The sequence below is a fragment of the Vulpes vulpes genome, chromosome 7 (genome assembly GCF_048418805.1).
Source record: "Vulpes vulpes isolate BD-2025 chromosome 7, VulVul3, whole genome shotgun sequence".
Taxonomy (NCBI): domain Eukaryota; kingdom Metazoa; phylum Chordata; class Mammalia; order Carnivora; family Canidae; genus Vulpes; species Vulpes vulpes.
Genome location: NC_132786.1, coordinates 27,878,971 through 27,949,923, shown reverse-complemented (window position 1 = coordinate 27,949,923; position 70,953 = coordinate 27,878,971). Strand labels below are relative to the sequence as shown.

Genomic DNA, 70,953 nt, shown 5'->3' with positions numbered 1-70,953 from the left:
TGATGCGGGGCTCGATCCCGGATCTCCAGGGCCAAAGGCGGTGCTAAACTGCTGAGCCACCCAGGGCTGCCCCCACCACCACAATCTAATATTAAATCTTTTGCATCACCTCAAAGAGAAACTCCATACATATTAGCTGTCACTCCTCATTCCCACTCTCCCTTACCCCAATCCCAGATTGATCTACTTTGTCTCTATGATTTACCTTATCTATTCTGGATAAATTGAATCATATATGTGATTTTGGTTGCTGGCTTCTTTGACTTAGCAGATGCTTTCAAGATTCATCCTGTTATAGCATGTGTCATTGCTTGTCTTTTTATGCCATTGTGTGGATAAACCACATTTTGTTTATCTAACAGTTGATGGGACATTTGAGTGCTATCACTTTTTAGCAACTATGAGTAAGTGTTCATAGTGCTGCGACAAACACTCATTTATAAGTTTTTATGTGAATATGTGCTTTCAATTCTCTTGGGTATACACCGAGGAGTGAAATGACTGGGTCACAGGATAATTCAATGTTTAACTTGTTAAGGAATAATCCAATTGTTTCCCACAAGCAGTTGTACCATTTTTACACTGTCACCAGCAATATGTGAAGTTTCTGAATTCTCCAAATTCACCTCAACATTGGTTATTGTTTCTTTATTTGTCTATTATAGCCTTCCTGGTGAGTATGCAGTGATATCTCATTGTGGTTTTGATTGGCATTTTCCTGTTGACTAAAGACCTTAAGCATCTTCTTGTCTGTTTCTTGGCCATTTGTATATTTTCTTTGGAGAAATGTCTATTCAAATCCTTTGCATATTTTAAAGTTGGTTATTTGTCTTTTTCTTGTTGAATTGTGTTCTTTATATATTCTAGACATTAGACCCTCATCTGATATAAGATTTGCAAATATTTTCTTCCATTTTTCTCAGTTGTCCTTTCACTTTCCTGATAGTGTCTTTTTAATTTGGATGAACTCCAATTTATTTATTTTTTTCTTGATTGTATTTTTGGCATCATACCTAAGAAACCATTGTATGATCCAAGGTCATGTAGATTTACACCTGCTTCCCTCTATGAGTTTGATAGTTTTAGTTCTTAAATTAAAGTCTTTGATCTATCTTGGATTAATTTAAACATTTTTAGGGATGCCTGGGTGGCTCAGCAGTTGAGCATCTGCCTCCAGGGTGTGATCCTGGAGTCCCGGATCAAGTCCCACATCAGGCTCCCCGCATGGAGCCTGCTTCTCCCTCTGCCTATGTCTCTGCCTCTCTCTGTGTGTCTCTCACGAATAAATAAAATCTTTAAAACAAAATTTAAACATTTTTAAATTGTGGTAAAATACACATAACATGAAATTTACCATCTTAATCATTCTTAAGTGTACAGTTTGTGTTAAGTATATTTACATTGTTGTGTAATGTCTCGAGAACTTTGTCCTTTTGCAAAACTGAAGCTCTATACCCAGTAAACAATAGGTCTTAATTTCCCCATTCCTTCCACCCCTAGCAATTTCCATTCTACTTTCTGTCCCTATGAATTTGACTACTCTAGATACCTACTTAATTGGTATTTGTCTTTTTGTGACTGATTTATTTCACTTAGCATAATGTCCTCCAGGCTCACTCATGTTGTCCGATATGTCAGAAAAATCCTTCCTTTTTAAGGCTGAGTAATATTCCATTATATGTATATACCACATTTTGTTCATCCATTGATTTGTTCATGGACACTGAGTTTGCTTCCATCCTTCTGCTATTGTGTGAGTAGCATTGCTATGAGCATGGGAGTGCAAATATCTCTTTAAGTCCCTGACTCCAATTCTTTTCAATATAACCAAGAAGTGATCTTACTGGATCACAAAATATTTTTTTTATTTTTTCTGAGGATCTACTATACTGTTTTCCACAGTGGCCACACCAATTTACATTCCCACCAATTGTGCAAAAGTATTCCAATTTCTCCACATTCTTACTACCACTTGTTATTTTATACTTTGTTGTTTATAGTAGCTATCTTTTTTTAAAAAAAGATTTTTTTTAAGAAATATCAGCGTTTTATTTTTTTTAAGGTTTTATTTATTTATATGAGAGATACAGAGAGGGAAAGAGAGGCAGAGACACAGGCAGAGGGAGAAGCAGACTCCATGCAGGGAGCCTGATGTGGGATTTGATCCTGGGACTCAAGGATCATGCCCTGGGCCAAAGGCCCGACCTCTGAGCCACCCAGGGATCCCTTAAAAAGATTTTATTTATTTATTCATGAGAGACAGAGAGAGAGGCAGAGACACAGGCAGAGGGAGAAGCAGGTTCCATGCAGGGAGCCTGATGTGGGACTCGATTCCAGGACCCCAGGATCATGACCCGAGCCGAAGGCAGCACCAAACTGCTGAGCCACCCAGGCTGCCCTATAGTAGCCATCTTAAGGGTGTGAGGGGGCACCTCACTGTGGTTTCAATTTGCATTTCCCAGATGATCAGTGATATTATGCATCTTTCATATGTTTGTTGGCCAGTTGTATGTCATTTTTGGAAAAATGTCTATTCAAGTCTTTGTCCATTAAAAATTTTTTTTTAAAATAGGGTCCACATCTAGCATGTAGACCAACTTGGGACTTGAACCCACAACCCTGAGATCAAGACCTGAGCTGAGATCAAGAGCTGGTTGCTTAACCAACTGAGCCACTCAGGTGCCACTCCATTTTTTAATTAGATTATTTTTTGTTGTTGTTGAGTTGTAGAAGTCCTTTATATATCTGAACATTAATCCTTTATCACTGATAAGCTGAGTAATATACTGTGATGACATTTCTCACACAGCATTCTGTTTTTCCTGAAATTACTTTTGTTTGGCTTTTGCTCCAATAGAACTATACAGTCCCTCTCCATTATTTCCCCCTTGGTCAAATGTACCAGGTAACCTATCACTTCTTCTTCCACTTCCTTTTTTCTTTCTTTTCTTCTCTCTCCTCCTCCTCCTCCCTCTCCCCTCCTCCTCCCCCTCTTCTTCCTCCTCCTTGTCCTTTTCCTCTTCCTCTCTTCCTTCCCCCTCTTCCTCCTTTTTCTTTAAATCCATATAAGTTTTAGATATTTCTTTTTCCTACTGTGAGTGCTTTTCAGTATTCAGTAAGTACTAATTTAGGTACTCAGGCCCTTCAACCCTGGGAAGTTCATTAGATTAAAAAAAATCTTTTTCTTCTCTCCATTTCCTCTATTCTCTATAGCATTCCTGTTAGTAAGGTATTAGACTTTCTGTATTGGTCTACTGTTTTTCTTATATTTTTTCTTCTGTTTTCCCTACTTCTGTCTTTTTTCAATACTTTCTGGGAGATTTCTAGACTTCCTCTTCCAAATGTTTTATTGGAGTCAGAAACAAGTAATGGTAATTTAAAGTTGAATACAAAAGAGGAAAAAAGAACACTCCAGATACACATGACTAATGTTGTTACTAGTATTAGCTAATAATTTAAGAATAATAATCATTTTATTAGAAAATGTGCAAATATTTTCCCCAATGTGTTTTCAAGCTGAAGAAAAGACCATTGGATTTATTTAGACTCTGAATATTACTGTTTTTATTATTCACAGTATCCTTTTGATCTTCAGGTGTTTTTTGTTTTTGTTTTATGGGAGTATGGGGAGTATGTTTTTTAAATGAAAATTTCTAATATTTTTTCAAATATTGGTTTGTTTTGTTCCTCAGAAACTTAGAGAAAATGGAACTTTTAGATTAGAATCTAATTTTCCCCCAACATCTGACTACAAAAACTTCCAAACATACAGAAAATTTAAAAGAAATGTACGGTGAATAGCCATATACCCTTAGCCTAAATTCTACAGTCCAGATTTAATTTTTTTTAGTTTAAATTAGTATTTGCCTGCCTCTGAGTGATAGCTCTACCATAATTAAATAGGAAGTGTTTTGTTCCTACTGGTAAGTCCAGTGCTTCATAAGAGTTCTGTACTATGGCCAACTTCATGAGTATTTTAAACAAGCCAATACAGGCCAGTTGTTAACTGGGTGGAGGAGCTTCTAGAGCTCCTTAGAGAAACAAGATTTCAAATTTAAAAAGTTCTCCAGCTTGCTGCCTAAATACACCTACAGCTTTTGGCTCTTATAAGCAGGTGTTGTCCAGAGGCATAAACCTAGGACTTTCTGGTTGTGTAACAAGGGAGAAACTGCCAAGCTAGAAGGTGATAGGAACAGTGATGGAGAGGAAGGGTAACTGGGATTCACAGGCTCCCAAATAAATATTCCAAAAAAGTTCTATTTTACAATTAGTGGCAACTGTCCCCATGGATGATATAATGCTCCATTCCCACATGCTCTCTGCTACAAATTCATACAAACTTCTCCCTGTTTTTCAGAATTACTAAAGCTAAGAGAAAGGGGACCTCAAGTCTAAGGAAGACAGTGGCAATCATTTCTCTAAGCTGGTTCCAACTACTGTACATGATATCATAAGCTATGTATTTCAACTCACAATAATTGCATCATTTTAGCAAAGTATCATATTCTTGGTCTTTTTCTTTTCCTGGAAGGTCTTCAGTTAAGAACAGCCTCCAAAGCAAAGCAATATGTGCTCATTGGTTAGCTTCCTATTACCCTGGGGGGGGGGGGGGGAGGTCTCGTGGCTGACTGAAACCTATGGCAATACATATATCATCTATATCTTGTAAGACCTGAAATTTCTCAATGCTAAAGCCCTTTGAGACAGCCCTGAATGTAAAGTTTTGAACAGGAGAGGAATACTTGAACAAACACAAAAATAGGACTTTTAGAATAGGGATGGCATTTTTAATTATAAAAGTTCTTCTGCCTTTCTAAGTGCATGATCTTAACTCTCAATCAAGAATCAGTAAACATTTTCTGTAGAGAGCCAAACTGTAGATAGTTTAGTCTTTGTGGACCATATTGTCTATCTTACAAGTATTCAACTGTGCCATAGTGAAGAGCAAAAGCACCCATAAGCAATACATGAACAAATGAGGATGGCTTTATTCCATTTAAACTTTATTTCTGGGCACCTACACAAAGACTACGTTATTTGTAAAACAAAGACTTCATATTAATGCTGCAGGACCAACTACAGCATGAGTTAAAAATTTACAGGCCCACAACACTTTACAATTGAAGTTCCCTCCAACATAGTTTAACTCTCAATATTTAGATACCTTTTTTTGAAGATTTTATTTATTTATTCATGAGAGACACACACACACAGAGACAAAGACAGAGAGAGAGAGAGACAGAGAGAGAGGCAGAGACACAGGCAGAGGGAGAAGCAGGCTCCATGCAGGGAGCCCAATGTGGGAGTTGATCCCAGGTCTCCAGGATCATACCCTGGGCTGAAGGCAGCGCTAAATTGCTAATGGGCTGCCCTATTTAGATACCTTTTATCCAATTTGCAAAACCATAGGATTAGAAAGTCATATTGGACCACTACATTATTTTAAAAATAATTTTTAGGGATGCCTGGGTGGCTCAGCAGTTTGGTGCCTGCCTTTGGCCCAGGCTGTGATCCTGGAGACCCGGGATTGAGTCCCACATTGGGATCTTTGCATGGAGCTTGCTTCTCCCTGTGCCTGTGTCTCTGCCTCTCTGTCTCTCTCATGAATAAATAAATAATCTTTAAATAAAAATAAAAATAACTTTTAAAAAAACATGAAGGCAACAACATAGGCTTTAGAGTCAGATGTAAATTCAAATTTAGGTTCTGCAGCCTTCTTAGTTGCATCATATTGAGTAAACAGAAGAACATTTCTACACGTTTCTTCATTTGTAAAATTGGACAATTAAAAGATCTGTATCAACTCCTAACACAGTGTTCAGTAAGGCACACAGTCCATTCTCAGCAGATGTTACCTCGTTTTCATTGTTAAGTCACTAAGTAACAATTTTTACTTTTATCTGTATAGAAAGACCGTCAATGTCATTGGATTTTAGTAGCCCATTTCATTGATTATAAATCATTTTGTAGTTGGGAAAATCACCCTAACGTGATGTCATTAACTTGGAAGCCCTGTGATGAATTTGATAGACGAATTATACAGTGGGATCCTCCAATAACAGTCGGCCCTCGGTGTGTGTGTTTATATTTGGCTTGCCACTCTAACTACATTTCTGTGAGTTAGTGGTAGTTGTTTGTATAAGGACACTTTAAACATGAGTATTTACCAAAGCATTAAAAAAAAGGCTTTCAGGGATCCCTGGGTGGCACAGCGGTTTGGCGCCTGCCTTTGGCTCAGGGCTCGATCCTGGATCGAATCCCACATCGGGCTCCCAGTGCATGGAGCCTGCTTCTCCCTCTACCTGTGTCTCTGCCTCTCTCTCTCTCTCTGTGACTCTCATAAATAAATAAATAAATAAATAAATAAATAAATAAATAAATAAATAAATAAATAAATAAAAGGCTTTCAGATGACTTATGGAGAGCTCCAGATCCCATCAGGTAGTGTTTAAGCAAATACAACTTTGAAGTTCGCCTTAAAAGTTTTTTATTTTTTAAGAGATAATACGTGGTACATAGGACAAAAATCAAAAAGTACAAAAGACAATATAGTTTTCCAAGAACGAAATTTTCTTCATCTCTCCACTACATACTCTCATCCCAGCTGCTGTACTAAGCAGCAAGGGCTCGGCTGCAAACACGCACACACAGCGGTGTCTGCGTCTACACGCGCTGCTCACGCTGTGCTGCACCTTGCTTCATTACTTAAGACTATACCAGAAAATTCCCTCCTCTCTGCATACAGAGCTGCCTTGTTGTTTGTTTGTTTTTTAGTGGCACCTTCGTATCTTCCCAGAGGGATGACGTCCCGCATGATTGAACCCGCCCCCGGGGAAGGACTTGCAGGTTCCTTCTAGTTGTTTCCTCCAAGAGGGAACACTGCAACCGTGCTTCTAACTTCACCTTTACCCTGTAGTTCTGTTTTCCTCCAGCACGCGCGGCCAGCGATTCTGCGGGGTCCTCCCCGCGCCCCCCCATCCGCCCCCGGACCTCGGCCAGCGATTCTGCGGGGGCGTCGCCCCGCCCCCCGCCCGTCCCAGCCGAGCCGCCCCGCCCCGTCTCTCCTCCCGCAGAGTGAGGAGGGAGCCCCGCATCCGTCGGGCTCCGCCGCCCCACGCCGGCTCCTGGGGGCGGGGGGGGGACGCGTGGGAGGCAGCGCGGCGCGGGCAGGTGGCGGCTCACTCCTCGCACGGCGCGTGTGCGGCCGCGGCGGCGTCGCCATCTGTGGCCCGCGGCCCGGCGCTCGGCTCCCGGGGAGACGGCCGGCCGCCCGCCGCCGGAGCGCGGGGAGGCGCTCGGAGGTGTCTCTGAGAGACAGGCGCGGGCCGGGCAGCCCCGCTCCGGAACAATGGGTCCTTTCAGCCGCCCCTGCGGACGGGGGCTCGTCGCCATGACAACCACCCGGCTACGGGGAGTCGGGGAGGGTCCTCGCCTCAGACGCGCGCGGCGCCGGCTCCCCTCCCCCCGGCCGCCGTATGGCGCGTGTGGCACTGGCAGCTGTTGTCACTAGAAGGCACCTCTTTGTCTCCGGGGGGATGAAAGACCTTCGGTTCTCGCCGCCACCCTTTTTCTCCGCCCGACCACCTTCCTCGGCGCGCGGCTCCGCGGCCCCGGCACCCGGGCCCCCTCCCGCCCGGACGCCGGAGCTCAGCCCGAGGCGCCGCCGCCCCTGGGCCTCGGGGCCCGCTCCGGCCCCGCGCTCCCTCCTGCCGCCGCGCTGCTGCCGGTCTCCCTGCCCCGGGCGGGCTTCGGAGCCGGGGATTCCCTTCAGAAACCTGGGCGCTCCTCCCCTCACACCCGACAGCACCCCCTTCCGTGGCGACGAGCGCACGACCGGGCGGCCCCGGTGGTCGGCGCGGGGCTCGGCCGGCTCCGCTGAGCGCAGCCCTGTCCGCGCAGGGGGCGCGGGTCTGGGGGACGCCGGACTGGGCGGCTGCACACCTGGCTGGACGCGAGGCGACGCCACGGGGAGACCGTAAATGACCTCTCAAGCTTCTAGATGAAAAATGTATCATCAAAATGTTTTCTCAAGTTTCTTACTACCTTACATGAATACCGTAATACGGTTGACTTTATTTTTTTTTTTTTTCTGTGGAGGAGCTTTATAAGGATTGAAAAGTGAGAGGGATTGGGGACGCCCGTGTCGCTCAGTGGTTGAGCGTCTCCCTTCCGCCCAGGGCGTGACCCCGGGGTCCCAGGATTGAGTCCCACATAGGGCTCCCACAGGGAGCCTGCTTCTCTCTCTGCCTGTGTCTCTCATGAATAGATAAATTTAAAAATCGAGAAAGAAACAAAAAAAAGAAAAGAAAAGTGAGAGGGAAGTCTGGCTGAACACGCGCCTGGGATCCCGGCTCCGGAAGAGCGCCCAGACCCTGTGACCTGCCGGGGGGTTCTAGGAGCACGCGGTGCTTTCCAGGCCTGCCTGCAGGTGGAGCGGGTTACCTGGGTAAGGGGAAAGGGCAGGATCGAGACGCCGGAAGGAGCAGCGGAGAGAAAGATGCAGAAGCTAATAGTCACCAGTGTGGGAAGAAAGTAAAACCAGGGATGTTGGGCGATTCTGCAGATGAAGATAAGCTTAGGCTTTTGTGCGGATCAGAAAAATAATCTTTTCTCCAAAGGGTGCATACTAGGGAAGAAACTGGAGGACACCTGCTGCAGAATTCTTGGTCTTTCTACCCTCACTTTTTCGAATAATTTAAAAGTTTTCAAAGGGCATTTAAAAAAAAACAACTTTGGGCATATTAAAAGTGTAACAAGCAAAAGGGAAAGAAGTTCAACAGGTGACTGACAAGAGGTGTATTTTTCTGTTCTTTGCTTTGAATTACCATCGATTACTTTTGGTAAACAGGAAGCAGCCCCGTCGTCAGGCACACAGGAAACAAGTATTTGCAAAATGAAGGTTTGTTTTTTCCCCTGAGAGTAATTTTTATCTAAATAACTACCTACAAAATAAGAAGTATGTTACTCTGAAAACTCTTTTTTACAATCCAAACTTCTTTCTTTCCCAACATTACTGAGTAAATTTTGGAGAGAATTCTGTCAGTTGTCCTGTGAGATTTGATTAATATTTCCCCAGTGATTTCAAATGAGACTCCAATAGAGTGCCATGATTTGGCAATAACTAAATAACCCTACTTAACTTAATGGGTTTTTTTTTAAGGGTTGAAGATTGCTATTAAGAAATAAAAGCAATTTTCCTTTTCTGAAAAGAATACTCATGGCTGTATCTATAGGCTGACTTATACCAATAAATACATCATTTAAAATATTTTTTTATTTATTTGAGAAAGTGAGAGAGAGCAGGCATGTACAGGGGGAGGGGCAGAGGGAAGAGAAGGAGAAGCAGACTCCCTGATTAGGAGGGAGCCAGACCATGGCTCGATCCCAGAATCCTGAGATCATGACCTGAGCCAAAGTCAGATGCTTAACTTGTTTATCCACTGAGCCACCCAGGTGCCCCACATCATTTTATTACAGTCACATGTGGAACTACGTAGAAATATACTCTGGAGAGTTCAGAGGCCACCATGGGGATTAAGACAAGGCCAAGTAGAACTCCATGGTTCTGATTCCTATGTCATTCTATTTTATCTGTTTTCTATGTAGGCTTTCATTTGTTTAAGATATTTCACTGCTGAAAAAGAAGAAAAGATCATTGTTAGTAGAAATTTAGAATTGGAAAGATCTTGGAGATAGTGTAGTCCAATTGTCTCATTTTACAGGTAACATTTTGATTCAAGCAATTTATCTAGATAACCTACCCAAGATCACATGGTCAGTTTATGGCTATTTACAACCCTGTGACCAGTTGCCATCCTACTGCCCTTCCAGATCAGAGCTGACCACATTGCCCTTCTCCTGGCCAGACCCTTCTTGTTACTATCTATTTTGTGGAGATTACATGAAAGTTCTCTGGTGGACCTTTCCTGTTTTCTAGTCAGCTTTCCATAAATCTTTCAATTCCAGACTTTATTTAAAATATCCAATCTAGGGGATCCCTGGGTGGCTCAGCAGTTTGGCACCTACCTTCAGCCCAGGGCGTGATCCTGGAGTCCCAGGATCGAGTCCCGCGTTGGGCTCCTTGCATGGAGCCTGCTTCTCCCTCTGCCTGTGTCTCTGCCTCTCTCTCTCTGCGTGTCTCTCATGAATAAATAAATAAAATCTTTAAAAATAAAATATCATGGGCAGCCCCGGAGGCTCAGCAGTTTAGCGCCTGCCTTTGGCCCAGGGTATGATCCTGGAGACCCGGGATCGAGTCCCACATCGGGCTCCCTGCATGGAGCCTGCTTCTCCCTCTGCCTGTGTCTCTGCCTCTCTCTCTCTCTGTGTGTGCCTCTTATGAATAAATAAATAAAATCTTTAAAAAATAATAAAAATAAAATATCCAATCTAGGGGCACCTGGGTGATTCAGTGGTTGAGCATCTGCCTTCTGCTCAGGGCATGATCCCCAGGTCTTGGGGTGGAGTCCCGCATCAGACTCCCTGTGGGAAGCCTACTTCTTCCTCTGCCTATGTCTCTGCCTCTCTTTTTCTGTATGTCTCATGAATACATAAATAAAATATTTAAAATAAACAAAATAAAATATCCAATCTATTCATGGACCGTAGGTGCTCTAGTCACTCCCATTGACTGTAGACAGCCTGTTAGATGTCCACCCAATTTCCATTCTCCTGTCTATTAACAGAGTCCCATTTGGGAAGGGGAGTAGTAAATGTGCCCAGTTAAAAGTATTCCCAGGACCTCTTTTTAGCTCAGTACTGAACAAGAGAGCAAAAGAGGGACCTCATGAAAAAGCTCATTAAAGGCACTGACTCCCTGTTAGTTCATTTGCTTTTTGTCTTTCCTCCTTCTCTTTGCCTGGAATACAGCTTGATGCCTGCAGCCATGACAAAGATGTGAGCATGAAGTGAAAGTTCCACCCTAGGAATGGAGGAATGGCAGCCTAGGAGAAGCCTGAATCCTTGACATGAAGCTGACATTCTGGCCCTTGAATATGATCCCCATTTGCTCCAATTTAGGATAAGAACAAAGTAGACTAGGAATTCAATTTTATTGAGCAAACTTCTTTTTAAACACTTACTAGTTGTGTAATAGTATCCTGTATGTTACAGGACATACAGCATAATAATTCACTCGGTCATACAATGAAACAATTTCCTCTTCTACTGCCTACCCCTAAGGTAAGGAAAAGGAACCAGCTATATTAAAAACAGGGAAAAAAAACTTTTCAAACAGAGGGAACAACATATTCCAGGGCCTAGAAGTGGGGAGTGGGGAGGGTACATTAGAGGGGAAGCAAGAGACTCAATTGGAGAGATGGAAACTGGTAGATAAAAGAGACGTGCCTTAGTCCATTTAAGCTGCTGTAACACAAGTACCATAGTCAGAGTGGCTTAAACAACAAATACTTATTTCTCACAGTTCTGGAGATGGAGAAGTGCAAGATCAAGTCTCCAGCAGATGCGCTGTCTGGCGAGAACCTGTTTCCTGGTTCATAGACAGCCATCTTTCCTCTGTTCCCTATGTAGTGGTGTTAAGTCCTTGGGAAGGACTAATCCCATTCATGAGGACTTCACTCTCAGGACCTAATCACATCCCACAGGCTCCACTTCCAAATACCATCCCATTGGGCAATTAGGACTTAACATATGAATTTTGAGGGGACACAAAGAGTCTATAGCAAGGTGGTAAAGGCATTTGAACTTCATGCCTTGGGAAGGTGTTGAAGAGTCTAAGCTGCACATAGCCATTAATAGTTTTTTTTTTAACTCACTTTTGCTGCTGTACATAAAATGAATTGAATGAGGTGAGAGTGGAACTGGGAGACCAGTGTGTAGGTGGTTTATAGTCTTTCAGGTGAGAGGCAGTGGTGGCCTGGACTGGAGTTGTGACTGATTTGGATAGAGGATGGATTCCTGATATACTTCAGTGAGGGAATCAGTAGGGTTTGTTTCTGGTTTAAATGCAGGGTTGAGGGTAATGGAGGACCTTGTGGGTATTGGTTTGAGTAGCTGAATAGATAGTGATACTGTTTACTAAGATGAGAACTGGAGGGAGAGTAGGACTGGAAGAAGGAAAAGATTGGGGAAGAAAACTCAAGAGGTCCTCTTTCCCCCTTTAAGATGTCTGTGAGGCACCTGAGTGTAGATGTCAAGTGCATGATAAGATATGTGGGCCTGTATGTTTATGAAGAGGTTGAGGTTGGAGATACAAAACCTAAATTAAAGGAACCTCTTTAGGTGAAGGAACCTCTGAGGTCATCTAGACAAGGAGTGTAGAGAGAAGGAAGGAGCATCCAAGAAGCCACAGAATAATGCTGTGCCTTGGGTATAGCATCTAGGGGAGGAGCCATTTGGTTAATGATTTCTTCCTTCAGGAGACTAGGACCAGGATGCCAGCCCGAGGCTGCTGGGAGAGGGCTGCTGCTGCTGCTTGTCAGGCAAGGTTTGGATCTCAGGACCTTGAGATGAACTTGAGATGGCCTTGCTTGGGGTTCCTGAGCAAGAGGAGGTACAGAGAAGCAGAAGCTCTGCCATCTGGAAGCAGGTATGCATCCCAGGATACCCTCATCACATCACATCTTGTAAGCTACATTATTACTTGCATGTGACTCTTTTTGTTTCCCCTTTATAATCCCCAAGCCTTTACACAAGCTTTGTATAAGTATCCATCTGGTCTTTGCTCTGCTGTGGGAAATTAAACAAAAACTTGTGTGTCTACACTGATATTAAAAACCTAAAGGAATGCTAATCTCCCAAGTCCAGCATGGTGAGGGCAGCCAGTAGCAGGAGTCCCTAAGGGGAAGGTAAGACTCTTGTTTGAGAGTTAGGAGTGTTAACTGTAGGCTCTCCTTTCCAGAAGGATAGGCTCCTTCCATGACCAGGCTTGAAGGAGCTGGTCTTAATTTTTTTAAGGGATCTTTTCTTTTCTTTAGAGTTTTTTCTCCACTTTGGATTATAAACTCCCGAAGAGATCTTTTAATTGTCTTTGTACCCTTGGTGTCCAGGAGATAGTCAGCACTCCATAAATATTAGTTTAATAGATGAATGGATATATATTAGGCATTAATATATGCACACCGTGGTTCTCAGAGTTTACAGTCCAGTTGCGGTGATCAGATTGGGTGCATGAATGTGTGGCACAGTGTCAAAAGCACTGTAGGTTACATAAAGGAGCTATGAAATGCTATTTAATCACAGAAGAGGGATAAATTACTTCTAGTGTGGGGCATCCAGCTTGGGACAGACTTCGTGGACGAGAAAACATATGGCTAGGCCTTGAGGGCTGGAGGGAATTTCCACAAATAGGATGAGTAAGAGATGAATACATGCCAAGAAGAGGGATCAGTGAGAACAAAGACATGGTGAGAAGGCATTCTGTTTCTTCAGTGCATGACCAGTAGTGAGGTTTGATGCAAGGGTAACATTCATGGATAGGAGGAAGAAGTGTCAAAGGTCAAAGCTAGAGAGGGGCTTGGAGCCCCCACTGCAGAGCCCTTAAAAGTGTCTTTCTCAGTGAGCAAGGCCTTTCTTGTCTTAGACCAAAATATTAATAATAATAATCCAATAGTTTTCAGGGAATCCTGATAGCTGAGATTGGCTTCTCACAATGGAAAAATTTCTCAGGGGTGACTGGGTGGCTCAGTTGAGTGTCCGACTCCTGATCTTGACTCAGGTCATAATCCCAGGGTCCTGGGATCCAGCCCCACACTGGGCTCCTTGCTCAGCAGGAGTCAGGGCTCCTTGCTTCTCCCTCTTCTTCTGCCCTTCGGCCCCCACTCATGTACACACGCGTACTCTCTCTTTCTGAAATAAATGAATAAATCTTAAAAAAAAAAGAAAGAAAGAAAGAAAGAAAGAAAGAAAGAAAGAAAGAAAGAAAGAAAGAAAACTCAGCAGTGATTGCTGTTAAACACTAGGATGGTTCGTTAATGGCAGGTTTAGAAATCTTTTCCCAGAAATGTTTATGTATAAAATGGACTTGCCATTTTAGTCAGTGGTTTCCTGTGGCCCTTCTTAACACCATGACAAGGTACTATATGAGCTCCCAAATTCTATGATATATTTGATTAAATTAAAAAATATTTGAGTGTTGAACTTGGTATGGCCCTTGGCATTGCTATGAATGAATTCATGCCACCTCTCCCTCCCCTGTGGCTCTCTTCCAGTGATCCCCATCTCAGCAAATGACACTTCCATCCATACAACTGTGCACATCAGAAACCTATGAATAATCCTGGATTCCTCATTCTTCCTTATTATTCACTTTCTAATTAATCCCCTTCATTCTACCTCCCAAACACCTCTGGAATTTGTCCACTGATTTCTCCAATCCTCCGTGCTGGTTGAAGTCACTAGCAACTCTGATGTGGATTATTGCAATAGTCTAAATGATCTCCCTGCCACCAAGCTTGGCTTTCTCCAATCCATCCCACATGCCTGGTCTTTATGAAATGTAAATTTGAAAGCATTTCACTGTCCTACTTAACATTTCTTCAGTAGGTCTCAGGGCCCAGGCTTATGAGAGAGGCAGGAGGCCAGACCAGATTGCTTAGATCTTCCTGTGTGCTTGAACTCCAGCCATGTTACTTACCTACTTACTTGACATTTGGCAGGTTGCTTAAACACTCACTGTAGTTTTCTCATCTATAAAAAGGGGATCATAACAGTAATTCATTTCAGGGTAGTTGGGAAGACTAAATGAATCTGGATCTTCCTCTCCTCTGTGAACCTTTAAATTTGGAATGCCACTAGACTCTCGTCCTCTTCTCCATGCTCATTCTCTTAGTCATCTCAGCTGGACTCATGGCTTTAATATCCATATCCTGATAACTCCCAAATGTACATCTCCAGTTCAGACCTCTCTCCTGAATCCTAGACTCATGTATATCCAGCTGCCTTCTCAACATGGCCATTCAATGGCTATCAGATATATTTAATTTAATATGACCAAGGCTGAACTCCTAATTTTTTTCATTCAAACTTTCTCTGCCCAAAATCATTTTTTCCCTAAGGATTTTATTTATTTATTCATGAGAGACACACAGAGAGAGAGGCAGAGACACAGGCAGAGGGAGAAACAGGCTCCCTGCAGAGAGCTCAATGCAGGACTCCATCCCCCTGCATCTCCCTGCATTCTTTCTCCAATCCTAGTTCGAGCCATATTTAATTCTCTTATCTCTAGAGCTTTCCACATGTAATCTTCTCTCTGTCCTTCTACCCTTTTATTGGAGGAATCTACATTCATCTCTCATAGGATGATAGATGGCCTAACTCTAGGCCAGCCCCCTCCACCAGCAAACCACCCCTGACCCTGACACCCCCATATACTCCTTGCTCATCATGTTGCTTTGTAATTACTGCCTTCTCAATTGTCTTCTCCAGCTAGCCTTGGTGACAGTAGTAGACACTATGCCTGTGATGGTAGTCATTGCAGCGTCTACAGCACCCAGCACAAGGATTGATACATAGGAGGCTCTCCGTAAATATTAATGCAGTGAATGAGAACGGCCCACAACAGTGATTGCATTTCTGCACCTTCAACACACATTGCTTAGTAACCATGTGCAATTGCATCTTGTGCTGCTTCTTAGGTAATAACAATCACTGACGCTTTTCTAACTCAATCCTCACAACTCTGGGAAGTTGGTACTATTAGTGCCCTTACTTGAGAAGGGAGGAACTTGAAATTTAGAGAAGTTAAAATACTTTCTCAAGGTCACAGAGCTGGTAAGTGTTGGATCAGGATTAAAACCCAGGAAGTCAGGCACCAGAGCCCCTCAGTTTATAGGAAGACACATCATTCAGCCATTTTGATTTTGGATTTTCTCTTTTACTTACTTAAAAATTAGTCAAGTATCTGTCCTTACCAAGTATGTCAAAGAACAATCCATATCACCTTCAATATACAATTATCACAGTCTTCTCTATGGAGGAGTTGCCACTTCTGCTTCCTTTCACCAAAGTGAAAAATAAAGCCCAAGCAGGGTGACAGCCTTGTGGTGTAGATTAACATTATTACCATTAACATCAACATGCTGTTTTATCGAACACATGAAATGTGCCAGGCACCTTCCATTCCTCGTCTTATTTAATAATTTTTAGTTTAACTAAAGGTGAACCTTGTTGTCTGACGTCGACTTCGTGACTCTCTGGATCACAATGATTTGAATCACTTAAAATATATTATCAAAGTCATTAGAACTCCCATGCAATTTGCAGAGTGACCTGCCTAAGTACCTCCTTTTCAGATCTGAGAACTGAGATTTTGAAAGGTTAAGTGCCTTGTCCAGGATCAGGCAGGTGGTGGCCTGGTTGGGGCTGGAAGAGGCCTCCTGAATCCAGGTCCAGAGCTCTCCATAAGACTCTACAGCCCTTTACTTCACCCGATGCACATAAACGAAAAGGCATCGTGGCTCTCTCTCTCTCTTTTTTTTTTTTTTCATCGTGTCTCTTTTTAAATGCATTTATCTAATGGAAAGGAGTCATTACTGCTCATGCTTTCTTACCCATGATTTCCTACTTGACAAATCCTGCCCTGGAAATCACACTTTTTAGCATCCCCATCTAGGTACCTTCCACGGTTATCTTTACGCAGGCAGCTGCAGCCGCCCCTTTATGACTGGGTGATTCAAGGCCAAGGGGCCCTCGGACTGGTCACGACAGCCAATCAGGGTGCGGAGCCACAGAGCTGCACCAATTGGAGATTACTGAAGCCTCAACAAGGGCCAATTGAGGGCTCGAAGCCAAGAAGACAGTGACTGGCAGACAGCTATCAATCAGAGGAGCGGATCATCGATGTCCAATCAGAGGTTTGTAAACCACGGTCGTGGGCGGTGCTGGCGTGAGGCCCAAGGGCCGGCCAATCAACGGGCGAGCGGCCGCCGGCGCGCGTGCGGGGGGCGGCCGAGGGGGCGGGGCCTGCGGGCGCGTCGGGACTGTGGGCGCTTCGAGGAGCGAGGCTGGGTGAGGAGGGCTGGCGCCCCTGGTCGGGGATGCGGGCAGAGCGTGCATGCACCCGGCCGGGGGCTGAGGGAGGCGGGCGGGGACGCGCGAGGGTCCGGGCCGGGGGCGCGCCGGGCAGGTCCAGAGTTAGGGGATGCGGTGAGATTCACCCTCCTGGCTACAGGATGCGGCGGGGAGAGCTGAGGGAGCGAGTACACGGCTGGGGAGGCGGCCGACGCCGTTCCGGGGGCTGAGGGAGGAGGGGACGTTGTTGCCATGGTAACGTACGTGTGCTGTCTGGCGACCTTTGTCACCGCCTGGAATTGCGCCCCCCTGAAATCCGCCCCCCGCCCCCCCCGCCCTAAATGGCCTCCATCATCCTTCGCTCTTAGGCGGTTGAGGTGGACCAGCACAGAGATAACCGCCTTTAGCAGCCACCCCTCCTTCTCCCAGCCCAGTTACCCGCTCTTCCCCTCCCGCCGGCTGGCTGTCAGCGGGCAGAGGGATTAAGCTTGCCCTGGGGTCCTGGCGTTGCAGGCTTCTGCGGTGTGACCACCTGGGCCGGTTCGCCGCCAGCGCGGGGAGTGGCCAGAGCTGGGCTCCAGCGCGGCCGCCGCCTCCTGGGAGATGCCTAGAGAGCATCCCCCAGGGGGGTTGTTGTAGGGCACCCGGTGCAGAACCTTGTTCCTAACCAAGACCGAGGTGCCGGCTGGCCGTTGACCGGCTGTCCAATAGATTATAGTATAAAGAGAACTAAATGTGGTTTTACATTTTTCTAGTAACCACGTTTTTTTAAAAGGTTAATTTTAATATATTTCATTTAGCCTGATATATCAAAATATCAACGTTGAGTTAATGTTAATATTATATTATTGGTATCTAAAGTTCCTTCTTAAATATAAGACCTTCAGTGTGGTGTGTACTTACAGCACATTTCAGTTCAGACCAGACATATTTCAAGTGCTCAGTGATGGCCTTTAGCTAATGGCTACCGGTTGAGACTAAGCAACCATAAGCATTTCATGTATGTGCGAGTTGTGGCTAAATACATGAAACTCATCAATATTCTTTGAAACTCTCTTCTGTGCAGGGAGCACAGCAATGAGGCAACAAAAAATGTTAAGGCCTGGTCTTTTTTCTCAAGGAACTTCCAGTCCAGTTGAGAACACAGACATCCAAAAATTAAGTCAAATTTTAAATGGTTAGAATTAAGGCAATAGTAAAGATAACCGGGCAGTAAATGATTTGCAGATAAGGTGGCTGATAATTATCCTTAGGAATTCTAGAGGGGGATACTTCAGGCTCTTACGTAGAGGAAGACTTGAGTCTGCTCTTGAAAGATAGGTATGGTATTTTGGCTGAGTGAAACTGACTGTACCTTCTTTTATTTTTAGGGTTGAAAATTGGCTGTCCTGAAGGTTTTCAGACCGAAAAAGACTTTCCTTTCTCACTGACAATCTCCACCATGATTCATAGCCTTTTCTTGATCAACTCCTCTGGAGATATATTCCTGGAAAAACATTGGAAAAGTGTGGTCAGCCGATCTGTTTGTGACTACTTTTTTGAGGCGCAAGAGAGAGCTACTGAGGCAGAAAACGTACCTCCAGTTATCCCTACCCCTCACCACTATCTCCTAAGTGTTTACCGTCACAAGATCTTTTTTGTGGCTGTGATCCAGACAGAGGTCCCTCCTCTTTTTGTTATTGAGTTCCTTCACCGAGTAGTGGACACATTTCAGGTGTGTGAATTTGAGGAAGCTTGTACATGTAAACTGTATGTCTTTGTGATTCTTTTTTCTTTGTATTCAGCTTCAATTAAGGAACAGTTTAATCAAAACTGTGATTGCTCACTTCCTCTCCCATCTCATAAGATTCTTGTTTCTGTTTATTGAATTGGCTACATCTGAAATGGCAAATTGAATACCTTTGAACGTGTTGCATAAGAAAGCCACTCGGTATGATTGTATACAATCATTTTAGTTATATGGAGATTGGAGTTGCCCTATTTTTTGTTCATAAATCAGATGAATTTAGTTTTGGGGTGTTTTGTTTTCTTCGTGGACTTGATGCTAGCCATTGTCAACTACATTGCTTTGAGTTGCATGAAAAAGTGATGAGTGTGTAAAAATATGTATATTTTCAAGAGCTAGGCAAAAACTCAGTAATGCTTGTTTCACTCTGCTTGGCAGACGTAATCTCTGAACCCAAACTTCATTGTAGGTTTGGGTGCTTTTCCACACAGTGTGTCAGTACTAGTGATGAGCTCTTGTTGCAAACTAAGATAAGGTTGGAAATCTTCCGTTCCTGTAAGAATTTAAGTGACACATTTTACAAGACACAGTTTTCACTTTGAGTTTTTCTTTCAGGAATAGATTTGAAGATCTTGGGGAGCAGGGCATAAGGGAAGTGTAAGTAAGTTATACCAGGATGTCAGCACCATTTATATTATAGCACAGGGTTTTAGTCTGTCCAGACTGTGGATTCAAACAGTGGGGTCCCTCCCCCTAAAAGAATTGTTCAAATGCTAACTACTATGGTTATTTGCATAACTCAGACAATAAGTGAAAAGCAAGGGCCCTTTAGTTCAACCTCTGTGTTATGTGAGGTCTGGAATTGGTCATATGAATACAGAAATCGTGGAATCAAGAGATGATGACTCAGATATTATGATGAAATTAAAAAACAAGTCAAAGAGTCCTTTCATTTGCACTCATATCTGTATCACATGTCTAGAACAGCTTTCATCCCAAGAAAATTAAATATATTTTATAATTTTTTTCCCACAAATACTAGCTGGTGTACGATTCTGGGTTTCCAGTTCTCATGTGGCATACTAGTTCCTTCCCACAGTGAAAACTTGAGAATTATAAACCCAAGTATGTGGAAGAAGTAAAAGAAGAACCCAGTAGTTAGGACCTTAAACTTCTCTCATTGGGCCTCATTATGATTTCCACATATGATACTTTACCCCATTCTAAGATTAACAGCCCCTTTGATGAAACCCAGCATTTGCTTCATACTGCTATAGCAATATTATGTAATTTATTACAAGACAGGAAGTGAGAAAAGTTGTTTAATCTGGTGGAAACCACAGAGGAATTTGGGATAATAGTAAAGTCGCTAGCTTGGAAGTCAGGCTTCAGAGCTTGTCATTTTTGAAGGATTTGTTAAAAGTAAATGGATATGCCCTGATTTTAATGTCTTTTCTCTCTGACTGCATTATTTTTTTAGTACTAGAATATGATGGAAGAGTTCCAGCTGTAGAATTGCAAACACTTTGCTATAGTAATTTGTCATACTTTCCAACTGCTCAGTTCACATTATGTCTGATTTATAAAATCTCGTGAGGTGTTTTGTTTATTTTTCAAAAGAAAAGCACTCTTGGGATGGAACTGTCTTGCTCCCCCTCCCCCTTAAATCCTCGTTTTTAAAGAAGAATTCTTGTTTTAGGAACACATTCCTGCCTCTTAAGTGTTCTTGGATATTGGAATGTCTCTGATAATTGCTATTATTTGTGTAATTTAGATCACATCTGGAGTCTGTTCAGTTTTGAATATTGTAATTTTAGGAGCATATTGGAAAACTAGAGCATGTTCAAAGAAATGGCAAGGTGGTAGAACTATCTAAAAACCATATACCACACCATCAACAGTGGAAGAATCAAACAATTTGGAAGAAAAACCATTGAAGTGAAAGCTTGTAGCTGTCTTCAAATAACTGTGGGGCTATTATGTAAATTTGTTCTGTAAGGCAGATCTAGGAAGCAAATTTCAATTTAGCAAAAGAAAAAACTTTCTAATAATCAGAGCATTCCATGAATATAATGGGCTTTCTCAAAAGGGTGAATTTCCCTTCAGTGGATGAATTCAAGGAGGGTTGTATGACCATCTCCGAGGTCTTGTAAAAGATTTGACTGACCCTGCTAAAAGGGCACACCCAAAGACTACAAGCATTCCTTTCTTTTTATCGTGCATCACATTTTGCAAAGCACTTTATAGTTTACAAAGTACTTTCACACATACTATCACTTAATCAGTCATGCTTAGTTCTTATAACATCCCTGTGTGTCCAGTACTATTAAAGAAATCAAGGCCTGAATTAGCAAGACTTTTTCAGTGAATGACATTAAGGTTAACACCTAGGTCTTCTGATTTGGAATCCAGTGTTTTTTCCACAACTCAGATAATTTAGTATCTAAGCCTTTGTTAGTAAAAGCACAAAGCATTCTTAGAATTCTACCATTTTAGAGTAGAAATGATCCAAAGAGATTTTCTGATGTGCTAGTCATCTCCCTCATTTCATTTTATTTCCCTCTCAATCCTTATTTGCTGTATGAATGTCAAGGAATAACACAGCAGAAAGGGTTAAAAAGATTTTCAAGTACAACGTGTATCATATCAAGTATTATTATTTTGCATACTTCTTTCAAATTCTTGTTCATAAGCACATATGATAGTCTAGATTCCATTTTGTATTCTATATATTTTGTCTAATTGAAGAAACTAACCCCCAAAAAGTTAAATGGCTTACTCTTAATTTGTAAAAGAAGTTAGTAATGACACTAGTACTATAAGCCAATATAGTGTTCTTTTTACCAAACTGGGCCACTTAAGAGAACTACAGTTATATTCCCTCATTGTAGAAGAATGTCCTAGAAGCACTGTGTAAACACATGGACAGGACTAGATCCTTATTCTCTAGGAAGATTCTTTCCCTTCATTACAGTCTCTGAATGATTTACATTATATATATTGTATTTTCATCAGGATTATTTTGGAGTCTGTTCAGAGCCAGTGATCAAAGATAATGTGGTTGTGGTTTATGAGGTACTGGAAGAGATGCTTGACAATGGGTTTCCATTGGCTACCGAATCAAACATCCTCAAAGAACTGATCAAGCCTCCCACTATCCTTCGAACGGTGGTCAACACAATAACAGGTATGGAAAAAGGGGAAACCCACAGAAAGCTGCCATCTTGGGTGTGGCTTCCTCCCGGGGTGTGCGTTGTTTTGAGTGCTTGTCTTTGGGGCTCTCTGATGTCCAGGTGTTTTAATTTTGCTCATTATAATCTTTGATTATGACTTGAAATATGTCTTTCTCACATGGAAAATGCCCTGATTTCAATGACAGAATAAAGTGTGCGCCTTTATTTATTTTTTAAAAACTTTAAAGAAATTTTTATTTATTTGAGAGAGAAAGAGTGAGCAGGAGCTGGGGGAGGAGCAGAGGGAGAGGGAGAGGCAGACTCCCTACTGAGCAGGGAGCCAAACATGGAGCTTGATTCCAGGACTATGAGAGCATGACCTGAACTGAAGGCAGATGCTTAACTGAGCCACCCAGGTGCCCTAAGCATGCTTCTTTAAAAAGAGGGCTTTTGTGTTTTTTTGTTTTTTGTTTTTTCTGATTACGGAAGAAACACTTGATTATTATAGAAATGTCAGAGATACAGAAAAGCACAAAGAACTTGAAAATAACTCTTAATCCCGCTTCAGTTTTGACATATATTTTATCTTTTCTAGACAGATAAATAATGATTAGATGCATGGAATTTTTTACAAACAACTCTTGCATATTTTTTAAAACTTTCATCAGTATTTTGTGAACATTATCCCATTATGATACATTTTCTTCTACATGACTTTTAATGACTTTATAATGTTCTCCTATATGGAATAGACCTTAAGTTATTTATTCAGTCCATGTTAATGATGTTTCTGATTTTTTTATTCCTTTAGATAACAAGGAATTTTTTTTAAGATTTTATTTCATTTATTTGTTTATGAGAGACAAGAGAGAGAGGCAGAGACATAGCAGAGGGAGAAGCAGGCTCCCCGCGAGATGCAGGACTCGATCCTAGGACTCCAGGATCACGTCCTGAACAGAAGGCAGATGCTCAACCACTGGCGCCCAGATAACAAGGAATTAACATTCTATATTTAAGTCTTTGTGTACATGTGAGGTGATTTGTTTTCAGTACTATGAATGAAAGTGCTAGATCCAAGGGTGTGCACATTTTAAGGACTTTAATGCATTGTGCCAATCTGATCTCCAAAAAATTTATACTTTCTGTAGTAGCAATTTCTATGTACCCTGGCCAACCCTATCGTTATTAATAATTTTTTCAAAGCTTTGGCAATTTAATAGGTTAGTTATATCTTATTTACACCTCATTTTTTATTATTAAGGAAGTTAAAACCCATTCTAGTGTTTACTGAGTGTTCTTCCTCTATTGTGAATTTACCTAGTTGTGTCCTTTGTCCAGTTTTTCTTTTGTTGTTGAAATGTTTTTCTTTTTTTTATACTAATTTAAAAGAATTCCTTTTGGGGCACCTGGGTGGCTTATTCCGTTAAGTGTCCAGCTCCTGATCTCAGCTCTGATCTTGATCTCAGGGTTGTGGGTTTAAGCCCCGAGTTGGGCTCCATGCTGAGTGTGGAGCCTACTTAAAAGAAAAAAAAGAGAAAAAAAAAGAATTCCTTTCATTTAAGAACATTAAACTAATGTATGTATATGGGAAATATACATGGTAGTTTGTAGTTCTATATATTTTTGAATCCACTGTTATAAATATTTTCTCAGGCAGTCCAGGTGGCTCAGCGGTTTAGCACCGCCTTCCGCCCAGAGCATGATCCTGGGGACCCAGGATCGAGTCCCACGCCGGGCTCCCTGCATGGAGCCTGCTTCTCCCTCTGCCTGTGTCTCTGCCTCTCTCTCTCTATGTCTCTCATGAATAAATAAATAAAATCTTTTAAAAAATAAAAATAAATTATTTTCTCACAGTCGTTGTCATTTAATCATTGTCCATGGTGTGTTTGTTTAGCCACATTTAATTCTGATTTAGTTATATTAATCATTCTGCTTCATTGAGCTCTTACATCTTGGGTCTTGGTTAATATATAAACAAGGAGGGATCCCTGGGTGGCGCAGCGGTTTGGCGCCTGCCTTTGGCCCGGGCGCGATCCTGGAGATCCGGGATCGAATCCCACATCAGGCTCCCAGTGCATGGAGCCTGCTTCTCCCTCTGCCTATGTCTCTGCCTCTCTCTCTCTCTGTATGACTATCATAAATAAAAATTAAAAAAAAAAATTAAAAAATATATATATAAACAAGGATTTGCATGGCATTTTGCAAAGTAATTGAAAAATACGGGGGGGGGAAGGGGGGAGAAAAAAAAGAAAAATACTTTTAAAGAAGTATAAATATGCAGAATAGCTGGGTATATTTTGAAAAAGAGTTACAAAGCTGTTGGACAGATTTGCCTTGTTAAATATAAAGCTGTATTATACATGTAGTATAGGAAATAAAAACTCATAGATAAGTTATAAAAGCCAAGGCAGTTTTGAAAATAAATATTTTTTAAAAAGAACAAGAGCAGAAGAGAAAAATATGTCATATAAGATACATTTTAATAAGTTTTGGTAATTTTAAAAACATAGTATTGACCCAGTAATAGACAAATAGATGATTCTGATAAGGGATAAGGTAGTTCAGAAATGGACCCTTGCTTTTGTAGAAATTTGGTATATACAGATGTCATGTATCTTAGTGTGGGCCAGGAGCAAATTGTTAAATATATTGTATTAGGACAGTCAGCTTTGATTTAGAACAAAATGAAGTCCCCTATTCATTCTGTACACAAAATAAATTCCAGCAAGGTCAAAGAGTTAAATACAAACCTTGTAATTGTTAGAAGAAAACCTAGGGGAATGTCTTTTTGATCTCAGAGAAGGAAGGGTCTTCTTTTTTAAAATGTGTATTTTCTTCTAATTCTTTTATGGTTTTACTTTTGGACTTAATTCTTGAATCCATTTGGGAATATCTTGGTTTACAATATGAAGTAAGGCTCCATGTTTATTTTTCCAAAATTACCTACCAGTTTTCCTAGTGCCATTTACTAGGGCATTTAAGATCACTAAAGTAACCTTTTTCCCTGATTTAAAGTGATATTTTTGTGTTTTACTAAATCACTGTGGATTCTTTGTCTGTTTTTAGGCTTCCTGTTTTATCTGCTTTAATTATTATAGCTTGATGACATGTTTTTATTTTTATTTTTATTTTTTATTTTTTTGATGACATGTTTTTAAAATGGTGCCTCATTTTAAGAAAACACATTTGTTGGGTTTTTCAATATTCTGGATTCATTTAACTCTTAAACGTTTTGTTAGTGCCTGAATCATTTATGAATACTATGTAGTCATTTTTCTGAATCTCTCTTAAATCTAGAAAAAGGTACCTGAGAGTCACTTTTGAAAAGTTGAAATGTTTTGCAAACATGCTGAATATATGTGTGTGTTTAACGTTTCTTTCTTTAGATTAAAAAGATCCAGGTTGCAAGAAAAGGAAATAGATTTTAAATTAGTTGTAATATTTCAGAATTTCAGCATAGAACTTTTGGATTAAAAAAGTTTTTGATGCTTGTGGGAGGGAAAAACAAGGAGTTGATATACAACTCTTAATAGACAGGGAAAGACCTAATTTGTATTCTTTTCCTAAGATTCAGTATAGTAGTAGTAAAATGTGTACATTTTAATACCTAGAAGAAATGCACTTAAAAGCCTACCTTAAACTAGAATATCGTTTTTACCCATGAAAATTTTATATTAATATGTAGCTCACTATCCCTACTGAAAGCCAGTACATTATTTAAGCTACAAGCTATTGTGAAATTTGAGAGACCCAAGTTCAAGTTTCTTTCAACCAAAATATGATATCTATTTCTCAGGTAACTTTTTAACCTTTATTCTGCTCAAATAAGCAGACTAGATGGCGACAAGTTTTTAGAATAGACTGGTTATCCAGATAGAAGTTGAGAAAACACTTATCTTTCTTTTTTTTTTTTTTAAATCCACCAATTGAGTGCATGAGTAGTGGGAGCATAGAACTTCTAGGGAAGTGTTCTATGACTATTATATAATTGGTTACATTTAATTAAATTGGAATTAAATTACAGTCAAATTCATTATTGTAGGAAGCACCAATGTGGGTGACCAGCTTCCTACTGGACAGCTCTCAGTGGTGCCCTGGCGACGGACTGGGGTAAAGTACACCAACAATGAGGCCTATTTTGATGTGATCGAAGAGATTGATGCCATCATTGATAAATCAGGTAGGTGCTTTTATTTATTTATTTTTCCTAAATATTTATTTATTTATTCATGAGAGAAAGAGAGAGGCAGAGACACAGGCAGAGGGAGAAGCAGGCTCCATGCAGGGAGCCTGATGCGGGACTTGATCCCCAGACTCCAGGATCACGCCCTGAGCCAGTGGCAGGTGCTAAACTGCCGAGCCACCCAGGGATCCCCAGGTAGGTGCTTTTAAACTGTTTTCAGAACTAGAAAGACAGTTTCTCCTTCATATACTTCGTAGTATCAGAATTATCTCTTATTCAAGATCATTTTAATTTAGTACCTACTTTGTATCAGGTACTGTGCTAGGTACTGGGAATACACTTAAATATTAATATGCAGATGACATGATCATATATACAGGAATGCCTAAAGACAGTAACAGTAAAAAACTGTTAGAACTATAAACAAATTTCATAAAGTTGCAAGACACATAATCAATATATTAAAAACTATATAAACACAATCAATATATAAAAAACTATAAAAAGGGATCCCCGGGTGGCTCAAGGGCTTAGCACTGCCTTCAGCCCAGGGCATGATCCTGGGGTCCCGGGATCGAGTCCCACGTCAGGCTCCCTGCATGGAGCCTGCTTCTCCCTCTGCCTGCATTTCTGCCTCTCTTGCTCTCTCTCTGTGTGTCTCACGCATAAATAAAATCTTTTAAATAAATAAATAAATAAATAAATAAATAAATAAATAAATAAATAAATAAAATAGAAAATTATTAAAAACTTCCTTTTTTTCCTTTTTAAGATTTGTTTACTTATTCATGAGAGACACAGAGAGACAGGCAGAGACATAGGCAGAGGGAGAAGCAGGCTTCCTACTGATAAGGGAATCCATCGTGGGGCTCGAAACCAGGACTTTGGGATCAAGACCTGGGCTGAAGGCAGACACTTAACTGACTGAGCCACCCAGGCACCCCAAACTAAAAAGTTTCTGCGCAAAAACAGTCAACAGAGTGAAAAAAGCAACCTGTGGGAAAAACTCAAGGAGACCGTGTTAACCTGCAAAAGGATGAAACTGGATCATTTCTACACACCATACACAAAAATAGACTCAAATTGGATGAAAGACCTAAATATAAGACAGGAATCCATCAAAATCCTAGAGAACACAGGCAGCAACCTCTTTGACCTTGGCCACAGCAACTTCTTATTAGATGTGTCTCCAAAGGCAATGAAAACAAAGGCAAAAAGGAACTATTGGGACTTCAAGATAAAAATCTTTTGCACAGCAAAGGAAACACTCAACAAAACTAAAAGACATCCTACAGAATGGGAGAAAATACTTGCAAATGACGTATCAGATAAAGGGCTAGTATCCAAAAATCCTTAAAAAACTTAAACTCAACATCCAAAGAATAAATAATCCAATCAAGAAATGGGCAGAAGACAGGAGCAGACATTTCTCCAAGGAAGACATACAAATGGCCAACAGACACATGAAAAATGCTCCATGTCACTCAGTATCAATGAAATACAAATCAAAACCACAATGAGATGCCACCTCACACCAGTCAGAATGGCTAAAATGAATAACTCAGGAAACAACAGATATTGGCAAGGATGTGGAGAAAGGGGAACCCTCATACACTTTTGGTGGGAATGCAAATTGGTGCAGCCACTCTGGAAAACAGTATGGAGGTTCCTCAAAAAGCTGAAAATAGAGCTACTCTGTGACCCAGCAATTGCACTACTGGGTATTTACTGCAAAAATACAAAGGTAGTGATCTAAAGGGGCACCTACTCCCCAATGTTTATAACAGCAATGTTCACAATAGCCAAACTATGGAAAGAGTGCAGATGTCCATTGACAGATGAATGGATAAAGAAGATGTGGTGTATATATACAATGGAATACTACTCAGCCATCAAAAAATGAAATCCTTCCATTTGCAATGATGTGGGTGGAACTAGAAGCTATCATGCAAAGCAAAATAAGTCTGTCAGATAAAGACAATTATCATATGATCTCAGTCATATGTGGAATTTAAGAAACAAAACAGGATCATAGGGGAAGGGAAGGAAAAATAAAACAAGATGAAATCAGAGAGACAAACCATAAGAGACTCTTAATCATAGGAAACAAATTGAGGGTCGCTGGAGGGGAGCGGTGAGGAGATGGAGTAATTAGGTGTTGAGTGTTAAGAAGAGCACATGATGTAATGAGCACTGGGTGTTATACAAGACGAATGAGTCACTGACTTCTGCCTCTGAAACCAATAATACATTATATGTTAATTAATTGAATTTAAGTAAATTTAAAAAAACCAGACCCTGTTGAGTGAAATAAAAGAGAAGTTCAGAATTGTGAAAAGGTACAGCACTTAAAAGCCATGCAAAGAAACAGAAACCTGCAGAAAGCACTGAGGAAGAGGAGCTAGAAAAACAAAACAGGGTGAGGTTAAGAGAAAGGAAGGAGTGGTCAATAATGACAAGCCACTGAGAGCTCCTTTAAGATAAAGACCAAAAGTGTCCATTTGATCATTGGCAAAGCTCATCGGTCACATTAGGGAGAGCAGTTTCTACTCTGAAGTTTTCTGAATCACTGGTTATGATGATAATCCTGTTTGATTCCAGTACTAGATAGAAAACTTTTAGGGTAATAACTCTGTTATTAATCTTTTATCCCCATTGCTTCATCATAGCATCTCATCCTTGACATACGGTTGATAAATGTTTGGAAAGATGGACAAAGGCATTGGGTAGACGAATTGTGTAGATGGACAGAGGAAAGAAAAAAAGGGAGGGAAGGTGGGAGGGGGAAGACAAAAGCTGAGAAAAGTTGAGAAGGAAAAGAAAGTCAAAGAAGGTGGTAGGGAGCAAATAAGTTGTTCATGGAGCACAGAGATGTGTTGAATAACCTCTTACCTTCTTTTGGTCTTGCTCCTCTCTCAGGTTCCACAATTACTGCCGAGATCCAGGGGGTCATTGATGCCTGTGTCAAGCTGACTGGAATGCCAGACCTTACACTTTCCTTCATGGTAAAATCCTGAGCCACAGGTTCAAATCTCGGGATGGCAGATTAACTGCTTCTGGATAGACAGTGGTGAGAATGGAATGGAACAGTAAGAAATAATTAAGGACAGGGACGCCTGGATGGCTCACTCAGTTAAGCGTCCAGCTCTTTATCTCAGCTCAGGTCTTGATCTCAAGAGTAGTTAGTTCCAGTCCCGCTTTGGGCTCCACGCTGGGCATGGAGCCTACTTAAAAGAAAAAAGAAAAAGAATTAAGGACAGCCACAAAGCTTGTATCAGTCTTGAATTTTCTAAGTAGCTACAGAATTTGTGTGTGTATGTGTGTGTGTTTGAATAAAAACAGCATCTGAGAATGGATAAAGATGTGGTTTATGTATACAATGGAATATTACTCAGCCATTAGAAACGACAAATACCACCATTTGCTTCAACGTGGATGGAACTGGAGGGTATTATGCTGAGTGAAGTAAGTCAATCGGAGAAGGACAAACCTTATATGTTCTCATTCATTTGGGGAATATAAATAATAGTGAAAGGGAATATAAGGGAAGGGAGAAGAAATGTGTGGGTAATATCAGAAAGGGAGACAGAACATAAAGACTCCTAACTCTGGGAGACAAACTAGGGGTGGTGGAAGGGGAGGAGGGCGGGGGGTGGGGGTGAATGGGTGACGGGCACTGAGGGGGGCACTTGACGGGGTGAGCACTGGGTGTTATTCTGTATGTTGGAAAATTGAACACCAATAAAAAATAAATTTATTATAAAAGAAAAACAGCATCTGAATGACTTTCCCAAAAGAAATGTGGGTGTTTAATTCCTACTTCCTGCTTCTCCTTGCCTGATGAGTACAGAATCCTCGGCTGTTGGATGATGTCAGCTTCCATCCTTGTGTTCGTTTCAAGCGCTGGGAATCTGAGCGTATCCTCTCCTTCATCCCTCCTGATGGAAACTTCCGCCTGCTCTCTTACCATGTCAGTGCACAGAAGTAAGCGGCCCTTATAATTAAGAATAGAATCTGTGTCTATGTGTATATGTGGAAACAGTATCCGTAGTGATTAAGGACTCAGGCTCTAGTTACCTGGGTTCAAATTCCAGCTTCTGTACTTACTAATTGGGTAACCTCAGGTGAGTTATTTAACCTTTCTGTGTCTGTTTTCTTATCTGTAAGTGGAAAACAAAAAATGGACCTTGTTTGAAGATTAAACAATCTAAATAGTGCTTAACACAAAGTTGGTACTCATTAAGTTTGCTGCTGTTTTTGTTGTTGGTATATGTCTAAACAAGAACACTTTTTTTCTCAGATTGGAACCTGAGTATACCTGTATTCTATCCTCCTGACTCAAAAGAGCATTAAACTATGCTATGATGCTATGAAAAACTCTAAAAGGCAGTCCAGTCATCTTTGGTCTTGAACATTCTCTTTAATACTTTGTGCAGGGACTTTAGAAGCCCTTGGTAGAAGGTGTGTAATAGAAGGTATATAGACTGGAGAGAGCCATGATAGCTCCAAGCACCAATATTTTCCTGTGTGATTTGTAATAAATAATTTAGGACAGTATCTGTGTGTTTGAGAACAAAGGCTCTGGGCTCAGACTGCCCACATTTGAACCCCGTCTTCAGTACTTATGATCTATGACCTTGGGCAAATTGCTTCATCTTAGTGAAGTATAAGGACCATTATTTATGTATAAAATCAGGACAGTAGCAGTACATACTTCATACTTATTGGGAGGATTAAACAAGATAATGGAGATAAAATATTTAGCATAGCACTGGCATATGAGAGTGTTTAATACATGTTAAGAACTATTACTGAAAAAAAAAAAAGAACTATTACTGCTTTGGTATTACTCTGTGATTTTTCTGTTTCTTGTTCTGTCTCACAACCTACCCTACCTCCCAGGGTTTTTGTGAGGATCAGAGGAAGTCAAGTAAAAGCACTCCCATGTCATGTGAATAGTACTCTCTCAAGTACAAATAATTACTGGTCACATGTCATAAAGTAAAACACAGAAATACAGTGACTCCTAATTTTTATCTCTAATGCCTTTCTCATAGGGTTAGTATACCTTTGATTTTTGTTAATATTATTCAGAGTCATTAGAAGTTAGTTGACTTACTAGACAGCATCTTAGTTTTATAAAAAAAAAAATGAAAGATTACTGGTGTTTTTTCCTGTGCTTATTTTTTAATATAAGGAATAAATTAGGTAAGGAAGGAAAAGCTGTCAGTGGTGGGGGCGGGGGGATGCTTATTATAAAAGGAGAAATGTTGCCATTTTTCCAGTGTAGTAATGTAATGGTGTTTCTGTCTCTACTCCAGCTTGGTGGCAATTCCAGTGTACGTTAAACATAACATCAGTTTCCGGGACAGTAGCTCACTTGGACGCTTTGAAATAACAGTAGGACCGAAGCAGACTATGGGAAAGACCATAGAGGGAGTGATCGTCACCAGCCAGATGCCCAAAGGAGTCCTAAATATGAGCCTCACACCATCACAGGGGACACACACATTTGACCCAGTTACCAAGGTAGGAGGAGAACACACAGGAGGTTTTGAATTGCCGATGTTAAATAGAATTATTTCTGCGGGAGCTCTCCATGTAGACTTTACACCTTATTGAAAAGAACTTAATCAAAGGGACATCTTTTTCTCCTTGAGATAACTTGTGGTGACAAATAGTTTTCTCTATTGAAAACCATTTTAGGGATGCCTGGGTGGCTCACGGTTGAGCATTTGCCTTTGGCTCAGGGAGTGATCCTGGGGTTCTGGGATCGAGTCCCATATCGGGCTCCTTGAATGGAACCTGCTTCTCCCTCTGCCTATGTCTCTGCCTCTCTCTGTCTCTCTCATGAATAAATAAATAAAAACCTTTAAAAAAAAAAAGAAAAGAAAACCACTTTAGAGGCAGCTGGTAATACTATGAACAGATGCCCTGAGGTTAGAACTCAGCCACCTCAGATGAAGGGTTCCACTGTGACTGCTTTGTTTTTCTTTGAAGATGCTGTCATGGGATGTAGGAAAAATAAATCCCCAAAAGCTGCCAAGTTTGAAGGGGACCATGAGTCTTCAGGCTGGAGCTTCCAAACCTGATGAGAACCCCACAATTAACCTGCACTTTAAGATACAGCAGCTGGCCATTTCCGGTGAGTGACTTACAGCCTCAGTGGCTTCATGGGAACAGAAGTAGGACACAGATCTCAGAAACTCTTGTACTGCCTCCCTATTTATGGAGTTTGGTTTCATTACCTGATAGGTAACCTTGAGTAAAATCTCCTCTAGCATTTGTGGGGAACGTTCATCATCCTTACTTTGAAGGTGGCCAAAGTGATCTGACTGCACGTATCTAAGACACAGTTAAGAAGGAAACAGTGGGGATCCCTGGGTGGCTCAGCGGTTTGGTGCCTGCCTTTGGCCCAGAGCATGATCCTGGAGACCCAGGATCAAGTCCCACATTGGGCTCCCTGCATGGAGCCTGCTTCTCCCTTTGCCTGTGTCTCTGCCTCTCTCTCTCTCTGCCACTCATGAATAAATAAATAAAATCTTTAAAAAAAAAAAGAAGAAGGAAACAATGTGTGTAGACAAAGTGTTGATAAGCAGGTGTGTAGTCATCCTGGGCTTGTCACTTTGGAGTTCCCAGGGTTTTCAGGATGGGAAGCCTTCTGCGTTCTCAGCTAGTGACTGAGAAGAATAGTTTCCCCTCCTTTCCCCCAGATTCAGAAGGACTTTCATATTTGCTTTTATTACTATGTGGAACCCACGTCAGCCCGCTGCAGTCTGCACCTGTCTCAGGATGATGGTGATGATAGTTAACTGCCTACGGGGCAGTTACTATGCACCAGGGACTGTTTTAAGCTCATTTCATCTATTTTATTCTTTAATCTTTAGAGCAATTGTGTGAAGTAGGTAGGAGATGACTTCAGCTTCATATGAGGCTCCTATTTTTCTTTACCAACAGAACTTGTCTACGTGGTTAGCATTCATTTAAATTATAAACTCTTTCATCTTTAAACACTTCACAAATTTTAAAGCCCTATGTAGTATAAAATGTATTTTGCTTAGTATTGAGAATGCTTAGGCAGCATTCATTTATTAATTCATTCATTAAGTTATATTTTATATCATTATTCATTAATTTTATTATTGTTAAATCATGTATTCCATCTAATAACTTGAGAAAAACATAGAGGAGTCTTATTTTTCTTTTATCCTTATTTCAGTCCCTGTGTGACTTTTCTGCCCTTGCCACCTTATAAAAAGGTCTTCCAAGTCTTCCAGTAGGATACCTTTTTGTTGGAGCAGTATTTATTAGTGTATGGACCAAGAGCAAAAAATCTGTGAGCTTCAGAAAAGTGAAATAAATCAGGGACAATTACTATTGCTTTTCTGGGTCATTGTTACTCTCTCTTTCCCACCAATCCCTCTGAATTAAAACAAATTTAACCAGACGTCCCACATGCTTCTTTTGAACAATGCTTATGTGTTCCTTCCTTCCAGGACTCAAGGTGAATCGTCTGGATATGTATGGAGAAAAGTACAAACCCTTTAAGGGCATAAAATACATGACAAAAGCTGGAAAGTTCCAAGTTCGAACCTGAAGGGAGAGTTTTGCAAAAAGAACAGTCACGGACCCTTTTCCCTTTCTTACTTGTCTAAAAGTAAAAAATATCATCCTGTCTCCTAGGTCAGTACCCCTTTCTGGACCCACCCGCTCCCTTTTTTCCTTAGCTTTCAGTGCGTGGAGCTAATCAAGGGAGAGAAGGGTCGCCAGGGAGAACCAGCCAGAACTGGAACACAGCACCAACTCCGTCCTGAGAGAAGAAATGTGTGGCGGAGGGCAGAGACACTTGATGCCATATTTAACAGTTTTTAACCTGGTCACCATAGAAAAAGACTGGCCTTTGTTACTTGCTTGGCTTTAATTATCTAAAGCCAACGAACGACTTTTTGTTTTCTAAGGTAGAAAGAAATATTAGAAAGATGAGAAAGAAGGAAAGAAAGCTTGGAAGAAAATGAATGCTAGTCAAGGAAAGGCCAGTCAAGGATCTGATATATGAGGGAGAAGAAAGGAAACAGTGTTGAAGAAGTTTGAGGACACAGGCTCAAGTAAAAGGGGCAGGAAAGGCAATCAGGCCCCACATGGAGGATTGGAAGGAAAAGAGTGGAGTTGGTTTCTTTCTGATCCCTTTACTTTGATATATGTAAAATCATTAGTATTTCTAGAAGTGAACTGGAAACTTCTTAAATTTGAGTCCAGTAATGACACAGAAAACCCCAGTAGAGTCAGATTTTCCCTTGAAGACTGTGACGATATCCAATCAGTGTTCAGATACTAACTACTGTTGGCCGTTGGCACTTGGTCTGTCATCTCTAGTGAGAAGGTGACCTTCCCTCTTCCTGGTGGAGGTTGCCTGAAATGCCCCTTTCCCTAACCCAAAACAATTTACTCACTTTACATTACAGAATTCAGCCTTTTTCCTGTTACCCAAGGACAGTTTCAGAAAAACCAGTCCCATAATCGTAGGACAGCCAGATTTTGTGTCACAGTGTTGGAGTGTAGATGGCCAATTCATTCTTCATGAAGTGCATCATAGCTGTAGCCCAGCGACTCCTTATTTATACTTCTCAGAGCCAGACAAGTGCTGGAGTATAAGCCTTGCTCTCTAATGCTTTCCATCAGTCACTCTGAGTAAAGAGAAAGCTTACTTTATGAGTAAAATGTAAAGGGCGTGGTTAATCCTGGAAGCTGCTCAGTAAAGTTATTTCCTTAGAGTCTCCTGTACTTGACTCTATAATAGATCTATTAATAATATAGATCTACCAATCCATCTTTGTTTCGAGGCAAAAAAACAACCCTGAACCTTTGAATAAAACTGATGTTAAAGATGATGGGCCATGTTGATCTTGTGTAACCCAGTTACACAGAAACATGGTAGCTGAGGGGGTACCTCAGACTTTCCCAATGGGTAATTTTTATTCTAGTTCAATATGCCTATTACCATTTAAATATTTATACAAAAGACAGGTTTTTAAAATTATTATTATAGCTTAAGGAGTGGTATTATGCTCTGATTCATGCATGGAGAAAAATGAAGACCTGTACTCTCCAAACCCTGTAATTTTTCCCTAAAGCCCTGTTTCCAAATACTTAAGCAATTTTGTTTTGCTAGTCTTATCTCCCTACTTCCTGGACTTGTTTTTGCTGCAGAGTAATGCTGCTTTATGGTTTTCCTCTGGGATAAATTGTGTTGTATACAAACAGGTGTGTTTCATACTCCCATCACTCCAGAATTTGTCCTGAATTACTATGTCCTATATACACACCTGACATAGTAGGGGAAACAGCTCTGCCTAGGAATCCAGAATACTTGGAATTACTTCTCCTGTGGGCTCTGAAGGATTTAAGGTTTCCTAGGTGATAGGAAACAACCAGCCTTGGTCCCTGGATATTTTTAGGTTATAAATCCAGCTGTTCTATTACCTCTCAGACAGCTCATCCTAATTTCAAGGGAAGAATTTGACGAAAAATCAAGTATCTAGGGTAGAGGACCTATGAGCCTTAGCATGTGAAGTAATATATCACCTGTGTAGCAGACCTCTGGAGCCCAGTGGAGCATCACCACGACCACTCAGCCACATTTTAGCGTAAGTAGTGCAGGGTGTCCTGGTTCAGCTGTTCAATTCCATATGTGGTTAACGTGTGGAAGTATCTCCTGTGTTTAAATCGTAATAAAGTTGAGTTTTACCAGTCCTCTATGTCCTAAGTGTTTTGTTACCAGGACTAGCAGTAGTGCTAGGTAGAAGCAGTAAGAAATAAAACAATTCAGGATGATACTACTTCTGTCTTTTCAACCAGTAGACCTGAAGCCATGTGTATAATGTGATTCTTGTTACCTCTGGAATTAGGGGATGTTGGTATTAATGTCTTTTTAAGGTGGTAAGAACAAAGGTGAAGATGAGTCATTTTCCCCCAGTGTGGAAAAAATGAAGCCATTAAAGCTTCCCAGTGGCTGTTCTAGTGCTTTCCCCACTCTTGATCTTGGGTTGGTCAGTTCAGACATGAAACAGGGCTTCAAGGTCCTAGAAATCTTAACTGTAGTAAAGATTTCTTGGAAGATAAGTCATGGACTGTCTTTGTAAAGTATGGTCAGTGGTGGTTATTTCATCATCTGTACCGATATCATTTGGTAAATCCCTCGGCCATGAAAAGACTTTAGGACTTTTTTCATTATGAACTACAGTGTTTGGTGTTTATCAATACTCCATCCTATCTTAGTTGTTAACATGTCTTTACCTGTGGTCTGGCTGTTCTGTGGTTTGACCAGGTGAATTTTACAATACTTGTACTTGCCTCTGTGGCCAGTAGGTGGTGACTCAGTGTTAGCAATGGGATTAATTTTTTAATTGTTAGAATTTTAAAAGGGGGAATTGAATTTGAAACTCTTAACCTATCCCCCAAGATTGCAAATAGTGGAAATTGTGTGAGTTTTTGGCTTTTGAAGTTAAATGTGGAACCAAACATTTATGACACTTTTTGATAACCAGACGTAAGGTCTAGAAGGATAGCAGTTTCCATTGTCAGAGTTCCTCTCAGTCTTTACCACTAAAATGTATTGCATAGCTACCCGAGAATCTTTCTTGTCCTTCAGACCTGTTAGTGTCTATATGCTTTATTAACAAGTTGGGGATAAGGAACTATTTAATTTCCCCAATTAATTTAATAAACTATTTAATCTCCAGACATTTTATCCTAAATTTCCTAACTCATGCCAGAAAAGTAAATGTTGTTGTTCTTTGAATGTATTTGAGTGTAATTCAAAGGGCTCCATTTGCTGGGACTCTGCCCTGTAGCTCCGTCTGTGACCTCTTGTGAGCAATTGTCTTCATCTCGTCTATAGTTGCCAGGACTTCACCCAGAGGAATGCTGGGGCCTGTGACTTGGCAATTCCATCGAGGGGGCCTTGCTGTTTGAATTCATTTCATTCACCCAGCTCTCTGAAGAAAGGCTCATCATGCAAAGGGAAAGGGGAGGGGGTAAAACCCACTGAATTCCTGCCAGAGATGCACTAACTAGATGGACTCCTGCCATTGCCATCCTGGAGTGGTGTTTGTCTCAAATGGCTGAGGTGTGCTTCTGTTTTTAAAAAAAAAAACCGGGATCCCTGGGTGGCGCAGCAGTTTGGCACCTGCCTTTGGCCCAGGGCGCGATCCTGGAGACCCGGGATCGAATCCCACGTCAGGCTCCCGGTGCATGGAGCCTGCTTCTCCCTCTGCCTGTATCTCTGCCTCTCTCTCTCTCTCTCTCTCTGTGACTATCATAAATAAAAATTAAAAAAAAAATTTAAAAAAAAACCCACCACTTGCACAGGGGAACTTGTATGTGAGCAGTGTAAGGTTGAGAGAAATCTGACTTCAGTTTCTGTGATCTGCATTTATCTAACTGCTCTGGGTGCTTGAGCATTTCAGTGGTGTTTGGGTTTTGTTCCCCTCTAAATCAAGCTTCTGGCCTTTAGAGAGTCTCTTTTGTGAGCTGGAACTATGTACTTTTTTTCTAAGAACCTCTAAACTGAGCAGTTCTCACAGCCTTTCAAGAGGTAGAGCCAACTGCAACCACCTTTTCTCCTCTGCAGGAAACTGCTGGCATATATCCAACATTAAGCATCCTCAGATTTATTCTTGGATCTGGAGTGGCAGTGATAATACCTGTCAGGCTGCAGCCAGGAATAAGAGTTGCATCTCTAGCTAAGCAAGTAGTCGAAGAGAAGCAGCAAGCAGCATTATTTAAGTAACATACGAGCATGGACTGGTCTGGGAGTTCATTCTTTTTAGTTTTTCTTTTGAGTTTTATTTACTTAAGTAATCTCTACACCCAACACAGGGCTTGAACTCATAACCTGGAAATCAAGAGTTGTGTGCTTCGGACTGAGCCAGCCAGGCACCCCATGGTCTGGGAGTTAATTCTTTCAGATGAACAGGAAATGGAATGGGAAGAAAATGGCCAGTACAGGCTTCTAGTGTGAGCAGCAGTGGGATGTTGCTAGGCTCCAGCAAGGTCATGCTTGGGGTCTTCGTACCCCTTTGCTTCTTTCTACTGTGGTTGCTGTCCATAGTCTCCCTACCCGGTCTGCTTTCATCCCCCTGGAGGTTCATTTTCCCTGGGGCATGCTCAATTCATCACTTGTGTTACAAGTCCCAGTGGCTCAGAGTTGCCTACAGAATTAAGTCCAAAATTCAGTTTGGCATTCAAGGCACCATGATCTAAATTCCTACCTATATTCTTCATAAACTTCACTTCCAACAACCTATACAGAATCCTTCCCTATTCTCCCACTCCCCATTTTGCTCTCCAGATCTTTATATTTCCATGCAGTGACATTCCTGGTCTCAAGGATACCTTGCTCACACCTCCACACCAGTCCAAATCTCACCCCTACCTAACTCTGTTTTTCCTTAAGATCCCTTCATACTCCTGCAACTGAAACTCAGTAAAAGTTTCTCTTCACCGTTTTGTGATCCATCTCCATTCTACCTTAGTGTTTCTTTAGTGCCTTATTTTCCTGCCAAACCAAGAACTGCCTTCTTCCCCCTTTTTACTCTATAGCAACCAAACATTGTATACAATAATTTGTATATGCCAAACAAATGAGAGGAAACATTTGAAATGCTTTTAAAAATGTGACTGTAACAATAAATAAGCCATGAGATATTGCAAGTGTAACAAAATTATCCCACTCTGGGACACCTGGGTGGCTCAGTGGTTGAGCGTCTGCCTTTGGCTCAGGGCGAGATCCCCAGATGTGTGATCGAGTCCCGCATCGGGCTCCTTACACGGAGACGTATCCCTCTGCCTATGTCTCTGCCTCTCTCTGTGTCTCTCATGAATAAATAAAATCTTTAAAAAAAAAAATTAGCCCACTCTGATTTGGGAAAATGTGTGAAAAATAATCAATTTATTTCAGCACAGTATGATACATGGGTGTGGCAACAAAGTAAAAACAGATATAAATATACTAAAGCCTAGTTTATCAGTTATTAAAATGATACAAGTCTTCCATTTTATTATAAAGTTTAAAAGAAAAAGATTTACACTATACACAAAAATATTTCTTTCCAAGAGCTGTAGAGTGGAGAAAGGGAAAAGCCAAATACTTGATTTAAAAGGTGGTGTTGAGGAACATGATCTGGCCAGCCAGCCCATCCCTTATTAGGAGGCCCCTGTCGGCTTCCTTGTGACCTATAAATAGACATTCCATTTCTAAAGCAATCCTTCATTCCTGAAGGACCTAGTTATTTTTTTACTGAGACATGCTTTTATCTTTGTGATCCCACTTCCAAAGCTTCTCATGTTGACAGATCAGGAGGTGGGGCTTTTGTTCTACCTCTCTTCTGCCCTCCAGGGTGGTTTTCCAGGAGGGGTTGGCATTTATCTGTCTTCTTGGCTGACAGACATTCTGAAATCAGATCTTAAGCCCTGAAAACTTCTAAAAACGGGAAGTACCTATGAAAACCTATCCTCTCCTCTCTCCTCTGGGTTTTCCCTGCCCTGCCACCCACTTACACTGTGTGATGGCTCAGTTCTATGAAGAAGCACTCCGGTTTGATGTGTCTTCTGAAGTGGAGGAAGCAGGGTCTCCCATGATTTCAGGGAATTCAATGTCCTTGGTCACAGTTGCATGTTGTCTTGAATCCAGTCTAGGTAATTAGTAACCTTGGTATATATACCTGGAACATCTTTCTGTCCACAGCCAATGCCCCAGCTGATGATGCCAACCAAGGTCATGCGGTTGTCCTTCATGCACACCAAGGGGCCACCTGAGTCACCCTGCAATACAGAAAACACTTCAGGTGTTGCAAAAAACACAGACTCTTGGGCGGAAGTTAGGGTGAATATTTGTATTGCTGAGATTGTATTCTTCAAAGTACTTATTTCAGAGAGGGGAATTTTTATCTCAATGATCTTGATCCTGTAGAGGATTTGGTTGTATCTACATTGCAAAGTAGAATGGAGATATAATTGCTCAGACGTTTCAGGCCACAACCCTCCTTTTAACTCTACCACTTACAAGCCATGTGGCCTTAGGCTAACTGTGCTTCAGTACTCTTATCTCCAAGATAGAGATCATACTATCTACCCTATGAGGTTGTTAGGGGAATAAATGGGAGAAAGCATGAAAAGCTCTGAGAACAATGTATGACTTTTTGTAGGACTCTTGGTACTTGTTGGCTGTTATTGTCTCATTCAATCAAAATGATTTCTTGTTTTTGTTTTCAACTTGAAGCTTGCAGATCATGGTTTCACTTTGCATACCACCTTTTTAATGTCTAGCGAGGAGTACAGCTGAGGTTTCTGAAGAAACCAAAGAGGGACAAACATTGTCAAGGAACTGAGGGAAAATGTGGGTTCGATTTAATTTGTTTGAACAAAGCCCACAAAGTCTTCAATGCAAGAGCCCCGCTTCCTTCTTTTTGTTTTCCTTCTAACCCCCAGCCCCTGCAGGCTTGAAAATGTCTCATCAGTATTGGTGTTGTGGTTACTATTTAGGTCCTAATACCACAGGCCGTGTGTGTCCCTTACAGGTGCCTTGTTATGAAATAGAAGCACTGACTGATAAGGGTGCCAACACAGACCTGAACTAGTTTGCTTCCCCAGGTGAAAAACCTCCTATGAGGGCTGCTATGAGTTTTTATTTTATTTGTTTGTTTGTTTGTTTATTTATTTATTTATTTATTTATTTATTTATTTATTTATTTCTATGAGTTTTTAAAACTTATTTCTCACAAATCATCTGGGTCATCCTTCCCAGTAAGCTGCAATCCCCGCCGCCCCCCCCCTTCCATCTACACAGCTGGTTCCAATTTCCCCCAGTACCTCCAGAAGTCAAGAACTGTTTAATTTGTGTTGCTTTACCCATGACCTCAATAGTTGATCAATTGCCTGGGCTTACAGGAAGCCCTGAAGCAGGTGGAGTTTCCGGTGTAGACACTGGGGAAATTTCCTGCAGTTGAGATTTCTTAAGTTTGGGTAACTTTGATCTTTCTTTCTTTGTGCTACTTGTTTGAAGCCCTCATCTAGAATCTCTAGCGCCTCACCAAGATGAAATCATTCTGTTCTGGCTCTTTTTTCTTGGTTCTGAACCTGTTGGCCAAGGAACATTCTCACCCTGGGGTGTGCTCAGAGTACAGTGAGGCCCTCATGTTTACCTGGCAGGCGTCGTGCAGGTTTGCTTGGTTTCCACCACTCCGTGTGTCTCCGGCACACAGCATATTGTTCGTAATGGTTTTGTTAAATAAATGCCGTGATGTGCAGCGGCTAGATGGGTACAGCCTGACATGAGCCTCCTTCAGCCGCTCAGAATAGAAAGGAGAAGCTGAAACAAGAAGGGAAAATATCTTTTGGGTTTAGAGAAAGTTATTTGTAAAACTTTTAGAAGGAAGAAGCCAACTTTTCTACTAATGGCTAACTTGTATCAAGCTTTCACATAGATGTGGTTGAAGCCTGCAAAATATTGTCAATATTGTTTTGACCAACAAAAATTAGTATAGAGGTTAGCACATGGTTTCTCAGTAGCAGTGCTATTGACATTTGGGGCCAGATAATTTTTTGATGGGGGCTGTCTTGTGCATTGCACATGTTTGGCAGCCTCCCTTGCTTCTACTCGCTAACTGCTAGTATAAATCTCCATCCTGAGTTGTAATGTTCAAAAATGCCTCCAGACATTGCCATTGTCTTCGTGGGGGCTGAAAACCACTGGCTTGACCCACTGTCACTTAATTCTTGTGATCTAAGGAGGTAGGTAGTTCTACCCACATGTTACCAGTGAGGGGATCAAGGCGTGGAGCAGTGTAAATAAAAACCCACGTCCCGGGTCACACTGCTACAAGGTGCAGACCTAGGGCCTGGACTGAGGCCTACCTGACCAGAGAGTCCAAGAACCCCCCACACCCCTTCATTACTGTACTCTACTCCTTATCAGAACCTTCCTGAAATCTTAAACCCTTCAAAGCACTGGTACTATTCACACCTGCCTTGACCTGCACAGTGACCCTCTGTGAAGTGGGAAAGGCAGGTGATGCCTGCAAGGAACTTGCCTACATTTACACAGCATCCGTGCCTGAGCTGGGGCTAGAACGTTCTTGTGACTTTTTCCTCTCAATAACTAGTCCCTGCTGTCCTGCAGACAGACAGAGTGGGGCCGAGACCTCCCTCCACTTACACGCCTCGTGTTTTCCGTAGCCAGACAGCTCACATTCTGTCCAGTCGGGCAGCTGCAGGTCGGCTTCGGGGAGACAGGCGGTGCGGACAGCGTCGCTCTCCTGGGCACAGTGTAGCGAATCCGACTGCAATTTCAGCAGTGCTGGCAGGAAAGCCAGAAGAGAATAACTCCATGTGATGCTCGTCTGATTTGAGGGGAGGAAGACGAAGGAGAGGGCGAGAGTGTGGAAGCACGAGGTGCAGATACACGTGTGGTGCCCTCCGGAGCAGGGGAGCATGACACCTTACCAATATCATTGTTGTAAGTGTCGTCATCAAATTCCTTATGGGTGATGTACTTTTCTACTTCAAATTTCTGCTCCTCCTCTCCAGGGACCTCTCGGTATGTTCTGCCCAAGACCACCCTCAGCTGGTGGGGAGGATACCTATAGGACAAACAGCCTTAGGATGCTCTGCTTGCTGTGAGGCTTCTTTTGACGGGCCCCAAAGTCTAGGGAGACCTACTGGGTCTCTGAAGTCCCTACCTCTCCTGGAAACAGTGCGCAGCAGACAGGACCCAGCAGGAACTGATCAGTATTCCCCCACAAAAAAACCTCTCTCCTGGTGACCTCCTGTTCTTGACAAAGATGGCGGCCTGCCACGGGTGAGAGGTGATGTCTGCGTAGAGCCCTCCTTTAATGCGAAACTGTGGTTGCTTGTAGTGTCTCAGGCCACAGGTGGCTGGGAGAGGAAAGGGCAGAGAAGGGCGATCAGCCCTGCAGTCCTCGGGTGTGTTCCCTGAGCACCTACCCTCGTTTCCTCTTGCAAGCCCCAGTTTCTACAGGCACCTCTCCAGGTTATGCAGAGAGACAGAACAGTCTCCATGGTAATAAAACCCTGGCTTGTACATACTGCGTACCGCTGTACACGCACTCTCTCTAATCCTCACAACACTGAACTTCCGAGAGGCTGGGAAATTTTTGCCCAAGGTCCCAGCAGCATCTGGATTAGAACCCACATTTGTCTGACTCCAAATGGGATCTTTCTGCTATGCTTCATTACCCCTAGTTTTTTCCTGCCCTGGCGTCCCAGCTTCAGAAATAATGCAGCCCTGCAGGTCCCTCCTGGAGAACGTCTACCCCATTTCTTTTCTGTCTACTCCACCTTGCCCATCCTTCAAGGCCTAGGTGAAATCCTGCCTCCTTGTGGAGCTTTCCTAACACTCCCAGCCCACCAGGACCTGAGCGAGCTTACTAATACTGCTCACCGACGACTCCCCATGCATGGCCTTCGTTGTGAATCCATTGGTAGTTTGTGTCTTACCTGCCCAGGTACATAATATGTCCCTTGAGAAACCTTCTGGCAAATATGTGCGTTCACAGGAATTGAGTAATAATCTGTTCTCAGACAATTTCTAAACTAAGGTCTTTCAGCAAAATGTGCCAACTTGAATTTTCTCATTGTCTTCCATTCCCACCAGCCCAGTTCCTTTGTGTTAAACGGGGTCTGTGAGTACGGTGGAAGAGTTCACAGCAGGAGTACAGACTGTGAAGTCAGAGGATGTGGGATCAGACTGAGCTCCACCTCTCGGAGCCCAGTGAGCTTGGGCAGGCCTCATGACTTCGGAGCTGCTTTCCTCATCAGTAAACTAAAAGATAGGAAGACTGCCTCTCACCACATTGTCAGGAGAGCGCTATGAGAGTACTTTGTTTTCTAGGGAGCTATATATGTGAGCTAGCCTCCTGCATTCTCCCCAGGAACCCATCATTAATAATTAATAAAGGCATCTGGAGAGAGAAGTTTAGAGCCTAGTGAATTCTAAGAGAAATTGGCAAGTTCTCTCTCTCTCTTTCTTTTTTTTTTTTTTTTTTTTTTTGCTCCTTTGCATCAAGCTCATGTATGGGGAGTGAACACCTGCCCAGAGTGTTGTCATCCTACCATTGCTTCAGTCATAAAACGCCCCTCCCCACCAACGCCTTCCTGAAAATCTAGGAGCTATACAGCCCAAACCAGGTAGCTGTGAAGACACAGGAAGTGGCAGAGGAAATGGTCAAGGGAGGCTGGGCAGCGGGAGATGGCCAAGGGCTAGCCCTTACAGCACTGGGGCACGTCACAGTATTCCCATGTCAACTTGCGGTCCTTCAGCACGTGGCACCATGGCTTGGCATCCCCATCTGGGTTCCTAGATGATAAGAGAGTTTGAGATTTTCAGTCACATAACAAGCCATGTGAGAGAGGAAGGAGGTTCAATAAACCAATGGCAAAACAGTGAGCTCGGAAAGAGGGTCCTGAGTTCTGAACTTGGCTCTGTCAGAGATCTCACCAGGGAAAAACAACTTTAATTTTTTTTTTTTAAAGATTTTATTCACTTATTTGACAGAGAGAGAGAGAGAGAGAGAACACACAAGCAGGGGGAGCCGGAGTGGGAGAAGCAGGCTTTCTCCTGAACAGGGAGCTGAATGCGGGGCTGGGTCCTAGGACCCCGGGACCATGACCTGAGTTGAAAACAGATGCCCAACTGACTGAGCCACACAGGTACCCCTAATTTTGTTTTTCTGTCAGCAACATAACATTCTCATGTCACAGAGATGTTGGAAGGAACAGTGAGCTGTGCTGTGAGGACACTCATGATTCACTGGGAGAAAGGTCCATAGGAGAACGGACAAAAGGTGCTATATAAGAATGATAAACTGGTGAACTTCACTCTTCATAATAGGTGTTATTCTAGCAAGTGAAGACGTGTGACTGAGCTTCATGGTTCCTTCCCACCCACTAGGTCTTTCATAGAACCTTAGGCATGAAATCTTCCTCCATCCCACATCCCATTCCTGCTTCTACCCAGATATGAACCCCACAGACCCTGTGCTACATACCGACAGTAATTGTGGTTGCCCAGGCCCAGTGCCTGGGCATTGGTCTTCCATGTTGTGTAGAACTTGCCTGCGAGGACCCTGGAATTCCACGGGAGGCAGGGGGTACCAGATGTAGTGAAGCTGTAGGTGCCACGGTATGCTAACCCTTTTCCAAAGTAGCAGTCCTCATTTTTTTCTGGAACAAAAGGGATCTCAAACTGAAACAAAACCAATTAAATACAACAGCAGGCACATCAGGGTTTGCAGCAGGGCCTGCGTGGGGCTGCCGACCTGAGAGGATGAAGGCAGCCAGGCTTCCCTGTAAGAGGGATGTAACGCCATCCCACCTCCCCTCTTTCCTCCTCCAAGCCCTGTATGTAGGGATGGTAAATGGCTTTCATCTGTTGGGCAGCTTTCACCAGTTGGATGTATGTGGCTTCCTAGGTTTCTGTGTTGAGGGATCCCAAGGGTTTGCTCATGTTCAGCAGGACGGGGTCTATGCCCTGTTAATAGCGATTATTGCTGGAGCTGCTTTGAAAGTAATTGGGGATTTCCTCGTTTATATTTGACACATTGTGGTAAACCAAGATTCTTCAATGGGGGGACATGTCAGCAGGCCCTAATGTTTCAGATTTTCAAATCGCTCTGGACGGTTTGTTGGGCTTGAGCAGGAAGAGAGAATATGCACCTACGGATGCTGCCTATTTTCACTGATTTGCCCCATTTTACCCTTCTTTCTCCCTATTTGAAATTGGCAGAATATACCACTATAAATAAAGCGATCTTTAAGACCACCTAGACCAGCTGAGTCCCAATTTACCACTCCGGGGACAGGAGAAGAGGCTTTAGAATTACTGTAAGGAGTCCTCAAATTCGCAGGTATGTCAGACTTACCCATAGACAGGATGTACATTACTGTATATGAATATTTAGAACTTTAAGACATTTTTTATACTATTGTGATATCATTATTTATAAAAGCACCACAGAATTCATGGTGCTTTTTTATAACTTAGTATTTTTCAATTTGGGAAATTTTCTCATATTACACATCTCAGAGAGAGACTGAGAAATAGGCCTGTCAATCACAAGAGGGAGAATCTCCATCCATTCTCAGAAGGACTAGAAGCCACCACAGCAGCCCTCCTTCTCCTTTGTACACGAGGACACGGATGGGCAGAGGGGTAAAGAGACCAGTTCAGGGTCAAACAGCTTGTTAGAGGCTGGGCCTGGGTGAGGACCCAAGTCTGCAGCCTTTCTTCCCTCTGTAGCCAAAATGATGACACACACACCCGCACCCCCCAGCCTACTGTTCTGCCTCCAGAGTTGTAGAAACACTGTCAGTTGTGTCCTTTTAGACTCTACTCCCCGGCCGCTGGGGGGGAAGGTGGGAGGCTATACTCACCCTTGGGGCAGGCCGGCGTGCTGCAGAACTCAGTGCTGTACTTCCCTGCCTTGAACACGTAGCACCAGGGCCGTAAGTCTCCATCAGGGTTTCTGAAAAAGTAGCCAGGGGAGGCCAGGGGAGGTGAAAAATGAAGCTTCCATCTCAGCCCCAAGGACTTTGCCTCCTCTTTTGGAGAAGAGGTCAGTGCCCTTTCATGTGTGCGCGGGATAGCTGGATCGTGTTTGGTGGAAGTATGACTTAGTTATTGTCTTCATTCGGGGACCAAGTATGGTTTAAGGAGGCCTGGCTGGGAGCCGGGTCGACAAGGGGCGGCCTATGAGGTTAGTTTTAGGTGTTAACTTGGCCCAGTATCTCATCGGACACTCATCGAGGTGCTGCTGTGAAGAGCTTTTATAGCTGTGGTTCAGATCGGCAACCGGCCTTTACTTAAAGGAGGTTATCCTCCATCCTGTGGGCGCCTTGTGCCCTCTGGGGAACGCCTGGCGAGCAACAGTTGGGAAGGAACTCCAGCGTCAGAGCGGGTTTGCAGGTCCTCCCTGCGGACCTCAGGCTTGCCAGCGCCCAGGCCGAGCGGCTTCAAGCGGGCTGGGTGACACAGACCACTGATCTCAAGCGGGCTGGGTGACACAGACCACGGATCGGGGCCAAATGTCGGGGGCTTCTCTGGGGAGCCCCGGCTGACCCGCACTAGGCTTCCTCCCGGAGGCCAGGCTCTCCCGGGAGGCCGCCAGCGAGAAGGCAGGGGCGCACCTGCAGTAATTGTGGCTCCCGAGGCCCAGCCGGATGGCGTTGGGCCTCCGCGCACTGTAGGGCTTCAGGGCCAGCGCGCTGCTGTTCCAGTTGGCACACTCGGCCCCGCTCTCTGCCGTGCTCCACGTGCCCCTGTAGGTGATGCCCTGGTCCTTGTAGCAGGTGGCACCGGCATCTGATGGGACGCAGGACACGGGACACCTCACACGTGAGCCCCGGTCACTGGGTTCTCCCGCGGGGCCCCCACGTGCTCCGGCGGCGAGGCGCAGAGCCGGGGTGGGGGGTGGGGGGGGGGGGGTGGGGGGGGGCAGGGGGCCGGGGCCCCGGGGGAGAACCCAGTGGGGACGGTGGCAGGGCGACTCCGGGCCCCCAAGGCCCTGCCCGCGGGGCGCAGCCCTCCCGAGCTCCTTCCCTGTCCCCGCCCGTCACACACCCTCCCTCCCCTCTCTGGGAAGGGTCAGGTCTGGGCGTCCGCCCCTCTCCTCGCCCCCCCCCCGCCCCCCGCCCCCCCGCCCCCCACTCACCTATTTCACAGCGTTTCCCCAGGAACCCCTCCGGACACTGGCACACGAAATCCGCGAAATACAGGGCCTGCCGGCACGTCCCGCCGTTAAAGCACCTCGGCTCGCTGCAACCTGTCCCGGAAAACCCAGGAGGCCCCTAGTCACCCCCCACGTAGCTCCAGGAGCCGCAGGAGCTGGTTTTACGGGTGAGCTCGGCGGGCCGCGCGCTCTTCTAGGCAGTTTGCAGAACGAGCTCGTTTCCTTCCCTCAGCAAACCGAGGTAGGCGCGGCCACTCCCACCCCTGACGGACGGGGAAACTGAGGCCAGGCACCAGAGGGCGTGCGGGCCCCGGGCTCCCCCGGCCGGCCGGCACCTCCGCGGTGCGCTAAGGTGGGGGCACGTACCTCTGACGGGCACCGAGTGGCACTGCGGGCGGCCGCCCGCGCACCGGCAGTACTCCACGCGGTTGCCCCGCAGGCCCGGCCGCAGCCACGACTCGCTCGGCCCGTACAGCGTCTGGGTCTTCTCGTCCCTGCAGCTCCCTGTGACGGCAGACGCGGGGCAACGCTGCAGGGCCGGCTCCGCACACTGACGCCCCGCCCCCAGGCCAAGGGGAAGCCCCCCCACACCTGTCACACCACCCACCCTCATGCCCCCTCGCTGCCAGCCGGGAGATAGCACGCACCTAACAACTTGTCACCTGAGACCCCTTTATTGCTTCTCCTTGGATGGGCCCTCATCTTGGAAGCATGTATCTATCAAAATACATTTACTGATGGAATGCTACACTGCCATCAGAAGATGAAGCCTTGCCATTTGCCACCACATAGATGGAACTAGAGGATTTTTTAAGATTTTATTTATTCATGAGCGACACACAGAGAGAGGCAGAGACACAGGCAGAGGGAGAAGCAGGCCCCCTGCAGGAAGCAGATGAAGGAAGCTTGCGATTTGAAGCTGGGCCCAGAGTTCTTCACCAGAGTCACGGCACTCTGGCTGCCAGCGTGTTTTATTTTTGGACTCCTACCTAATGCTCATGGGGATGTTCCTCAGGTTTCTAGAGTCCACTGTAGGTATGGTTTCATGGAATGAAAGCCTTTCCACATCTGTGGAACTTCTGTGAGGTAACCTGGGTTCGTTAGCCTGGTTTCACCAACCAGAACATATGGAAGCACAGAGATGGCAGTTAACAAAGGTGCCAGGTGGGCTCAGGTGAGATGGGGACCACAGCCCCAAAAAGGACTCCAGAGGACCAGCACATCTGCAGCCTGGCTGTGGTGTGGCCTTGGGCAAGGTGCTCAGTCTGGCTCTGTTTTCTCACCTGTGTAACAGGGCTTTGGGCCATTGAGCTGAGGGGCTCCCAGCAGCTCTGTGACTCCCCAACAGTCTGACTCCTTGAGGGCACACCTGTTCCCATCCTCTCAGAATCTAGCCTTAGGGGCGCCTGAGTGGCTCAGCGGGTTGAGCATCTGCATTCGGCTCAGGTCATGACCCCAAGGTCCTGGGATCCAGTCCCCCATCAGGCTCCCCACCGGGAGCCTGCTTCTCCCTCTGCCTGGGTCTCTGCCTCCCTCTCTGTGTGTCTCTCATGAATAAATAAATAAAATCTTAAAAAAAAAATAAAAAAGAAGCTGGCCTTAGCTAACTCGGTGAATGAGTAAATGGGTGTGGGAGTGGCGAGTGACCCAGGCATCTCTGCAGAATTCCTCCTTTACACACCTTACGTAGGCTGAGTGTGGTGGAAGAGAAATCCCCACCAGAGCCCAGAGCACCTGAGCGCCTAAGCCCTGACCCCGTGGCCTCTTGCCCTGACCCCCTTCCACATCAGCTTCACCTTACCTCTGTAAGATCTGGCTCCTCTTCTGAATCGTGTGTGGATCTCCTGCAGAGCAACCAGGGGTGGAGGAAGGATCAGCACCCGCTGGTGTCTTAAGCATAAAGTTGGTCGATCTAGAGACCACCCAGGCACCCACCAATCCGATGCCACCTGTCCCGAAGGTTCCCCCTCAGGTCGCTGGCCCCAGGAGCAACATCTGCTTCCTGCTTCTTTTCTCATTCTCCCTCCCCTTCTAGACCAGTGATGCCAAAATAACTTTCTAAGTGATGAAAATCTCTACTACCTGTGCTGTCCAATACCACAGCCATGAGTCACATGTGGCGACTGAGCACTTGAAACGTGGCTAGTGTGACTGAACTAAATTTTTAAATTTTATTCTAAACTGAAACAGCCACAAGTGTTTGGTGAAGTTGTAGCCCTCCCCCAACCCCTCCATTTAGCCAACCCCAACTCTCTTCTCTAAAGTCTCACTGTGCAAGTACTGCTCATTGGGCCTGACGTGATGCCCTCGCTTGCTGGGCATTTTTGGAGAGCATGTCCATAGTATAGCTTCTATCCCAATTAGATAGTAAACAGCATAGGGCAACTCGCCAGCTTCCATGGCTCACGGCTTGTGCACCTCCTTTTCTAAATACTTTCTGGATGAATTCAAACACATTAAGAACAGCTCCAAAGAAGGCAGCCAAGGCAGTGCAGTGGAATTAAGAACTATTTACCCAAATCAGAAGAATGGCCTAGGGTTCTGCCCCCAGAACCCTGAATCCCAAGAATCCTACCCAGGGAGGAGTGGGGGCACCATGCTCTGACTGCTGACCCCACCTTGGGGCACCTGAGCCCACTGAGAGTACGCAGGCTCCAGGGGCGGGGCACACACCTGAACTGCACGCCTACCTGGCTGGGCAAGGTGAGGGCTGCTCCACAAAGCAGCAGCATGCACACTAGCTCTCTCCTCATTGTATTCATCGTTCCTTCAGAGTGTCCCTTAAATTCTGGAAGAAGAAGGGAAAAAAGCTTAATCATGTGATTGAGAGATCAAGGAGCATGGCAAAGTTCAAGAACCTATGACTTGATCATGGCCAGTCCCTCTAACATCAGCTCCCACAGCAGGAAATGCCATAAATGTCTGGAAGATTTTTTTAATTGTATATATTTTTATATTGTGGTAAAATACACAAAAGTTACCATCTTAACCATTTTTATGTGCAGATAAATGCCAGTTTAGTGGCATTAAGTGCATTCATATTGTCATGCAACCATCACTACCATCCCTCTCCAGAACTTTGTTATCTTCCCAAACTGAAACTCTGTACCCCATCTAAACAATAACTCCCCATTCCCCTGGTAACCACCAGAAAGTAGAATACTTTCTGTTTTTATGACTATGATGTGGGATCATATAGGTGGAATTATGTAGTACATGTCCTTTCGTGACTGGCTCATTTCACTTTGCATACTGTTCTCAAAATCCATCCATGTGGAGCCATATGTCAGAATCCTCCCCCACCTTTTTTTTCGTAAAGCAGGCTCCATACCCACCATGGAGCCCAATGTGGGGCTTGAACTCACGACTCTGAGATCCAAACCTGGGCTGAGATCAAGAGTTGGATGCTCAACTGACTGAGCCACCCAGACATCCCTGAATCTCCTCCTTTTTTAAAGCTGAGTAATATTCTGTTGTCTGTATAGACCACATTTTGTTTATCCATTCATCCATCAATGGACACAGGTGGCTAGGAGGTCATCTTGCCCAGAGATCTCTGCGGGCTGAATAGTGGGGCCATCTCTAGTGCCAATAGCAGCCTGGAGACCCAGGATCCTACCTTGGTTTCCTCCAAGTGAATTCCCGCCCTGCGGTCAACTAGATGGAACCACAGAAATGTCCCCTTTGAAACTTTTTCAGGAGACACCATAGGGATTCTACTGCCAGCACATTGCAGAGCCAACCTACCTCAGATCACCTCAGTTCTTCCACTTATAATTTCCATGCCTCCTTGTCCACCACAGGGAATGCTCCTCTGCACCAGCTCTCACCCTCCCCACTGCTCCCTTGGAACGTCTGTCTCTTGTTTTGTAGACAGGCTGGGCAGGGTGCAGACTGGCAGACAGGCGGAAAGGAATGGAGGCATCTGGGTTTTGGTAGTTAGACTAAGATCTTCCTGGACCTAGAATTCCCACTTTCCATGTGCCTTTCCCCAGTGATTTTGCCCTCAGCAGCTTAAACTAGGTTAGTTGGTCGGGGTTTTATTTTGTGGTCTGGCAGGCCCACTCACTCCTTTATCCACAAGAATTAAATCCGGGCATTTCTTCCCTTGACTCATTTCCCTTCAGTCACAACAACGTTTGGTCCCACCCCTCCCCCCATTGCAAGGATCCTCAGGGACCTCTCAGATCAGAGGCTTCCAGGACCTTCATCCTGGCCTGGCTCTGGCTCCTTCTTTGTTTCTTTGCAAAGAAGGTCCCTGTTGGAAGTGGCCTTCCCCTCACTGGCCACAGGCCCCCTTCAGAGCAAGGGTGAAAAAGAAAGGATGAGTGGGGGCAGTGGGAGGACTCTGTGCCCCATTGCTTCTTCTGGGGCTGCTGGGGACAGGCAGCGGAGGGGTGAACAGGGCGAATGGAGGAGGGGGTGGGGAGAGAGCAGCAGGGACTGGTCAATAGGATTCCAACAAGAAAACACAGCTCAGAGGGCAGTCTTGCCAATCAGCACAGCCCTTGCCCCCCATTGTGAAGCAACCTGAAAGAGGGCAAGATCTGGGCCTCTGTTCTAATTTGCTGTGCTCTTTGGGGGCCCTTTTCTCACTCAGAAGAGGAAGTTTCAGAAGTTGAGGCCATCAGAAACAAGGACACTTAGTGGTCTCTTCTGATCACAGGGAACTGCTCTGGATTTCCTCTTTCTCAAAATTTGCCAAAGCCCTTTTAAATTTCTCTTCTTAATTTCATCCCATTTAAAATTAACCTTTTAAAATACATCTTCTTGAATGCATTCCTCCCCTTCCTTTCCAATGTTAATCCTGTTTTACAATCGCATAAAGCTTGTCCCATCCTTTATTATCTTGGCCAAACCTTGAGATTAGGGGGACCTCTAAGCTCTCAAGACATTATGAAGGAATTCTGAATGAAACAATGAGCCACCAATCAATAGGGAACTTAACCCTTATTCCTGTTGCCTGTCAAACCACCCAGGCCTTTCAATTTTTCAGTCAACTCGTCAGCCCAAGATCAGGGGGTTGGTTTTTCTCTGGATGCCCACCAAGATATTGTTTTACTTTAATAATTCAAGGTCTTAAAAAAAAAAAAAAAAGACCTCTGGGTTCTTCTGATGGGAACACAATTCTACATTTTGGAAAATTGCCAGGTGAGATGATGTGCAGCATTAACACATTTGCATCCCCTGATAAATGGGGAAGCAGGACCAGATGGGGGGCAGAGCATGACTTAGGGCTTCCCTAGCAGTTCCTACAGCTGCATCATGTGCAAACCCTTGGCAACTCAGGGGCCTAAGGGGCAAAGGAGTCTACTTCTGTCCTCTGCTCCTGGGAGAGTTTGAGATAGTCTCTGTCCTAGCAGTCTTTATCTTCCTCCACTTTTGGGGGCCTTGCTGGGCCACGGGCTGGGTCAGTGGCAATCTCAAACAAGGCAATAGCTCCATCCCGCTGCACAAAGACAATGCAAGCATCCGGACAGGCCAAATGGGGTAAGAGGATGACAAAGAAATGAGTCATCCCGCCAGCAGACAAGCAGTGCAGTCCAAAGACAAGGGAGAAGGAGGAGAGGAGGAAAAAAATGTGTCCTTGTTTTGCCTTCGTTAAAGAGGTGGGTGTAGAGGTCTGGGGGCAGTGCCCGGACAAAGAACAAAGTGAATACCAGAAACAGGGACTCAGACTGAGTCCGTGGGGCCAGCCAGTGCCAGGCCAGGCTTCCACGCTGTGAGCCACCGGCTGCCACGGAAGGCGGGAGTGCCTTGTGGTTAAGGTGAGGAGAGGGAGGTGAGATGAGAGGAGTAAGTGTAAGAAGTCCTTCAAGGCTCATTTTATAAATGCAAGACAACTTATTTTTTTCTGTGTTCTCTTCCTTTTGTTCTATTTCATAGTTCTCAGAGTTAGAGAACTAAAAAAACAAGGGAGTAAGAGGGAGGAAGGAAGGAAGGGAGGAAGGGAGGAAAGAAGGAAATAAAAAGAAAAACCATGTTTTTCTTTTGTTTTCTTTTGTTTCACTTTTGTTAGACTGGAATTCCTAAGTCACTGAAAAACATCGCTGTGTGAGAGTGAGGTGGAATGGCCATAAGGCCTGTGGTCCCCAAGGTCCTAGGGCCCCAGGCGTAGCAGGCCCATGCTAGCACACAAAGTTGATTTCTGCAGATTTGCAAAAGGCACCCTCTCTGGTAGTTGGAGTTCAACAGACACAGAGCTTGGCATATTGACAAAGAATCTGTGCAAATTAAAAAAGCCAGGACACATGGCCTGGCAAATAAAGCCTGGCCTGGATTTCAAAGATGCATGGATGGGAATCCTTGTATAGGATACAGCCTGCACATCCGTGTGCAGAAGCCTCGTCTGCTTCCAGAACATCTCTGACCTTCCTGTCTGGAAGCTGTGTTAGGTCCTGCTGGCTATGGCAATAGAGTGACTCTGTTCCCTGGCTGTTCTGAACAACCTTGAATGATGACTGTTCCAGGGAAAAATGAGAACAATGGACTGGTAACCATGGAGGGGGTTACTCTGCTAGAGGAAGTGTGCCATGTGGCTGAGAAAGCAATGGTAGGCCAGCCAGAAACTCAGTGTTCATTTCTGCAGTGCTAACTTGGGGGGAAGCTGAGTGATGGGCACCCATTCATAGCTGTTGAGTCTGCACTAGGGGAAGCCCCTGGGACAGCAGCATGACGCTTGGAGGAAGGACCTGTGGATGAACTGTTTTCCCCAGTGCCTTCACACGTTCCCTCCCTCTTTTTAAAAATGTATTTGTTTGAGAGAGTGCAGCACATGTGCCTGCATGTGCAAGTTGGGGTGGGAGGGAGTGAGGGGGGGGAGAGAGAGAACCTCAAGCCTGGACTCAGGGCTCAATCTCACAACCCTGAGATCATGACCTGAGTTGAAATCAAGAGTCGAACATTTAAATGACTGAGCCCCTCCAGGAGCCCACCATGTCCCTCTGTATTACCCTTTCCCTCTACTATCCTACCTTCTCCATCTCCCCCCTTAAAAATCTACGCTCTGAAAAGGGACTGACATGCTCATTCACATACGGTTAGAATGACTGAATAAAAATTGATACACTGCCCTTCTCAAAGCATCTATATTTTGAGACATAAAATCAGTTCCCAGGAATGCAGGACCGAGTGGGCTAGATTCATGAGGTTTACTCCAGGGCTGACACTCTGTGGTTTCTGCTGTTGTGAGAACAAATGATATAATAGGTGTAAACTGTGAAACACTTATAAATGCATATAAGTACTTTGATTTACACACAACCACAGATGTGAAAGTAATCTGCAATAAAAGAACTATACACATATGGTCCCTCAGTCAAGTTCTGTGGTTCTAGGTACAAACCATGCAATTGCCCCAGCTGGTATAGAACTCAAGCACTTGGGATCCCCAGGTGGCTTAGCAGTTTGGAGCCTGCCTTCGGCCCAGGGCGTGATCCTGGAGTCCCGGGATCAGGTCCTGCATCGGGCTCCCTGCATGGAGCCTGCTTCTCCCTCTGCCTGTGTCTCTGCCTCTCTCTCTGTGTGACTCCCATGAATAAATAAATAAAATCTTTAAAAAAAAGAAAAGAAAAAAGAACTCGAGCACTTTAGTTTTTACTCTTGCCAGAAAGAAAAAGGCAGAAATATGAGCAAGCTAGAGGAGGAGGGACATTGCAAGAGAAAGACAAAAGTAAGTTGATACTATGATCAAATTTTACACCGTGTGCAAGGTTTGCTACCCTAATCTTTGGTAAAGGAGATCCTCCATTTATTATTACTTTGCAAAGCTTCTCTCTGGAAATCTGAGTAAGAGAAAGTCAGTCTCCAAGAATACCAATACTCTAAAGTGACTCATGGCTTTAAAACAAACAACACCCTCCTTCCACCCCTCAACCACCATGGCCCAGAATGGATGCCAACAAATTAGAAAAGAAATGGTCAAAAGAATAACTTCTTGGAAGACCAAAGGCATGTCTCTAGAGTCAGGGCAAGGGAGGGGGTGAGATGGCAGGAGGACCCGGGCGTTAGAAAGGTGGCTGGTGGAACGTCCCTCCTGGAGCCATGGCCCAGTTTGTCCATAACCTCGCCGAGAAGGCTCCGGCGCTAGTGAACGCTGCTGTGACTTACTCGAAGTCTGGATTGGCCACATTTTGGCACTATGCCAGGGTTGAGCTGGTTCCTCCAACCCCTGCTGAGATCCCTACAGCTATTCAGAGCTTGAAAAAAATAGTCAAGAGTGCTCAAACTGGTAGCTTCAAACAGCTCACAGTTAAGGAAGCTCTGCTGAATGATTTGGTGGCCACCGAGGTGTGGATATGGTTTTATGTCGGCGAGATCATAGGCAAGCATGGCATCATTGGCTATAATGTTTGAAGACCAATCTTTAACAACTCTTTCTATGTGGCTTATTATTTGAGTGTTCTTGGACCATATGTGATCAGACTGGTATTTGAATAAAATAAGATAATGTATCAAAAAAAAAAAAAAAAAGAAAGAAAGAAGGAAAGGTGGCTGGTCCCCACCGAAGCTCACCTTTGCTGGCTCCCAGTGGAGCCAGGACAGGAGCCACTAGCCCCGTAGCCTTGGTCTTGCCTATCCAGGTTCTGCTTTTTCCAAAGGCCATGATCTCAGAATAAAAACCATTTTCAAAAACTCTCATGTAAACAGTTCTTAACTTTTCAATACTTAATTTTCTGTGTGTCAAAATTTAGTTTCTTTCTTCTTTAATCAACTGCTTTTATAACTAGGGGCCAAGTGAAAGAGTCTGTTTCTTATATAAATTAATCCATTCCAATGAGGTGAATAGAATACCTCCCACCCATCTCACTAGTTACTCAGGGCCGAACACTCTCCAAAACAGCTTCAGAATATAGGTGTGTAATTTGTGTCTAAGTTACATGAATTTAACCTGGCTACTCAGAAAAATCTACGCCGAGCAGTGTCATCTACTCCATGTCCACCCTCTGCCAGGTAATCCTGGTTATTTGGAGGAAATAAGGGAGTGTTGGCTGTAGGTCTAAGAAAATAGAAGTCCATCCTGCCTCCTTTCAGGATAAGAACAAAAGAAGCCCTTTCCGAATGAACTTATAACCCTGAGAAGAAAACACAAGGTTCAGCTGGCAAAAGCTAACTCAATTAGTCAATGCAATAAAATGTTAACCCCAAAGCCTGAATCTAAACAAACCCTGCGATCTGATGTTAATCTAAAACAGTGTCTCACTTAAGCATAAAGGTAGTTTCTCATGTTCCTCCCACTCCCTAGAGCAAACATCACCGTGAGGCAATTAAATATGAAATACTTTGATAATTCTTCAGTTTACCTCCAGATTGCAACACACATGAATCAGAAAACTGATCAGCAGCTCTCACTGTATCATGACTGAATCTGTCCACATTTTCCTGGGCTCACAGGAAAGAGATGTTGCAGTGTATTTTTGAGAACTGTCACTCGCTCAATGGGCTTTGAGTACCAGGCCTAGTTTATGAAACCCTTTTACAACCATTGAATCATTTAAGGCAATATTATTACCTTGTTTTTACAGATGAGAGACCTGAACTTCAAAAAAGCATAAGGGCCTTGGCCCTTAGGCAGGACACTTAGTGAGAGGTAGTGTCAGGACTCAAACCTGATGCTCTTTCCATCACTACTTCCTGTGTCCTGATGTGGAACTGCAATGTTTTCAGTGAGCTCAGAGTTGCTATTTGAAAAGGGGAGCACGTCACAGTGCAAGGAGTCTAACCTCTGGAGTCTCAACTTCAAATTCCATGACACACAAGTTATGTGTGGTTTTCTGGATTTTGTAATGGGCTAATCATTCCCACCTTGCTGAATTTTTACAGCAATTAGAGAAGAAGCAGGCAAAAGCCCTACGCAATGGCCAGTGCACAGCAAGGTCAACTGTACTGACTGTCATGAGTGTCCTTCAACAATGGGAGCACCAAAGTCCACAGCTTCCCCCTTGAAAAATAACCAAAAGCTACCAAGGCAGAAAGATGCTAATCTCTATGGGGTCCCCATTGTGGTCAAGCATTAATAACCAAATACTGTTCCCTAAATCCTGTCGTCATTTTGTGATGACCTGCAATCAGATTCTTCACAACTGATATAAAAGTTCTCACCTTTTATCTACATGCACAGAACGGTATTAATAGGAGCCATTCTTTCCTGGATACTAGGTCATGTCTTTTATCCTATTTTTTAAAAAAGATTTTATTTATTTATTCATGAGAGACACACAGAGAGGCAGAGACACAGAAAGAGGCAGAAGCAGACTCCCCATGGGGAGCTTGATGTGGGACTTGATCTTAGGACCCCGGGATCATGCCCTGAGCCAAAGGCTGACGCTCAACCACTGGGCCACCCAGGTATCCCTTTTATCCTATTTTTAATCTTTTTTTTTTTTTTAATTTGCCTTTCCTGGACCTACTTATATCAAGGCTACTCTGAACTCTAAGAGGAAACTGGAATTAGCACCCAAGACAGCTGGAAGATCAGACCGTTGCTACTGATAAGACCTGTCTGATGCAGACCACATGGATGTTTAAAAACCAGAGACATTGTGTGAGAAAAATTAGGAAACTGGAGCTTCCCAGAAAAAGAAAAAAAAAAAAAAAACTACTTCCCTTTTTCTCTGCAGAGACAAGTTTCTCTTTTCCATTTACAAAATGTAAATAGCCAGCAGAGATCCAGTAGACTGGTAGTCTTTCTCTTTTAGATTACTCAGTGCAGGTTACTGGGCTTAGCTTCCCTACTGAGTGTCCTGTTCCCTACCTGCAAAGACCTCAGCTGACATCAAGGTGTTCATGCAAAGGTCTCTAACAAAGGGGCTTGAGGGCCTCTTTGAGTGTCCTCCTTGGATGCCACCTATCAGATCCTCCCCGCACCACCTCTCCCTCAAGCCCCACCTCAATCTAATTTCCTCCTTTCTTGAATTCATGGGTGAAGATTTAACAACTCTATGTATTCAATATCAGACATTCATTGAGCACCAACCCTGTACTAGGCACAGGCCCTATGGTATAAAGACAAATATGCTCTATCCTCAAAAAACTCAGTTTAGGAACAGGACAGACAAGTAATTAGGCAATCACAGTACAGTGTAATCAGTGCTGTGGTATGCAGGGAGGTAGGGATAGAAGGTGAAATGCAGCAGAAGAAGGGGTTTAGGAGAATATGGAGGACGGAGATCTAGCTCCCTCTTGTTGAGGTAAGGTGCTGGTCAAGGTAGGCTTCCTGGAACTGATGTTATATAAGCTGCTTGTTGAACAAAATGAAGAGGTGCTCCTGACAGAGCATATTGCCAAGAGGTGACCATTGCTTGGGGTGCAGGGTTATAGCAGCAAGCAGCCAGAGCCCCTTACTCTTCAGCACAAACACCTTCCATTGGCTAAAGGAATATGATTCACACACCCCAGGCTCTCCCTCCCAGGGCATCTCTAGGAGGAAGTATGGTTTGGAAAGCCCAAGAGTTCCAAGGGATATAAGAGCCTCTGGGGCATGAGTTCAGTTTTGATTCCCTAATGTCTGGTTATAAATTAATGGAATATTTGTGACCATATAATAAACAGAAAAGGCTTTGAATACAAAGATATCCTCATATCTAGGTTCAGCCTGACCTTGAAGTGGGTTACTTCCAAGGTTCAGGGTGGAATCAGGTTTTATAGATCAGTCCAACCAACCTTTCCAAACCACTGATACATGTTGTCAGGAGGATCACGTAGCCAAACTGGGCCTGCTGGCCGAGAGTCACCCTCAGAATCCTGGCTGTTGGCACAGATAGTGTTAGGCAGCTGCTAAAGACACACAATTGTATTAGTTTTATAGGAAGAACAGTTAGTTAGTATTGTCTGGGTAACCATACTAGGCACCAGAACTTGCCCAAGTCATCTCTTTAAAAAATGTTTATGAGGGATGCCTTCGGCTCAGGGCATGATCCCAGTCCAGGGATCAAGTCCCACATGGGGCTCCCTGTGAGGAGCCTGTGTCTCCCTCTGCCTGTGTCTCTGCCTCTTTCTGTGTCTCTCATGAAGAAATGAATAAAATCTTTAAAAAAATGTTTATGAAATGCCTGCTGCATGCCTGCATGTGTTTCCTTTTCCCTTCTGTCGTACATGTTATTTTTCAGGTATCAAGAGGCTTGTCTGTTGCTTTACCCTCTTCTCCAAAAATCTGTTTCTTGGGCAGGAGAATGTAACAAAAGATCACCAAGAAAATATGCTATTCTTATATATGGAAGTAGACTACTAAGCCAGTATTTGGAGGCCATGTGGCTGAACTTGGGGTTTGGAGCAGAGCAAATGATCTCTAAGATTCTAATTCTGACTTTCTATGAGTCTAAATTTGTCTTCGTTCCTTTATCCGGTTTGATTTGAGACTACCGTGCAGTTTTGTGAGCTGGCTGGCTAAGATGAGGCTTATAGCCTGAAAGTATGGACAGAAATTTTCAGGGCACCTGGGTGGCTCAGTCACTTGAGCATCTGCCTTTGGCTCAGGTCATGATCCTGGGGTCCTAGGATTGAGCCCCGCATTGGGGTCCCTGCTCAATGGGGAGCCTGCTTCTTCCTCTCCTCCCCACTCATTCTCTCTCTCTCTCTCTCAAATAAATAAAATCTTTAAACAAAAAAACAACAAAAAAAGAATTTTTCCATGCAAAGTAAATAACCGAAAAAATGAATGAATAGAATATTCTGGTCACTCATTGTCCATCCTAGCCATCTTATCAGAGCAGAGCTGAAATTCACTCACAGTAGTAGAAATTTTATTCTGAGACTGCAGATGCACAATGCCAAATAACCAAGTAAAATTGAACATTTCAACTCAAAACCTAAATCCTTCCTCACCATCAGGCACTCAGTATCTCTGAGAAGTGTATGGACTTTGAATTTCGACTGGAGCTAAGTTCACCACCACTGCTGTGAACAATACTGCCCCCTTAGCTCTCTGATAGAAAATAACCTGCCCACATTTTAGAAGCTTCAGAAGTCCTGAAGCTGGTGCTGCTCCTTCCAAATGATGATCTTCATCAAAGGGGCCCTTCATTTGGTATAAAACCCCATAACCAGAAAAGCTGCCATTTGCAGATTAGTAACAGGCCTCCCCTGGACAGTAAGTTTCCCCGAATGTTCTGCAGTCCCAGCCAGTCACTTACAAAAACCTTAGATCAGTATGGTCACTGGGTATGGCTGGGCTGCTGGCTACAGTAATTTGAAATGTACTGAGCATGGTTCTGCTCAACATGTTATGACCCAGGGAAATGAAGCCGAGTCCCAGAGCTCCTCCTCAGTGAGCACAAAGCACTGCTGTCCCTCAGCTACTCCCTGGCTGCATGAACTGTGCCAGCGTGTGAGGAAGCCACTGACAGCAGCACAGACACCAGGAGTATCTGATAGGGAAGCATCACAAAATAAACTAGGTTGGTCTAAGGGAGTCTGGACAGAGACTGAGCCACTGGGCGGAGGGAAGCTACCACTTATTCTTGAGGAGATCCAGAGCTTTGAGGTTGGTGTCTCTGAGAACACTTTAGGTAGAATAAATTGATGGGTTGTGTGGAGCTATTTCTATTTCAATATTCACAAATCCCTGCAGGTACCTAGTCTGGCTCACGCTGACTGTCATATATTGATTCTGGACAAGTCAGTGTCTAGATCCCAGGATGAGTCTTCCTGCCCATGGGCAAGAACTGCTAGGAAGTCACCTTTGAGGGGACTCCACTTCATAGTTGTATTTGCAGGATCTCTTCATGGAGTTGCAAATGCACACACACACACACACACACACACACACAATCTAATTTTTTTCCATCATCAATCCACCACCGGAGATCACTATTATTAATCCAACTTCAGCTCCAGAAAAATCATCATTTCCACACTTCTTTGCATTTGAGTTTCTCATTAGTTACCTGGGAGCTCAGTGGGTTTTCCTCCTTTCCTGGCTCCCTCCAGCCCTCCCTCCCAGGGAGGTTAAGAAAATACAGATAATAACTGAAAATTTGGAAAGCCCTAATATGCTCCCTGCAGAGTGCCTTAGGAAGAAGAGCATTGATGTTCTGTTCCTCCTTGTAATTGAAAAGTCCTTACAGAGGACCTCACACTTGCACACTGGGCAAAACGCCTGGGAACAAGCTGACCAGTTGAAATGAGGGGGACGTTGGGGAGGGGGCGGGGATTGGGGGCCTTTCTCTGACAGTCCCATCTGTCTTTTGTCCTTTGATCACCAGCACTTCCCACCTAGGTAACCAAGCTCCGAGGCAAGTGGCCCGCCCAAGTGGCCCGCCGTGCACCCCCCCACCATCCCCAGCCTGGGCTTCTTACTGGGCTCACTGGGGGAGGGAGGCAGCCAGACACCCCCCTTGGACCCTCCGGGCTCGCAGAGCCACAAGTAGCCAGGGCAGCTGACTCCACTGTCTTGCCCCTTAGTCATGAAGGGCTCGCATTGTCTCTTCAGAGCATTTCTCTGATTCTTTTCACTTTCCCTTTGACCCTGCAAGCAGAGATTTCTTCTTCAAAGAATTGAACCCTCCCCCTGTCTCTCCCCTGACCGCCCTCGCTCCTCCAAAACGCTTCAGCCTATCCCAATGAAATGCAGATGCAAAAAGAAGGATCCCTATGGGCTCGGATTCCAGCTAATCCGCTTTTTGCCTGAATTACAAAGTCAGTCCCTCGGGAAGGCATTCCTCTATTTGGCTCCGTTTGCCAGAAAGACTTTTGAGAGAGACAAGAGGAGCCGGGCGGGCAGAGAGGCAGAGAATTCAGCTTACCCGCCGCTCGCCTTCCTCGCCTTCCTTCTTCGCCCCAGGGAGAGCCTCGCTCCCGGCTCCCGCAGGCCTCAGCTCCAGTGCCCCGCGCAGCTCCGGGCTGCCTTACATTTCAAGGCAGGGGGTGGGGTCAGTGGCCCTGGGTGGGCGGGTTTCTCTGCGGCAGGAGGATGCCCAGTGGACAGGGCCAGCAGGGTGCCCGATGGGGCCGGCCTGTTTTCCTAAAGAGGGGGAGGAAGTTTGTGATGGAAGCAGCACAGCCTAACCTGGCTCAGGGCCAGCGGGATTATTCACAATCCTGATGTCATCGAATCACAGGAATTTGGGAGTTAGACGGAACCTTAACAATCATTTTCCTTCAAAGCCCTAGACTATGACCTAAATGGGACCCTCGGGATCAGCTGGCTGTAAGCCTATCTTGGAAGCAAGAATTTACGATTTGAAACAAATACACACAGAGGAGGCCCCAGGGGTTCTTCCGGAAGGAATCTCCCCCAGGAATTCTGAGCCTCTGGGCACAAGAGGTTGGAAGAACTGGACAGGTTGACTGGTTCCCGCCAGGAGCAGAAATGCTAGGGTTGGAGCACTTGGGGTGTGGGCTTGGGGGGGCGGCAGTAAGCAAAGGCAGGCAGGGCTCTTCTGCAGTAGAAAGTACCCCAGCCTGGAATCTGCACCAGGCACCTGCCCTGCCACTCCTCAGCCCCACCATCATGGAGATAATCATTGCACTTTGCAAAGTGATGACTGAGGTCTTCAGCTCCAGCATTCCCCGGGTGGGATATGGAATAAATGTGGGGATGGGGCTGTTGAGCCAACGCTCTGTCTAAACCTTTTTTCTGCACAGCCTCACCTGAATCCTCTCCTTGGCTATCCATCCCTTAAACTGAGGGAAGCTTTCCCCCGTTCTGGAGTTTGCTCTTAAATGTAACCGCTCCTGGAAACGGGGCAACCTGTTTGACCTGTTAACACCTACCGATGACTAATAAGCTGCAGGTGTAGGGAGAGGCTTAGGCTTGAGCCAGCCGTACCAGTAATGAGGGATGTGACCTCAGCCAGGGTTTGTAGTCGTGCTGAGCTCGCACTGCTGAGGTCACGGGCATGGATTAGAGCAATGATGTCTAATCGCAGGGCTCCATACATAGCATCTGTATCATTGGTCGGTGTGTGGCTGACACAAGGCAGTGGGAAAAGAGAGAACAAGAGAGGGCTCTTCTAGGGGAGGCCAGATTCCATATATTCTGATCCTGAATGTACTCAAGCAATGAGGGCTGATTTTGAGGTGGGAAAATCAGGTAGTTGGGCCCAAAGTCAAAGGGTGTTTCTATTTTTTTTTGGAACAGTAGCTCTGCCAATGGCTATTATAGAAAAGGAGAAGTGTGGGGCCAAGTTAGGTACAGAGCATGGAGCCAGGACATCAGAGAAGCTGCAGCAAAGGGTGGCCCTGTCCTATGGAGACATGTCTACTTCCCTTAAGTGGGATGCCACAATAGGGGCCAGGGGCTTTTCATGGCAATTTGGTTCAGCGGGGATGGAGAGGAGGTATAAAAAGTCTTTATTTTTTATTTATTTATTTTTATTGAAATCTTTCTTTCTTTCTTTAATATATATATATATTTTTATTGGAGTTCAATTTGCCAACATATAGCATAACACTCAGTACTCATCCCGCCGAGTGGCCCCTTAGTGCCCGTCACCCAGTCACCCCAACCCCCCACCCACCTCCCTTTCCACCACCCCATGTTCGGTTCCCAGAGTTAGACGTCTCTCATGGTTTATCACCCTCACTAATATTTTCATTCATTTTCTCTCCTTTCCTCTTTATTCCCTTTCACTATTTTTTATACTCCCCAAATGAACGAGACCATATAATGTTTGTCCTTCTCTGATTGACTTATTTCACTCAACATAATACCCTCCAGTTCCATCCACGTCGAAGCAAATGGTGGGTATTTGTCGTTTCTAATGGCTGAGTAATATTCCATTGTATATATAGATCACATCTTCTTTATCCATTCATCTTTTGGTGGACAATCGAGGCTCCTTCCACAGTTTGGCTATTGTAGACATTGCTGCTATAAACATTAGGGTGCAGGTGTTCCAGCATTTCACTGCATCTGTATCTTTGGGTAAATCCCCAGCAGTGCAATTGCTGGGTCATAGGGCAGAGACTCCACCCCAAGATTGCTAGAACAGATACAGCAATTTGGCAGTGTGGCAGGATACAAAATCAATGCCCAGAAATCAGTGGCATTTCTATACACTAACAATGAGACTGAAGAAAGAGAAATTAAGGAGTCAATCCCATTTACAATTGCACCCAAAAGCATAAGATACCTAGGAATAAACCTAACCGAAGAGGTAAAGGATCTATAGCTGAAAAACCACAGAACACTTCTGAAAGAAATTGGGGACGACACAAAGAGATGGAAAAACATTCCATGCTCATGGATTGGCAGAATTAATATTGTTAAAATGTCAATGTTACCCCGGGCAATTTATACGTTTAATGCAATCCTTATCAAAATACCATGGACTTTCTTCAGAGAGTTGGAACAAATCATCTTAAGATTTGTGTGGAATCAGGGGATCCCTGGGTGGCTCAGCGGTTTGGCGCCTGCCTTTGGCCCAGGGCGCGATCCTGGAGTCCCGGGATCCAGTCCCATGTCAGGCTTCCCGCATGGAGCCTGCTTCTCCCTCTGCCTGTGTCTCTGCCCCCACCCCCCCCATCATGAACAAATAAATTTTTTTAAAAAAGGATTTGTGTGGAATCAGAAAAGACCCCAAATAGCAAGGGGAATATTAAAAAAGAAAACCATATCTGGGGGCATCATAATGCCAGATTTCAGGTTGTACTACAAAGCTGTGATCATCAAGACAGTGTGGTATTGGCACAAAACCAGACACATAGATCAATGGAACAGAAGAGAGAATCCAGAAGTGGACCCTCAACTCTATGGTCAACTAATATTCTACAAAGCAGGAAAGACTATCCACTGGAAAAAGGACAGTCTCTTCAATAAACGGTGCTGGGAAAATTGGACAGCCACATGCAGAAGAATGAAACTAGACCATTCTCTTTCACCATACACAAAGATAAACTCAAAATGGATGAAAGATCTAAATGTGAGACAAGAATCCATCAAAATCCTAGAGAAGAACACAGGCAACACCCTTTTTGAACTTGGCCACAGCAACTTCTTGCAAGATACATCCATGAAGGCAAGAGAAACAAAAGCAAAAATGAATTATTGGGACTTCATCAAGATAAAGAGCTTCTGCACAGCAAAGGATACAGTCAACAAAACTAAAAGACAACCTACAGAATGGGAGAAGATATTTGCAAACGACATATCAGATAAAGGGCTAGTTTCCAAGATCTGTAAAGAACTTATTAAACTCAACACCAAAGAAACAAACAGGGAACCCTGGGTGGCGCAGCGGTTTAGCGCCTGCCTTTGGCCCAGGGTGCGATCCTGGAGACCGGGGATCGAATCCCACGTTGCGCTCCCGGTGCATGGAGCCTGCTTCTCCCTCTGCCTATGTCTCTGCCTCTCTCTCTCTCTCTCTGTGTGACTATCATAAATAAATAAAAATTTTTAAAAAATTAAAAAAAAAGAACTTTCTAAAAAAAAAAGAAACAAACAATCCAATCCTGAAATGGGCAAAGACATGAACAGAAATCTCACAGAGGAAGACACAGACATGGCCAACAAGCACATGAGAAAATGCTCCGAATCACTGGCCATCAGGGAAATATAAATCAAAACCACAATGAGATACCACCTCACACCAGTGAGAATGGGGAAAATTAACAAGACAGGAAACAACAAATGTTGGAGAGGATGTGGAGAAAGGGGAACCCTCTTGCACTGTTGGTGGGAATGTGAACTGGTACAGCCACTCTGGAAAACTGTGTGGAGTTTCCTCAAAGAGTTAAAAATATGAAGAGTCTTTAATCTGAACTCCTGTAGAGGATGATTTGCTCCCAAACAATTATGTTTAATCCTTAGATCACACAGACATTGGAGTCTGGGTAAGGCTCCTAAAGCCTGAGCAGGGGGGTAGGATCTGGATGCCAGGGTCTATATATCAGGTGTGATCTGGGAGTGGGGAGGGAGAGCCCTTCCCACTACTTGTTGGGATTCCTACAATTCCACCTTTAGAAATGCATCCCCTTAGGGTTTAGCCACCAGTTAAAATGCAAATTCAATCACAACCTTCAAAGTAGTCTCCAGTGGGGAAAAGCTGCCTGTGGGCCCCTAGCCAACTGTAGGCCTGGGGTCTTGAGGGAGAGAGGGCTGGGCCAAGAGCAGGAGATTGAGAGGAGGGGTTTCCGGTCACCAACAGGTACCCCTGAGCTTTGCTGAAATACACCCAAATGACTCAGACCAGATTATACCCTGTTAGGAACATGGGAACTGGGGCCTTTGTGTTCCTATTAAATATGAGATTGTTTTTCTTCGGGGAAGCCTGAGAAGGATGAGGTAGGTGCAGAGAAGCTGATACAGTGACAATGGGGACCTTGATTCTAGTCAAGGCATTGCTGCAGAGGAGGGAAAGAGAAAAAAGAAGTCCTGGTGAAGTCATCTCCTGGGGAAAATTGTATCAAAACACTTTGCTTTCAAGGAAGAGAAATAAAACCCCCCAGGCCCAGATAACATGAAAACAAAATGGGCTCAGAGAAACCGAAAGGAAGTACTCCTACAGAGCTTGCTCAGCCTGGCACTCTGTGGGGGTGACTGTCCCTTGCAGAATGTGTGAGTCACCAGCGGGGACCCCTATTCACTGGAGTGGGCGCAGGGATGGCACATGAAAGTGAAAACTGCACTGAGACCCCAGTCATCTGACTAAGAAATGACGTGATGTCTGTGGAAACTCTAAGAAAAGAGAAATGGACGAGAACCTTAGGACAAGATGGTTTGGGCCAGAAGACAGAAATTTTGTGTACAACCTAATTGTTAGCCATCAGGGTAGTTTTTTTTTTAATATTTTATTTTAAAAATGTATTTGAGAGAGAGCACAAGCAGAGGCAGAGGGAAAAGGAGAAGCAGACTCCTGGCTCAGCAGGGAACCTGACACGGGGCTCCATCCCAGGACCCCGGGATCATGACCTGAGCCAAAGGTGGACACTTAATTGACTGAGCCACTCAGGCATCCAGGCCATCAGGGTTTTTAAGGAATCAAGTAGATACCATAACAAAAGTGATGTGGTATATGGCCTGCACTGTCTACGCCTTCATCCCAACTACAGCCTCTCAAATTGCTCAGCTGTATCAGTGACCTGAATTCCACATAAACACCAAGAAACATCAAATAGGCTAAACTCTTGAGAAGTGCCTTTAAAGGTGGTTGTTTTTGTTAAGAGTCATTCATGAGGGCAGCCCGGGTGGCTCAGCAGTTTGGCACCACCTTCGGCCCAGGGCTTGATCCTGGAGTCCCGGGATCGAGTCCTGAGTCGGGCTCCCTGTGTGAAGCCTGCTTCTCCCTCTGCCTGTGTCTCAGCCTCTCTCTCTGTGTGTCTCTCATGAATAAATAAATAAATAAAATATTTTTAAAAAGAGAGAAAATCATTCACGAGACGGTACTGGAGTTCTCTGTACTCTTCTTGCAACTCTTCTATAAGTTTGAAATTATTTCAAAATAAAAAGGTAAAAAATTGGATTATCCTCTTGAAGAAGTAATTCTACTTCTGCATAGGGGTGCCAACCCCCCCCCACTGTTGAAAATCCTTGTATACCTTTGACTCCCCCCAAATATAACTAATAGCTCACTGTTGACTGTAAGCCTTACCGATAACATAAACAGTTGATTAACACGTATTTTGTGTGTTCTGTGTATTATATACTGCGTTCTTACAAAAAAAGTAGGCCAGAGAAAAGAAATATTATTAAGAAAATCATAAGGAGGGCAGCCCGGGTGGCTCAGCGGTTTAGCGCCGCCTTCAGCCCAGGGTGTGATCCTGGAGACCCAGGATCGAGTCCCACGTCGTTGGGCTCCCTGCATGGAGCCTGCCTCTCCCTCTGCCTGTGTCTCTGCCTCTCTCTCTACCTGTGTCTTTCATGAATAAATAAATAAAATATTAAAAAAAAAGAAAATCATAAGGAAGAGAAAAAACATTGACAGCACTGTACTAGATTTAAAAAAATCCACCTATAGGTGGACACAGGCAGTTCAAACCCATGTTGTCTAAGGGTCAACTGTATGTAGATCAATGAAACAAATTTTTAAAATTCCTATACAAGAAAATGTAGGTATAAAACATTATTTTGGCTATCTAAAAATTGAGAATAACTTATGTCCAAAAATGGGGGAATAGTATGTTAGTATAATGCAATATTACATAGCCATTATAATGATTGATAATATAATTATACAGAAAGTCAAAACTGATCATAAATCACCTCACCCAAAAGAGGCAAAAACCCAATATGTATATGTGCTGTAATATAAGCCATGTAAACATCATATATATGCACTAAAAAAGATTGGGAGAGAAAAATCAAGTGCCAGATTTTTTGATGATCGTGTTTTGCAATTCCTTTCATGAGACTTTTAAATTGTTTTAGTAAAAAGAGATGTACCAACTCCACCGTGGATCCAGACTAGTATGAACATGTCCAGCACTCTCTGACAAGGCACCCGAAGGACAGTCTTGTCTACGACAATGCGTTGAAAGATTAGGAATTTTCTTTAACCTGTTATAAAGTTATCCATGCATCTATTAAACCCTTCTCGAATACATCTCACTTTCCATCAATTCTTTCTTTAAGGGAACTGGTCCCCCCCACCCCCACACACACACCTCTGATTCTCTAAATGACTTCTGTCCTTAGTTCTAGGTGACCCCTTTGGCCTCTGACACGTGACCTCCAGTTTCAAATTTCTAGAATGAGTAAACAGGCACCTGTCTACCTGTGCTTGCTCCCTGGTGAGAGGGCTGGCTGCTGGAGAGAGCCTGGGGCTCTAAATCAGGAAGTTTGTCTTTTTTTCTCTGAAATTAGTTGGATGACTCTGGGCCAGTTTGCCTTGCACTGTAGCTTCCTTAAGAGCAATAAACTCACAGCATTATTATTTGGCTCAAGTAGGATAACACAGGAAAGAAAACACTCTGAGGCAAGTGACATGCAATGGTGATTTAATAAGCTGGGTTTTTTAAATTAAAGATTTCATTTATTTATTTGAGAGAGAGGAAGAGAGGGGGAGAGAAAATGAGCGGTGGGGAGGGGCAGAGGGAGAGAGAGAGAGAGAGAAGCAGGAAGCTGGACTTGAGGCTCCATCCCAGGACCCTGGGATCAGGACCTGAGCTGAAGGTAGATGTCCAATCGAGCCACCAGGTGCCCCTAATAAGCTGTTTTGTAAACATATTTTGCAGCTCTGACCTTTCCTAGGTCTTTCTTCAAAGGGAAAGCACTTTGTAGGGAAAACCTCTCACTTTTTTTGGCCATGCCTAGAGGGACCTTTTTTTTTTTTAAGATTTTATTTATTTATTCATGAGAGACACAGAGAGAGAGAGGAAGAGACACAGGCAGAGGGAGAAGCAGGCTCCATGCTGGGAGCCTGACGTGGGACTCGATCCCCAGTCTCCAGGATTAGACCCTGGGCCGATGGCAGGCGCTAAAACGCTGAGCCACCCGGGCTGCCCCGAGTGCCCGACTCTTGATTTTGACTCAGGGTTGTAAGATCAGCCCCTGCCTCAGGCTCCATGCCCAGTGTGGAGCCTGTCTAAGATCCTCTCTCCCTCTCCCTTTGCTCCCTCCTGTCTCGCCGCCCCACCCCCCCGCCAAAATTAACCACACTCAACACAAATTAATGATGAAGGAAACTGTGTCAGGGATGTCAGGGAAGAGAGGGGTATATAGGACAACTATGTACTTCCTGTTCAATTTTTCTGTAAATCTAAAACTTCTCTAAAAAAAAAAAGTCTATTAATTAAAATATTTATTTGAGGGGGATCCCTGGGTGGCTCAGTGGTTTAGCGCCTGCCTTCAGCCCAGGGCGCAATCCTGGAGTCCCGGCATGGAATCCCACATCGGGCTCCCTGTGTGGAGCCTGCTTCTCCCTCTGCCTGTGTCTCCACCTCTCTCTCTGTCTATCATGAATAAATAAATAAATCTTTAAAAAAATAAAATTAAATAAAATATTTATTTGAAAATGCAAAATACAGCCCTTCCTGATATTTTAAAATTATATTTAATCTTATACTTATTTATACCCAAGAATCTAGTTTTTGGGGGCTTTTTTTGCAGAGATTCATTGGTCCATGAAATCAACCACTGCCACCTGCTTATATCTAGGCATATCTTATTTAATCAGTAGCTATAAGTATTCTATCAACATCTTATGATTTTAAATCTTTTTTTTTTTTTTTTTTTTTTTTATTTATTTATTTATTTATGATAGTCACACACAGAGAGAGAGAGAG

The 70,953-nt window shown here is 44.0% G+C and overlaps 2 protein-coding genes and 1 pseudogene across 6 annotated transcripts; 2 read left to right on the top strand and 1 right to left on the bottom strand.

The window, feature by feature from the left end:
* The first annotated feature begins 16,884 nt into the window (after positions 1-16,884).
* Positions 16,885-60,102, top strand: AP3M2 (adaptor related protein complex 3 subunit mu 2). 5 transcript variants are annotated; one of them, XM_025993661.2, is made up of 9 exons: positions 16,885-16,965; positions 18,339-18,682; positions 21,710-21,881; positions 25,910-26,047; positions 28,970-29,055; positions 29,901-30,034; positions 31,372-31,579; positions 32,051-32,195; positions 33,547-35,800. In XM_025993661.2, the coding sequence occupies exons 2-9, from the start codon at positions 18,410-18,412 to the stop codon at positions 33,645-33,647; spliced, it is 1,257 nt and encodes a 418-aa protein (XP_025849446.1). In that variant the 5' UTR covers positions 16,885-16,965; positions 18,339-18,409; the 3' UTR covers positions 33,648-35,800. The 5 variants fall into 5 exon arrangements, with proteins under 5 accessions (XP_025849446.1, XP_072619553.1, XP_072619551.1 ...); XM_072763452.1 differs by lacking the exon at positions 33,547-35,800 and adding an exon at positions 58,213-60,102 and having other exon boundaries at positions 16,903-16,965; XM_072763450.1 differs by lacking the exon at positions 33,547-35,800 and adding an exon at positions 45,852-45,907 and having other exon boundaries at positions 16,903-16,965.
* Positions 38,971-62,819, bottom strand: PLAT (plasminogen activator, tissue type). Its single transcript, XM_025993663.2, has 14 exons — positions 62,535-62,819; positions 50,484-50,581; positions 49,595-49,637; positions 48,160-48,297; positions 47,776-47,886; positions 47,252-47,426; positions 46,499-46,590; positions 45,115-45,289; positions 44,338-44,423; positions 42,787-42,982; positions 42,551-42,687; positions 42,264-42,404; positions 41,251-41,417; positions 38,971-39,871 (listed from the first exon to the last, which is right to left on the bottom strand). Exons 2-14 carry the CDS (start codon positions 50,553-50,555, stop codon positions 39,713-39,715), a joined length of 1,692 nt encoding a protein of 563 aa, XP_025849448.1. The 5' UTR covers positions 50,556-50,581; positions 62,535-62,819; the 3' UTR covers positions 38,971-39,712.
* LOC112916155 (ATP synthase subunit g, mitochondrial pseudogene) lies at positions 55,822-56,273 on the top strand (annotated as a pseudogene).
* Positions 62,820-70,953: the final 8,134 nt, after the last annotated feature.

Bases quoted from the DNA above. Each gene is read 5' to 3' on its own strand.
- AP3M2 (XM_025993661.2), top strand. From the start codon at position 18,410: ATGATTCATAGCCTTTTCTTGATCAACTCCTCTGGAGATATATTCCTG. The intron at 21,882-25,909 runs GTATGGAAAAAG...TCATTATTGTAG, and splicing joins GGTGGTCAACACAATAACAG to GAAGCACCAATGTGGGTGAC. The intron at 29,056-29,900 runs GTAAAATCCTGA...TGATGAGTACAG, and splicing joins ACCTTACACTTTCCTTCATG to AATCCTCGGCTGTTGGATGA.
- PLAT (XM_025993663.2), bottom strand. From the start codon at position 50,555: ATGAATACAATGAGGAGAGAGCTAGTGTGCATGCTGCTGCTTTGTGGA. The intron at 46,591-47,251 runs GTGCGCCCCTGC...CTACTTTTTCAG, and splicing joins GGGAGCCACAATTACTGCAG to AAACCCTGATGGAGACTTAC. The intron at 45,290-46,498 runs GTGAGTATAGCC...CTTTTGTTCCAG, and splicing joins CACGCCGGCCTGCCCCAAGG to AAAAAAATGAGGACTGCTAC.